The sequence below is a fragment of the Trachurus japonicus genome, chromosome 23, assembly GCF_045865225.1.
Source record: "Trachurus japonicus isolate A0001 chromosome 23, Traja_1.0".
Lineage (NCBI taxonomy): Eukaryota > Metazoa > Chordata > Actinopteri > Carangiformes > Carangidae > Trachurus > Trachurus japonicus.
The window spans coordinates 14116280-14188368 of NC_140929.1; the positions used below are offsets into that span (position 1 = coordinate 14116280).

General features: G+C 41.5%; 2 protein-coding genes across 4 annotated transcripts in view; both read right to left on the reverse strand.

Moving 5' to 3' along the window:
• Positions 1-1521: 1521 nt before the first annotated feature.
• pdzrn4 (PDZ domain containing ring finger 4) lies at positions 1522-39160 on the reverse strand. Its single transcript, XM_085769338.1, has 9 exons — positions 38683-39160; positions 20657-20928; positions 19631-19733; positions 14541-14639; positions 7810-7872; positions 5546-5647; positions 5212-5328; positions 3722-4786; positions 1522-3611 (listed from the first exon to the last, which is right to left on the reverse strand). Exons 1-9 carry the CDS (start codon positions 38749-38751, stop codon positions 3039-3041), a joined length of 2463 nt encoding a protein of 820 aa, XP_085625464.1. The 5' UTR covers positions 38752-39160; the 3' UTR covers positions 1522-3038.
• Positions 39161-67053: 27893 nt separating this feature from the next.
• The window catches only part of cntn1b (contactin 1b), a 12600-nt gene continuing 7564 nt past the window's right edge, over positions 67054-72089 (reverse strand). For all 3 annotated transcript variants that reach the window (XM_085769165.1, XM_085769166.1, XM_085769167.1), the window contains exons 15-24: positions 72033-72089; positions 71665-71832; positions 71392-71541; positions 71237-71307; positions 69814-70066; positions 69559-69680; positions 68639-68828; positions 68399-68520; positions 68148-68304; positions 67054-68062 (exon numbers count right to left, since the gene is read on the reverse strand). The exon at positions 72033-72089 is cut by the window's right edge and continues 67 nt beyond it. In XM_085769165.1, coding sequence (XP_085625291.1) covers positions 67986-68062; positions 68148-68304; positions 68399-68520; positions 68639-68828; positions 69559-69680; positions 69814-70066; positions 71237-71307; positions 71392-71541; positions 71665-71832; positions 72033-72089 — 1367 coding nt within the window. In that variant the 3' untranslated portion in view covers positions 67054-67985. The remainder of the gene's footprint in view (positions 68063-68147; positions 68305-68398; positions 68521-68638; positions 68829-69558; positions 69681-69813; positions 70067-71236; positions 71308-71391; positions 71542-71664; positions 71833-72032) is intronic.

Sequence of the window (72089 nt, forward strand, 5' to 3'; positions counted from 1 at the left end):
ATAATACTAGGTTGACTGCAACAAATTATACCTCAATTCCTTTGCCACTTCTGTCACATGGAAAAAAAAAACAGTTTGGATATCATACAGGGAGATGAGTAGCTTTGAGAAAAGCGGGTGCAGTGCTTACCTGATTTAATGTTATGCATAAAAGCCCTGGCGATGGGGATGCCAGCCTGATGTCTCTCATTAATTCTTCAGTTCAGTGGGCTGTGGACAGACACAGCAGATTGACAGGGGATGAGGAGACTTCACCAGCATCTCCTCAATGCTTTGAAATAGGAGTATAGTTTAGCTTTGATGCATCCTATCACTAAATGGACATGCCCCCCCACACACACACACTTACTTTCTCTCCCCCCACACATACTGTCAGTCAGTCGTCCTTGTGTGAATACATGAATACTGTAAACTGTAGCGACAGGGTAAATTACTATGTGAGCTTTCAAGCCACAAAACATCAAAATGCTTTATGACTTCCTGTTAGTGTGACTGTGGAGATCCGGAGGCTCGCTTTGCTGAGGCCTGGAGGCAGGTGTAGTAGTTTTCCAGGTGCAGCAATCATTTCCATTTAATTCTCCCGTGTGTTCAATTAGCAATCATTTTCTGTAGCTTTGGCTGATTGCACAGTATTGATCAGTAGCAGCACTTACCACAAGGATTTTCCCCACATTATGTATCTTATTGCCTGGCTGCCTCACACCACACACACAAACACACATGTGTGCAAGATCTTCTCTGCTTTTAAAAAATATATTCTCCTCATGTGGAGTGCTTTTTTATTTTATATCAGGGAGTTGCAAGCATCACATCATAATGCTAATTGAACACAAATTGCAGCTAAGGCTGATGGGAACACAATTAGTTTTGCCGGTATTTTGTGAGCTTGATCTCATGGTGGTCATTACCATCTTTAACGTGTTTACCGTACTAGCAAGGATCACGCCACAACAATGTGTGATTTAACATTTTAATGGATGGAAGTGTTGGGGGGGCGGAGGAAGAAGGCCATGTATATTTAGGCTTGGCTAATGATTAGAGGTGTGGTTGAGACGTGCACCTGCTCCCGAACCTAAGTTAAACCAGTAAACATAATTTGCATTCACACCGAGACTAGAGGTTCATAGATTTTCAATCCATCCAATAGCTGTTGTGATAATAGTGCAAGACAATAGAGATGGAAGAACAACTGTCTCCAGGTGTCTACTCAAATTCTTCAAACATAATTTCAAAGAAATCATCTTGAGTTGGTTTGTAAAGACAGATAAGTTGTTGGTCCTGTCAGGTATCATTAATCGTATTACCAAATGAGGGTACAAAAAATGACATAGTTAAAAGTGTGTCTGCCATATCTCAGAACTAAATCACAATGTATGAAAAATGTGGCATTTTGCATATTTCTGTCATGTAATAACGTGAACATTTGTTTTTTGTCATGCACTGTTTTGTCTGCTCAATGGATTGGAAGCTTCATCGGAACATTATCACACCATGTTTCCATTGCACATTGTTGGATTTCACTTTTCTCAGTCAATTTACTTTTCCTTCTCAGCCAAGCTCTTTTGTGATAAGTTGTGTTTTTTCATGCACAAATTGGAATTTCACATAATTCACATGTGGCTGGAAAGCAACTTAATGAGGCAGCTGTTGACTGAGATTGACAACTGCTTAAATTGTTATAAGTTGCTCTGAAATCTGCTGTTAGTGCAGTGTAGGTGTTGCTGCAAAAATACTGACTTAAGCTGTCACACTCAACCTTGTTACAATAAACCGAGAGCCAAGGCTAAAAACCTTTGGTTAATATGGCGACATGTTAAGATAAACATATTACAGTCACAAATGACAAAGGACAAAGTGTTTATAGGGAATTACTGACTAAAAAATACGTCTTTCTTACTCTTTTTTATTACAAATTTCACCATCAACAAATACTGAAGTCAAGGCCTCTTTAATGAACTTTACAATGAAAATCAGCAGGTTTGGGTTGAAAGACTGCAGTATGATACATTTTCTTCACAGTGCCTTGAAAAGTGCGTCGGCCTTTCAAGGGCTAGCCACTTGATGTGAAACATTTATTAGATGGACCATAAAATTAATTTACAATAAATAGAAATAACAGTAAACAATATAAATAAGAATATATTTAACAGTTTTAACATAATTCACATACTTTGCAAGGGCTGAAGGTCGACTCAAGGGTTCCCTAAGTCAGTGCAGTTACTCATGTATTGACTGCAAGTTGAGGTAAATCTGTTTCATAAAGTCCTCTCAGCCAATGACTAATACAAGCCTTTGAGTGCTTTAAATTGAGTGCTATAAATTTTTCAGTCAAATCTAACCCTAGTGACATTATTAACACAATCAAAGCAGTGTTTTTAAGATGAGGAGTTATTCGGGGAGCTCTCAAAGTTCTCTCATTTCTGTCTGTGTTGGACTGCTAAACAATGCAAGCTACAGTACAATCAAATAGTACCAACTCTGACCTTGATGGTTTGGAGATACAAACATAAATAACAATAAAATGTATACAGTACATTGACATTCAGTGTAAAAAATTTCCTTACAAAAAGTCACTGAGTTTACAAAGTGTGAAAAATATTGGTACTTTCCCCCATTATAAAAAAACGCCACCTTGAACGAGGCAAGTGAAGTCGCTTCATATTCAATGAAACAGAAGAACGGAGTGTATGAAGACACAATACATAGTATACATGAAGTAAATGTGTTGATTCCTTTCATGTGTGAATCTGTTCGAACCAACATGCTACCAAACTCATGAGCTATCAGAAGCCAGAGCACCAAAAAAGCCGGTGTAAAAACAGGTAGAAGTCAGGTTTTTGAATGGCTGATGTCTCGTAATGATAGTTCTGGAAAATTCTTCAAACATTCTTGTGGTGGTAGATACAAAGTGGCTTCAGGAATGCTACAGAAGTCCTCAGCAGATACGTTTTCCTTTCTTAAACAAAGCAAAGTAGTTCCTGAACTGCAAGCTACCTGATATCAAAGTATACAGTGTAATGCGCAGTGCTGTATGTCCATTAAACAGTTGTGACAGATAGGAAGGCGTTGTGTACTTTAGACCCCTCTGGGACTCTAGCCCCATGGCTCATCAACTCCTGGATGGTCATCCAGTTGTCAAGGATCTTTTTGTTGCGTTTCTTCATCATCTTTTTGTGACTCAGTTCTAAGATATTGATCTCCTTCCTGCCCTCAGCTCCACTGGCTGGTCCCTCCCTTAGACACTCGAGGCGGCTCTTTTGCATGAACTCCCTCCTCTTCCTCTGCTCCCTGGCGCGTGCCAAGTGCTGCTTCCTCTCCTCTTTGCTCCAGTAGCGGCCCATCTTCATTTCGCTCATGGCATCGTCATCTGTGGTCATACCTCCGCTCCTCTCCTCCCGGATCCTGAGTGCCCTTTCCCTCAGGATGCGGTCACGAGCAGGTCTTCGCGCCACATATCTTGTTCCGTCAGCACGGACCTTGACCTTCCACTCTAAACGAGGTTCCCCAGGGCGTCCGTTCCGGTGCACAGGATCTCGACAGACGCTGAGCAGACTCAGCTGGCTCTGGGAATACTCCAGGGAGGAGTGCTGTTGTAGCAGCTGCATGTAGCTCTGCAACACAGAGGTCACCGTTAGAAGAACTGTCATCAGAAGAGTCTTACCTAAGGGTAAATCAATGTCTAGTTTACATGTCTTCTGTGTGTGTTCTTTATAATACATACCTGAAGTTGTCTGGATCCTCCTTGGCCTTGATAGGGGGTAGTTTGATACGAATACCCATAGGGAAGCCCTCTCCGGGACTCTCTGGTTCTGCCTTTCTTCTCACACCTCTCATCATCTGCAGGCAGGGCAGGGTCTGACTCAGACCTGGAGGGGTTGCTCTGGTCTGGGCTGCTGGAGATTACAGGGCCTGGGTCTGCTGGTCTGCTACTTTTGGGTGTACCATGGGGCTTAGGGATGGCGATGGGGCTGGATGGTGTGGAAGAGGCCAGTCTGAGGTTTTTCTGGTTAGTGATGCTGATGTGTCTCTGCAGAGAGTGGTCAGGAGATCTCTCCATACCTAGCGGCGTTGACCGCGCACTCTCGGCTGTGTTGTAGGCACTGGAGCTGTCCTTCTCTCTGATCTTATCGCTGTCCGACCTTTCTGGGTATTCGTGGATGTCGGCCAGCCTGCCGTGCCGCTTGTGCCCATCTTTGGGCGTCCGTCCCGGTGAGCAGGGTGTGGGCTGTGAGGGGTCCAGTTGGTGGGTCTGGCGCAGCTGATGTGCTTGCATGATGCTCTGACACTCCAGCTCAATGTTGCGCAGTTCCTCATTCAGCATCCTCAACTCCTGCTCCATCCCTCCCCCTTCTTCTACACTATCCACCCCATCGTCACCTCCACCTCCCTGCTCAGTCAGGCTACATTCTATACTGTGTCGGATGGAGTACACCCCACACTCACCTCCATTACGGATTTGACACTTGAGCTCCAGAAGTTGCTGGAAGCGGTTTTCTAAACCTAGGATCCCACCTCCACTGTTGCGAATACTGAGTACCCCGTCATGGCCTTGGCCTTTGGACATTGTCCTTTGACTGTGTGTGTCCTGTGGCGCCGCAGTCCCTCTTCCAGTGTGTGGATGCTCTGCCCGCCATCGCTCTCTCAGGCAATGGGCTGGGCTCTTCCTGTGAAGTCTGGACAGCAGAGGTTGATGCTCCGGACTGTCTGTGCTGCGTCCAAACCCACTGTCTTGATTATTGGAGGAGCAGGTAGCCGTGTCAGTTGTGATCTCCTCTTCAGCTTGATGCTGGTACATGAAGAAAGGACAAAAACAGATTTATATTTGCCACTGCATGATTAGATTACTGATTTAATTGAAGGGACAGAGCTCAGCCAACTGTCCCTTAATATTACATCCAATTGGACAATTATTCTTTTCATAATTTACATCCAATACCAATATCTGATGGCTAGATGGAATCTGACCTCAATACAGGAAACCATAATTTGCACCCAATAATAAAGTTAGAGAAGATTTTTACAGTGACCATGACCTTTCTGAAACCTGAACCAACACACTCACTGAACATTATCCAGTGTTTTGCGAAATCGTCCAATACCAATATTCTTAAGAAGTTTGAAGGTTAATCTCTCCTTCCATCTTTCCCAGATAGGCTACCCGTCTGTCTCTTTTTGCCTCATTTTGATCCATGTCTGTTCCTTGACCCTCACCTCATCTCTCCTGTCAAAATTGCGTTCCTTCTGCTTCCTCCTCTCCTCCAGGATCTCCCTCTTCAGCTCCTCCACAAGTTCCTGTTGCTCATCATCCAGCCATACCTCCTCCTCAAGCTGAAATCACAACATCTTGTTAGAAACCTCTCACTCTCTCTCTCTCTGTGCCTGTGAGTGTTTTCTGTGTGCAGAAGCTCCACACAATCAAGCTGACAGTTGGAAGGAAAGCAACAGGCACTCTGCAGGCAGCTGCTGTTATTTGACATGACATAGGTTGTCAAGGGAGGGCAGGGAGCCTGTGAGAGAGAGAGAGTGTGTGTGTGTGTGTGTTTACCTGGATTTCTGGTCTTGTCACCAGTAGTATGATGCTCGTTGCCTCTTCACTTGACAACAAAGCAACAGCTTTCTCTCTGTCTTGCACCTCACAGCCATTTATCTGCACATCAAAGAGACATATAGATGGTCATGTTAAGAAAAAAGAACTTGCAGAAAGTTCTGAGTACGAAAGATCTGAAATTTCAAACATGCAACTGATGTGAATGAAAAAAAAAGTCTTCATATTCTTGCAAGGCACCTTTCTCTCCATCTCCATCTTTGGATAATTTTTACTCTCTCCTTTACTTTTTCACACTTTGTTTTTATTGTTCCCTCATGTCTGCTTGACCATCTCTCATTTCATCTCTCCACCTTTCTGCCATCATGTCTTCCCACTCCCTGCGTCTGTAGATAGAGGAATGGGTAGGCTGTGCGCTCGCTAAGGGAAGTCAATTGCGTACGCGTATGGTCCAACCTCACGAGAGTCTGCTCTCACCACATATCCAGACACACAATTAACTGTTCTTTGACAGGTGGCGTTCATCTTTTCCTCACTAGAGTAATGGGGCTGTCAGATGAAGATAATAGGGCCAGGAGTACAGCGGGCCCTGCTCCCTACAATCATTCATACTACAGGGAAACAGAAACACTACAGAATGGAGATACTCAAAGTGCTATATACAATAAATACGGAGCAGAGGTAATGGTGGTGCACTGCTGTTCAGACTGGAGGCAGGTTGAGGTGTCGCTCAGTGATGGTACATCAGTAACAGTACATAAAACTGTATCCTAGATGCATTATTTTTTTTAATCCGGGATCTTTATATTTAATTCATTTTATTCAGTTGGAATTTTCCATTCATTTTCACTGGGACAAAACCCAATTATGTATAATGATTTGTAATAATATCGTGACAAATGTGCCCTCATTATCTGATTTTTATTATGACATTATCTTTCTTTCTAGCCTGACAAACGGTCAGAATGATAAATCCAGTGCAAGTTAATGCATCATGTGAAGTGCCTTTAAATACCCCACTGTATCAGGATGCTATGTTTTGTGTAGAATTGCAACCACAGCTATTTTTGCTTTATCTTAATGTGGAGATTAGGACTCTCAATTAATTATTTGGTTGTCATGAATCTAAGGTTCTGTTTTCCAATGTCATAATTAAGCCTGTACACTAACAAAGATATGAGAGCTGCATCTAATGCAAAGAGGACTATAAACATAACATACAGACTGTGAGGCTCTAGAGGATTAAATACGCTCCCAGGCAAACAGCAACAGCCAATCAGGAGGAAGCCAGTAAGAGGTGCAAGGTGTTTTCACTGAACTCATTAACAAGGATTGAGTGTGGGCAGGTTTTACATTTGAATAAGTATCTCGACCAAAGCTGTGTATAGATCCACAAATGCATATAGACACATGAATAAAACAAACATAAATGAGCTGACTAACATGAAAACCCCAAACATGGGTCAGAGGAAATAACATTAAAAGCATCAACAAAAAAAGAACCAACATAGTGACATCACAAAAAACACTCTCACAAGGAAGACATTAGTTTTCTGTTCACACAGGCCACTGAACAAGAACCAGGTAACAGACAGTTCCTCATTAAGTCTTAACGAGGGTGTGTTCACCTTGGTTACACACAGCTGCTCGCGTGCATCGGGTGCAAACTTCACTGTGTTAGTCCTGTGTTGCAGTAAGAAAACAATGGGCACTGAAACTATGTTATAAAGTCATAATATATTAAAGTGTAGCAGTGGTGGTATCTGTCTGTCCTACGCCCCCCTATGTGCAGCCCATTTTCTTATCTCTTTACTCCAACCAGTGTTCTCCAAAGTGTCCTGAAGAAGGATATCGGTTAGAAAGATCCCATAGGTGTTTTTGCATAATGAGACAAAGCAAGACTGACACAGAGAGCAGTGCTGGAGATGATGTAGTGCCTGGTGTAACAGCTACAAAGAACTTTAATTTCCCTGGTAAAACGAGGTGATTAAATATACATATGCTTGCCTAGACTGGAGACACCAGCAGCTTGGATGAAGGGGGATTGGAGGATTTTTCCACATAGAAAAAAAATCTGGATTATTTTTCCATATATATGTGTTTTTTTGTGGAAAAAAAGAAAAAAAAAACAAGGCTGATATCACAGATAGCATCCTGCCAGTGATGTGACGAACACTGAAGGGTCAGGACTATACACAGAACAGGAGGAAGTGTCAGTGAGTTTATAATGTGTGAATATACTCATCTGAGATGAAACTACACACCTGTAGAATACGATCTCCTTCCTTGATGCGTCCATCTCTCGCTGCTATGCTGTTTGGCTCCACCTGCACAAAGAGAACATGGAGATCAGTGCTGACAGCTGGTCATTGTGTAGCTCCCTATTCCCCCCCAAAAAAACACCACTGATGTAGCACTCTTACACCACTGCTCTCATTTCTGCTGTCAGGAAAAACATTCTCTATCTCTCTCTTTTTTTTACAAAGAGAAGATACTTATTCTCTCACTGACAACCTCCTATTTCTTACATGATACGAATTGTGTTTTTTGTCTCTTGATGCTAACATGTATCATATTCATCTTGAGAAGCCCTGGCTGCTGGTGACTGACACTGACTGAGGCAACATGTGAGTCCTTGACTCTCTATGAAGGAGCATTGGCTTCATAGATACGGAGCATGAGTGGAAAAAAAAAGACACCGTAGAAAAACTAAAAACCGTCAAAAGTGTTTAAGGTGCAGACATGATTCTAGTTGAATGAATCAACACCTCTTATGTCTGAAAATGCCTCCCACTGGAAATGCATAGATATAAGGCACAGAAACACAACAAGCCCTCACAATCCTTTGATAAACTTTGTTATTGTTGCACTGAGGATCAAGAGAGATACCAACAACAACAAAAAAACCTACGTGAAAAAAAAATCACCAAGTCTCACCAATACTATCCATATATACATTTTAATGAGGGAAATTAGCATTTTTATCCTTTTATCAAACAAACAAAAATAGATGTGTTCTGTCGGTGGGGGACTTGCTTTCACAGTCTGTTCAGGTTCAGAAGGTGCTGGTGTTGTTGTTTTTGGTTGCGTTCAGTCTTGGTGTGGTTCAGTAAGAACAGGTGGAAAACCAGAGGAAGAGCTGCCACAGTTCACAGATTTATACACAAGTCATTTCTTATAAAAGCTGAGAGGAGCTAAATATACTGCATGTCTTTGTAATTCTGCCATTTATATCCTCATGGCTGTGTTTCTAATCCTCGTCGCAGCTCTTACTTCTCACACCCTCGCCTTTGTGTTTGTAAGGGGATTGAAAACTGCACCTGGAGTCACACTGAACATTTTTCTAATTCAGTTTTGTAACATTTAAAGCCCTCATGATATTACCATTCATCGAGCTTTGTCTCAAAAAGTGCAATAATTTGTTTTCCTTTTGTTAACAATTTTGCATGAGGAAGTATTTTTTTTCCTTCTCTCCAAGTCACAAACCCTTTGAATTTTAAAAAGAATCTCTCTGCCGTGTGTTCCCCTTTTGTTTTGTGTGTTTGGTATTCAGCAGCAACACGTTCTCACTCCCAGTGCGTCAACCCCCTGACGAACGGTCACTGTCCCTCCTCGTCACATGCCTGACTCATTAGGTACCCGTTTTTCGTCATGAGGTGACGAGCGGGGATTTCAATTCATTCCAATGCAACCCCCTTCGCGGCGATATGTGACGCTCAGAGTAAAGTGATCCAGCCGACTGGACGCGGCGCTGAACGACGCACTGAGCTGGAAAACTTTTTTTCCCCTTTGAAGCTTTATTGAACCTGGTGTGTCTGACATAGCTTTCATCCAAGCCGTCATTTTGGTTATTATTTATTTACTGATCTTGGCGTTGGTGCAGAATAATAAATAAACAAACAAACAAACAAACAAATAAATAAATTACATCCTTGTCGGAAGACCAGACGGGGTGGGGGTGTGTAATAAATAAATAAATAAATAAATATTTTTGTCCCGTGCGTAATTGTCAAGATCCGCATTTCGATTAAACTCGCCTTTCTTCTTTTGTACGAGTTGTTGGACGACTGCATTTTCATTTTATTTACTTATTTCCCTGTCCTAAGTCATGTTTATGGATACACAGTTGAACATATTGTCATTTTACCCTCGGCATTTTCCCCTCACTTTGCTGAATATCTGTTGATTCATGTCATAAACACGTTTTGTTCATTAAAAATATGTGGTGTTTATTAAAAATATGTTGTTCATTCAAATCGGTTGTTGTTCATTGCAGAACAATAGAATATTAATACGGTGATTTATATACAGATATTGATCGCGCAGTGTGACCACAATCACTACGCACGGTGGCGTGAGGGACATTTGAAACAGCTGTATCAATCGTCCCTGCAGCGACTACTGACACTTCAACCTGTTTTGGCTCTAAACTTCAAAACTATGACATTGCATAGTTTAGGACCTGTTTATGTACGAATTCATCTGTTGTTAGGTCATATTATTATTGCATGAAACACACAATACAACTTTTGATCACAAAAAAACTACCGCACGTAACATTTTACTTTCCGTAGTAAAAAAAACAGGTTCGCGCTAATAACTTTTGAATGGCGTGACGTAATTTCACAAGCTTTCCCAGGATTGGTCGGTGTTGAGTGCTGAACTAGAGGATGTGACGTCATTGCAACGGCGCCACCATAGACTGCGACACTGCCATCTACGGCGTCTGGACGGAACTACAACACCTTAACAGTGTGTTTGTGATCATGAGGAGTGGAAATTAAGCCATGTTGATTTAATTCAACAGCATGTGAATAAACAGTGAGGAATCAGAACAGTTAGACAGCTCTTTTTCAACAAAGTCCAAATAATTCAAGTAACTCAAGTCATATAGGCCTTTTTTTTTTTTAATTGCAGAAAACAACATTTCTCCCCCCTTCTCCCTCCTCCCGCCCAGGAACCTTAGTTTATAATATAGTGTAGAATGAACCCGTCCACTGTAGTAATGTTTATGCACAACTGCACCACTTTAGCCAGCTCCTTTATTTCTGGTTTTACATTGGACAAACTGATTAAGGCTCCATTTTCAGGAGACACAGCTATTCTTTAATAACTTCCACATTCGTTGGGTTACGTTCAGAGGTTTATCAGGGCAGGGCCTAGGGTCATCCAGTGTTAGCAATTACAGACCCATCTGACCTTCACAGGGGTCACAGGTCAACTTTTCATGTGAAATTTGATGATTTTTGCTATCAATTCAGGCATAAAACACCAATACTTGGAGCTGGGAAGCTGAAATCTTTAGATTCTAGTCCAGACCTTGGAGCAGATTGACGGTGCCAAATATCAGAGCTCTGCTCCACTCGGAAGTGTCCAAAATGGCCAAAAAGCAGTGTTCATTTCTAATCCCCCATTGTGTACAAGACTAAATTCAACAGATAGTCTTTAATAACTTCCACATGCTTTGAGCTGGAAGTCTGAAAGTTTCAGGGTTTTGTCAGGGGCCTAGGGCCACCCATTATCTGCAATTTCAGACCAATCCCACATTCAGAAGGGGTCAAAGGTCAAGGTTTAGTGTGAAATTTGACGATTTTTGCTATCAATTCAGGCATAAAACACCAATACTTTGAGCTGGGAAGCTGAAATCTTTAGATTCTAGTCCAGACCTTGGAGCAGATTGAAGATCAGAGCTGTGCTCCACTCAGAAGTGTCCAAAATGGCCATGGTAAGTGTCAAAGGTCACAGGGGTCAAACATCAAAGTTAATCCTAACAAAACACACACGCTTTAAGTAATCATCATGAAATTTAGATGAGTTGTATATCAGAGAGTCCTCTATCATTATATTGTATTCCCATTGCTCTGGGGGCCACGGGGGGCCCCTGGGGGCCACTTCGCTTTCCCATGCTCTCACAGATTTGGGTGTCGGGTCAGTGGATAAGGGCCTCACAATGAGTCCACAGGCCAAGTTTCAAGTGATTCGGTTGGTTTCTATGGAAACAGCGGCCTCCTGGAGACAGAGGAATGCGGCTGTTTGAAGCCCCGCCTCTCGAAAAGTAATGGCTCAATCAGGACCGAACGCACATCAACGCGTTCGTCTTGGGCCCCCGGAACCACTGATATCAAATTCAGAACTGTACGACTTTTAGAAATATATTTCATCCATTTCAGCTTTTCTGACTCAGAAGGTCTCTCAGGCATTAAGTCTGAGAGGCTCTGAATCTGAAAAGCTGAAATGGATGAAATATATTTCTAAAAGTCGTACAGTTCTGAATTTGATATCAGTGGTTCCGGGGGCCCAAGACGAACGCGTTGATGTGCGTTCGGTCCTGATTGAGCCATTACTTTTCGAGAGGCGGGGCTTCAAACAGCCGCATTCCTCTGTCTCCAGGAGGCCGCTGTTTCCATAGAAACCAACCGAATCACTTGAAACTTGGCCTGTGGACTCATTGTGAGGCCCTTATCCACTGACCCGACACCCAAATCTGTGAGAGCATGGGAAAGCGAAGTGGCCCCCAGGGGCCCCCCGTGGCCCCCAGAGCAATGGGAATACAATATAATGATAGAGGACTCTCTGATATACAACTCATCTAAATTTCATGATGATTACTTAAAGCGTGTGTGTTTTGTTAGGATTAACTTTGATGTTTGACCCCTGTGACCTTTGACACTTACCATGGCCATTTTGGACACTTCTGAGTGGAGCACAGCTCTGATCTTCAATCTGCTCCAAGGTCTGGACTAGAATCTAAAGATTTCAGCTTCCCAGCTCCAAGTATTGGTGTTTTATGCCTGAATTGATAGCAAAAATCGTCAAATTTCACATGAAAAGTTGACCTGTGACCCCTGTGAAGGTCAGATGGGTCTGTAATTGCTAACACTGGATGACCCTAGGCCCTGCCCTGATAAACCTCTGAACGTAACCCAACGAATGTGGAAGTTATTAAAGAATAGCTGTGTCTCCTGAAAATGGAGCCTTAATCAGTTTGTCCAATGTAAAACCAGAAATAAAGGAGCTGGCTAAAGTGGTGCAGTTGTGCATAAACATTACTACAGTGGACGGGTTCATTCTACACTATATTATAAACTAAGGTTCCTGGGCGGGAGGAGGGAGAAGGGGGGAGAAATGTTGTTTTCTGCAATAAAAAAAAAAAAAGGCCTATATGACTTGAGTTACTTGAATTATTTGGACTTTGTTGAAAAAGAGCTGTCTAACTGTTCTGATTCCTCACTGTTTATTCACATGCTGTTGAATTAAATCAACATGGCTTAATTTCCACTCCTCATGATCACAAACACACTATTAAGGTGTTGTAGTTCCGTCCAGACGCCGTAGATGGCAGTGTCGCAGTCTATGGTGGCGCCGTTGCAATGACGTCACATCCTCTAGTTCAGCACTCAACACCGACCAATCCTGGGAAAGCTTGTGAAATTACGTCACGCCATTCAAAAGTTATTAGCGCGAACCTGTTTTTTTTACTACGGAAAGTAAAATGTTACGTGCGGTAGTTTTTTTGTGATCAAAAGTTGTATTGTGTGTTTCATGCAATAATAATATGACCTAACAACAGATGAATTCGTACATAAACAGGTCCTAAACTATGCAATGTCATAGTTTTGAAGTTTAGAGCCAAAACAGGTTGAAGTGTCAGTAGTCGCTGCAGGGACGATTGATACAGCTGTTTCAACTGTCCCTCACGCCACCGTGCGTAGTGATTGTGGTCACACTGCGCGATCAATATCTGTATATAAATCACCGTATTAATATTCTATTGTTCTGCAATGAACAACAACCGATTTGAATGAACAACATATTTTTAATAAACACCACATATTTTTAATGAACAAAACGTGTTTATGACATGAATCAACAGATATTCAGCAAAGTGAGGGGAAAATGCCGAGGGTAAAATGACAATATGTTCAACTGTGTATCCATAAACATGACTTAGGACAGGGAAATAAGTAAATAAAATGAAAATGCAGTCGTCCAACAACTCGTACAAAAGAAGAAAGGCGAGTTTAATCGAAATGCGGATCTTGACAATTACGCACGGGACAAAAATATTTATTTATTTATTACACACCCCCACCCCGTCTGGTCTTCCGACAAGGATGTAATTTATTTATTTGTTTGTTTGTTTGTTTGTTTATTTATTATTCTGCACCAACGCCAAGATCAGTAAATAAATAATAACCAAAATGACGGCTTGGATGAAAGCTATGTCAGACACACCAGGTTCAATAAAGCTTCAAAGGGGAAAAAAAGTTTTCCAGCTCAGTGCGTCGTTCAGCGCCGCGTCCGGTCGGCTGGATCACTTTACTCTGAGCGTCACATATCGCCGCGAAGGGGGTTGCATTGGAATGAATTGAAATCCCCGCTCGTCACCTCATGACGAAAAACGGGTACCTAATGAGTCAGGCATGTGACGAGGAGGGACAGTGACCGTTCGTCAGGGGGTTGACGCACTGGGAGTGAGAACGTGTTGTCAGCAGGGGTACACTAAATGGGAGACTGTATCATTTAACATACTGTGGTGGGGGCGGGAGGAGAAGGTTGTTGCTCAGACCTAATTAAAACCTTCAATTAAAACACGTTAAAAGGAGGAGGGATTGAAAACGGCAGAAACGGGAATCACATTTCAAACCTGACTTCCTCTTTGGCCATGCGTGGCTCACTCTCAGTTGATATTTGACTGGCAAACATTTTTCTCTCCTCCCTCCCTAATTCACTTCGACTTGCTCTCTGCTTCAGCATGTAAAGATGGGAATTCAAATGGGATGTCATGCTCATCTTTTAATAAATTCCCGCTCCAACAGGAACTGATGGTGAAGTCGCGAGTTCCACCAGACTTCATCGAGAGAGCTTCAGGGGGGTTCACAAGGCCATGGCATTTTTATTTTACAGAACTAAGACTGCATGGCACTGGGAACCAATTACCACCACTTCCATAAAAGAAACTGTTCAGGGATAAAACTTCTCTCTGTGGGCCTACCTGGCTGACGTAGATGCCTGTGTCCTCCTCATCGTCGGTCCTGTAGCACAGCGTCAGACCCAGCTTCTCCTGACTGTTCTGTCTGCACAGCTCCACCTCCTGTCACACACAAACAAACCAATGATGTCTTAAAAACCAATAATGTTACGCCTGTTATGAGGTTACGTTTTTTGTTTTGGGTATTGGATGGATTCCAAAACCATATCATTTCAAGCATGGAATTCAGTCCTGTATTGCAGATGAAATGATACCACCCATGAGCGACCAGGTCCTGGTAGATCTTTACGCTCTACATTACCGTTACTAATCACTTTAGGAATGTTTTGTTGTCCCATGGTCATTAATATGTGAAATTGCTTTAGGCCAAAAGGTTCTGTTATTTTTCGACTGATGCACAATATCCGAGCGACCTCAAATGTCTACCTTTCACACTCCCTTGCATGTTCACACATTAGTGTTCAGCATTCACACTCCTTTCATTAGAGTGCATCTCCACAATTGCTGCTTGTGATTATATTTCACATTTCCTTGTTGTAGTTATATGCAAGTAAACAAAAACATCATTTTAGTTTGCAAAGACCAAAGTCTGGAAACAACAATTCACTTGCTGTGTTTAATTAGAAATTGAAAGTAAGAGGGGGGGAAAAAAAGATTTCATGGTTATGTGGGTGTCACTTCCAATTTTATTTCAACTTGTTAATTAGCATATTAGTGGAAGTCATAACACAATTGCATTTCAGCCAGATGTGGGTCAAGTGTATACAATGAATCGACCAGGTCTTTTCCTTGGTGTGTTCCAGGAAAACCTGATCACCCGGGATATTTGATGTTGTATCCTTGGTGCCATTTCAGAAATTTCAAACAAAGCCAGCTCATGGGATTTGACAACAAATGGAATGAGAATAAATGACTTTGTATTAATGCTTATGCAAAGCATGTAATTTCAGTGGTTGGTCCTTCAAAGTGCCTCACACCACCTCAGATCACTTTAAACCGTTAATATGGTCTGAGTGAATCTCAAATGTGCCCTTAATCTGTCTCTGGGTGCATTCACATCAGTGGTTAGGGCTGCCTACTTTGCAAATGACGTTACAACCAGGGCCTTTGAAGTAATTGTTAAAGTTACTGTTCAAATGACCCAAAAGAGACACAAAATGACCAAAAGAGGTGCAAAATGATCACTAAGGGACACAGAGCTACCAAGCAGATGCCTCTTTCAATCTCACTCTTATGTAACAGGGGTAAGGAGGTTTTTTACAAGATGTTGTTTTGCTGTCTTGGCTTGATTAGAGAAGCAAGACTGAACTAGAAAAAAACACAAATAAATAGCTGAAAGAGGTTAATGTTCTCAACAGCTGATGGGAAAAAGAAAGTATTTTTCTATTACACATTAGTCTTTTCTTCATTGTTAATATAAAAATTGTAATTTGTGCAGCCTTAAGGATGACTTAATGAGGTCTTAGGTAACTTAGCTGCTGCTCAAAGCTGCCATTTGGAAATCACACTGAGGACACATCCAGATCCAGATTGGTTTCGTCCTTTCATGTCCTCATTGTCACTTGTTCACACTCTGCTGCTCAATCTTGACAGTTGAGATCAGATTGAGACTTAGAGCCACAGCAGTTACCACGGCACAACTCAACCCAGCAGAATGAATGGAGGACAGCACAGCCCTACAGTATGTAAAATGAATGATGACTCTTTGCTGGATTGTATAACCTGCAGCGTATAGCAGTGCACTGCAACGTAATGTACTGGTTCTGTAGGTACAGTAAAATATAAAACACAAACACATCGCCGCAGCATGTGCTCTGTGCATCAATAAAATAAAAGCCTTCAATATCACACTGAACTCAGCATGTGGCAACATATAGGGCAGGTCTTTGATGCCTATAGTGATGGTATTTCACCAGCTGTTTCTCTCCCACAGGAAAATTCTCGAAATTTAACCCGATTTGCAACTAGCTCTTTTTGATCTCTGCTGTGTATAAAGGTATTCACATAAAGATAACTGCGGGGGTAATCTTTATTAACCCCATGCTGCCAAATTCATTTCAGTGCTGTGAAGTTGTGAAAGGTGGAGGTGTGGGATAGTGTTAAAAAAAAAAAAGAGGAGATGAGGGTGGATGGGTGGGTGGAGGGGGCTAGAATTAAGCCCCAACCCCCTTTTTTCCCCAGTCATGGGAAACCACGATAGCAGAGATTGACAGGGGAAGTAATTAATTTCGGTGGCATTTAACCCCCTGTGCAGACAGCCCTGACCTTCAAAGGCTTGGGCGTGTGTTAGGAGTTTATAATGTTGTAACACAGTGCACTGGTCTCAACTACCCACGCTCCTCACCAGTTTAGTGCATCGGCTGATTTGAACAAACCCTGACAGTGGAATCACAGCAGTACACAGCAGGATCAGGCAGCGCTAACGCCTTAATGTCAGCACACACTGGGTGGTACACTGGGGTTTTTAGTGGATTACTAGAGTCAGTTATCGTGGTGCGAGGCTCACTGCTGAATGAGCTCCAGATGTGCAGAGCTGTGGGTGCTGAAGCTGTAGAAAGGCACGATTAGCAATGATTGGATCATAATCTGTGCCACTGTGGAGCTGAGACTATGGCACAGCGGTGACGCCCAAACTAATTTAACGTGGATTACAATCACATGCATAGTGACAATTGTTAATTTACAGTATGTGGTAAGTAATGTTAAATTGAAAAGATCACATTTACCTCATGCTACCAACATATATGAGAAATAAATTCATGTTGACAAAAGGTGATGTCCTGACTTTTAGAGCCGCATTAAGCATCTGTTAGTGACACTTCGGGCTAATATGCACTCAACAGTTAAACCTACTTCATGACTCATTCACAAGAAAATTACAGCTGAGTCTAATGTTCAATGGCTCATTGTTTCCACACTGCACATGATGACCTCCTCATCCTCATGATGCACAGTCAGTCAGGTTTGACAGTGCTTTATAATGACAGCTTTACCATTGATAGCTTGCTTTTTTCCTCCCATAATTACCTCACCTCAAACCATTTTCTTCTTGTAGTTGTTTAGGATGGATCAGACTCTTAAACCTCTTACAAACTGGATGTATGTATTTTGAAAGAGGACAGTGATTTGATATTTGAGCTATAGTTATAGCTATGTTATGGATCTAATGTACAACACCACTGCTCATTATACAGTAAGACCCTGGTTATCATGGCCTTTGCTGCATTGATTTATATCCCTATAGTTCCCAAAACGAGTACCTCTTTAACGGTAGAGACATTTGTAGAAAGAGTCTTTGTTCTTTTGTACTGTACAGTCTTTTGCATTTCTTTTTCCCTGTTTTATTTATTTATTTGGGGGATTAAGAAAATGCTGCATTTGAAGCTTGGCATCTGTTGATAATCCATCATTAAGACACGTTTATTTTGATTAATTTGGCAAACAGCTAACTGGCTGCTCTCTTGCAGACTGCTGCTACTTTATTAACTGCACGGCATAACCTGGTGGATAAATAGAGCTTTCATTAAAATCCGACATAATTTAACACTGCTGTGCCTGGGAAGTAGATACAAATACCCGGAAAGGATTGAAATTATTATTAACTTACATTTTATTTGTATTTTTTTTAATAACTCTCTAGAATTGTGCTCGTAATTGGAATGATTCGCTGTTCCATTGTGAACCTGCAAGCTGGTCTCTATTGTCTGCTACCTGGTGATATTACAGTGCGGTAGACTTGACAGGAGTATTATGACAGCAGGAGTACCCATGTGGACAATCATTTTGAAGTGAAGCTCAACCTGTCTGTCATACGTAATGTTCCTGGGAATGGCAGCCCTCTTCTGTTTCATCCAAGAGGAAAGCCATTCATGTTTCAGTTAGATACACATGGATGGACAGAGGTAAGTGTGGATGACCAATTTGTGTCTGGCAGGAGGGGATGGGAGTTTTTTTTTAAACTAGGTGTGTATGTGTGTGTTCATGCTTTAAAACCAACTTTGTTCTGATACTACCGCTATTATCCCACATCCCCGCTCCAACCCCCACCGACTTCCACCCCCAACCCACACAGGAGACTCCAGATGACGATATGAAGTGAGGCCACAGCTGGCAGCGGAGGAATCCTAATGACCCACAATGCAGTTCACTGAACCGGGGAGTGCCTATTAAAGTAGGTCGGACCACTGACGGTGGCAAACGTCACCCATCACTGTCACCTATAGCGTGACCTCAAGATCCACTGTCTGACCTGTGTGATGCATGTGGAGACACTTGTGGAAATCATTGACTGTGAGACACTGCAGTCTTCTGATAAGACGCCCAAACACAAATATGTAGCGGGGTGGATTTTGTTATGTTTTATATAAACTCAATCATTTTCATACTGTTTTTAATTAGTTTTTCTCCTGATGAGGCGAGTGCTTGCTTTTTCACAATCACTTTTCTGTCTGAAGTGACAGTCAGAGGAGCAAAACTGTATCTGAAGGAGAGTTCATGATGAAAGAAACACTATACTGTTTGTGAGTGGAGCACACTGGTAACACAACAGAGAGGTATTTCTTTTGGTACCATCACATGGAGAATGGCCTTATACCTCTCAGACCCAGGGACAGCGCTATGCTACATGGAACAATCTAAAGAGAATATGACGCTTTGACAAAAGGCTGCCAATTTTCTAGTATTATTGTGGTAGGCAATTTCTCTTGTATTGTTATGGGACTCCTGAGCTTCACGTGAAAAGGGGCTAGCCTTGGTTTATTTCCTGGGATTTTGTATTATTGACACAATGGCGGCCTCATATCCCACTGCACCAGGGGAAAAACATTAAGGCTATTCAATACCTTGGAGAGCCACAAACAGTCCAATGAGTAGTTCTGCAGCACAGAAATACTTATTAGAGTATTTCTGGGCGGACATCTCTCCCCTTGAGTTGCGCCATGTCTGTCCTCAAGTTCAATGAAAACTGAACAGTAGGAGCAATTTTTCAGTTTATAAAATACTAAAGGAAGGCTGAATTCCAGTATTTTTTAAAGCAGAACGTCCTAGTAGATTGTACTCCTGAAGTAAAAAGGGCAATTTATGCAAAACTGTACCTCATACTCATACTCTTCAGGCCTCTCCACCTCTGCAGGGGTGTTCGACAGGTACTCTGGACATTCGTAAAACTCGTGCTCCATGGTGTGGATGGAATGACAGCTAGAGAGAAAACAGAGGAAAAGTGGGTTGTGTTAAAGATCATTACTGTAAATTCTCATTTGCAAGTGTTCAGTGTGTGTATACAGTAAATATGTTTGTATATTTGTTACATCAACAGCCATCCAGCAAATATCCAGGCCTTGAAGAACTTTTCGCTGTATGCATTAGATAAAAGTGATGTAAATTTTGCATAATGGATTTGTTTATTGGACATGAAAGCCATAAATGAGGCTTTCAAATCTCTTCCAAAAGCAGCATCACCAATAACCACTATGATAAAAAGAAAATAATTTTCTTAATTGTTGAGACACCCAACAAATGAGGTTTTTAAGACATCCTAATTGTGAATTAAGGTGCCTGAGATCCCTGGTGTATTCTTACATGTGCATGTGATGCTTTTTTTCTTCTTTTTTAAATAATGTTCATCTCATTCTGCAACAAAACTCTGAACAAGCAATGTAGACATCAACTGTTCCTGCTATAAAAGTCATGACCTCTGTAAATTGTCACCATGATATTGTAACTGCATCTCCATAATCATTGACCAACACTGGCAGATTTGTAGTTTTATAGTACAAATTGATTTCATTTGCTTCCCAGCAAAGCTCTATAAATAGCTACAGAATGGATGTAGCACCAGAATGCCAGCTCTATCAGACCATTGGCTTTTAATCGCCCAGCAAAAGCCCCCATTAAAGAAAATGGATGTAGCACACAGAAGCAATTATTGCATGCGCCTTTGGTTATGCATAACGATATCACAGGCCCAGCTCTGCAGGGAGTTTCCACACTATGATCCACCTGCTTAAAAACTACCATGAAATGAGAGATAAAAACATCCAACCTGTCTGTATCATTTCCGTGTGTGTGTGTGTGTGTGTGTGGAAGGGTCTAACATTGTGCACTGTGATTGATGGGCTCACCTGTCGGACAAGAGGAAGGGGCAGATATCAGGGACGGGTGGGGTAGCGGGTCGAAGCTTGGCCAGAGCCATGATGTGCTCGAAGGTGATGTCTGTTTGCGTGCAAACATCGACAACGCACACATCCTGTGGTGTGCCACTGTGGTTGTGTCCAACAGCCTGTGTGGCCCTGGTGGGTGTTCGCCGGAGAACCTGGACAACGATGGGGTCTCGCCTGATGGCCTCCACCACAGCTTCGTCATGTTCGACCTTAGAGAAGTCGCGCCCATTCACCTTGGGAAACAAAGAACAAAGAGTCACTTGACCAAGAGCTTCATCAGGAAACACTAATCACAAGAACACCCTGTCCTATCTGTTTGATGTGGTAGGCTAGCGTGGAAGAATGTCACCTGAAATTCCTCACGGCATTGAAATATGTACTGTCTTTGAAAAGAAGCAACAAGTCCAGGGAGAGGTGTGCACACTCAGTGTGTTTTTTTCCTAACCTTCATATATCCAGGGACACTCTGACAGACATACTGCTTTCAGAAACAGCCTATTTCACATTCACACCTGGGATCCACATGATGCTTTCCTCTTACAGTTAGCTGCTGAATAGCTCCTTGTTAAGCAACTATGAATTTTCATGATTTTTTTTTTTTTTTTTTAAAGACCGTAGGCAGTAATTCTTGACTAAATGAGGACATAACACATCATTATTTTCTTTACTTACACACTACATCTTCCTAGCAGGCTCAGACAATTTGTTGTGGAGCAACTCATAATTTTGTATTTTCCAAAGGAGGAAAAACTCCCCAAACCAAGCTTTAATAATTCTCATTCTGTTTTGTTCCAATTTTGCTTTTCAGATCTGCCTAACTTAAGTGCATTATTTACATCTTAAATTCCAACATTTCCAACCATTACGTCCATTAGACATAGAATGATAACACCAATTTAGGCAAATGAGCAGCAAAGTGGGGGAGAGCAGCGGGAGGTACACCTCGCTCCATTGGGAATATCAGTTTTTAGCGAGCAGCGCCTACTTAATTTGCAAGTTTAGAAAAGGTTGTGCCACAAGGGAATCAGTGGAGAAGGTGTGATGGACGACATACTGACAGCTGTCAGCCTGAAAACAAACTCGTACAGCCATGCATTTTCTCCATCTCTGGCACCTTGTCACTTTGTTTGACCCAATTACAATCCTTCTGAAAGCCTACGCCTTTGCTCAAGTTCATTTTCAACCTGTCACACCCTGAAGTTGATTAACTGTATTGATTTTGGATGTCTGAGTGTGGGTAAAGAACTTATATGCCAATATCAGCATCATTACTGGGGGAAGAGAGCAAAAGCTGTATTCTTTAAGTGGCAGTATGGGCTTATTTAATTAGGTATGTTGGATTGGACACACAACTTTTTTTTAAATTAATGACACAAGTTTAGAAAGTGTTGCAAAACCTTTTACTACCATCTGCTGCTATGATAGAAATTAATGCATGACTGCATGGGACCCGTGACCTCTATTATTGTGTGATATTATTCTGCCATATAACACCCTTAACACCATTTAACTATCCCATTTGTGCATCTTTGACAAAGTGTAGAGAAAGTTCGACAACATTTTAAAGTTGGAATTAGGACCAGATGGACACATTAATCTCCAATCAGGGGGAATGGTCTGGGAAGCAGGAAGTGATTGTGGGGGTACACCTGCCAGTGTCTTTACCTGCTGTTGTTCCTCTATTCAATCTGCCTGTTGATGAGCTAACTGGGGGCTGATTAATGGACAGCAGATGCGACAAAGACCGGGGATAATGGCTCAGAACGTGCAGCTTTTATGTGTTTGTGTGCTTCACACATTTCGTACATCGTATACACTGACTTTACAAAGCATTAGGGATAATTAAAGCACAAGTGATGAAGTAAAGAGAAGCAGTCGAGTTAGAGGAGATTTTTAAATCTCTGAGACAACAAAGATGTTGATTGTGCGAATAGATTTGTGATAATTTTTGATCTTTGAATCCCATATTTCTCTTTGTTCTATTTTCTGACTGAATTAAATCTTAGTGACATAAAACCGTAGTCTAACAATATCCCTTTTTTGTGTGGAATAATTTATCTTATTATTTCCTATCTTTTATCCTTGCAAAGTCTGCTTCCCCAAAGGGATTGCGGTTTAGTTCATAGTGTGGGCTCCTCCTTTCCATATGTGTATGTGGGCAAGGATATAGGAGCTATACATGCAAGTTGGATACCAGCACTGAGACGTGTAAGTGAGTGGATTCCATCAATATCCAACAGTAATTCCATTTTTATTAGTGGTTCCCTTTCTCATCACCCAGCTGCAAGCCAGTGACCAAGTTGACACCGAGACAGTATCATTACATCATCTGACATAACGTAGGAAAGCTCCAAGACCACTAAAAATAGTCTGAGGTCAGGGTTGTCTATAGGGACTGCTGTAATGAACCAACAATCTCGTGCAGCCTTCATATACCTCTCAAGTTAAAGGTTACTATTGCCAATAAAAATGGTTCCCAGTAGCCCTAAACCAAAGCAAGGCTGTCCAAACACTCCTTCCTAAAGGTCAAGGTTCAAAGTTGTGTGTTATATAGTTTAGGAGGATTGAATGTAGCCTACTCTTATGAGTGTCCTTTGTGAACACACTGATAATGTGAAACTGCCATTTACTTGTTATCAGCCCATTTGTTATCGCTCCCTCAGTTACCTATTGTTTTTGTAAGACAGTTTCCCTAGTAAGCTAAAAACCTTTAGACTATTAGCATATTGTTAATGTTGATAATTGTTGATACAAATATACATGTAAAAGCTTCTTACCACATCAAGTTCTTCTAAACTCAAAATGGCAACAGCTTTTGTTACCCAGCTGACTTATGCTAAGCATCTTCAACAGGATGTTTAGCTAGTTCTTTTTCTTTTTTTTACCATGTTTCGATACTACTTCCTAATTAATGACATTGAAGCACTAATATGTAGCATAATCAAAATGAAACCATCTTATAAGAAAAAGTATTTCATGGTTTTTCGAGCACAGGCTAGCTCAGACTTTCCTAGCTTAGTATCATTGTTTTGGTTTGTAGCTATTTTGGAAATCCTTTAGATTGTCTCAGAAATAACACATTTCTTGAGCATGGTAAAAACAAATGTCACAATGTCAGATACTGGATTCAGTTTGATCAAACATTACATTTTGATTCTGTATAGTGGAATAACCTTGTGTCAGACAACCTCAATTAATCATGACCTCTTGTGCTCTCAAAAAACTTCAGTGGATTGTTGAATAGGTATGCCATATTTCACAGCCTGACATGACTCTACACAGGCTTTTAAGGTCACACATATAAGACAGAGCGAGTCTCAGCTATCAGCTATTAATGCAACGTTTTACTCCCCCTGATGCGCCAATTACACACATCACTGACTATGAGGGGTCACTAGCGGACCATGGTGTGGAAATGGCTGTTACATGTGTTGAGACTGGGTTGAAAATAACACAGTGAAAACCAATCAGTCACCAGCACGGAGGCATTCAATATGCTCAATAGAAGGTCCATGTCAAGCTTTAAATGTGTTGCAGGGTTTTATCAGCTGCCCACTACGATGGTTAAATGTTGTTTCTACTTTTGCATGCAAGCAGATAAGGAAAGCGTAGAGATCGCACTGTTTGTTTGTACCTATGTGTATTTGTGTGTGTGGTCGTACATGTGAATGGGTGTGTGTTTGCTGCTCAGAGATAAGAGTGTGATGGAAACCACTCAACCTCACGGCTAAATCTGTCTGATATGGTGTCATTGTGAGCAAATGGGAGATAATACACACACACACACACACACACACACACACACACACACACACACACACACACACACCTAGACACACACTCATACACAACACAAAGCTTAAACATTACATCAGCTCCCGACAGACTTAAAACAGCTTTATGTGGTTGTTTCCATTAACCATGTTTGACTGAATAATGCAGTATCTCACATTGAATAGGCTCATATAGGCACCCAAACAATAAGCTACCCAGGAGAGACAACCTCTGCCTATTCATCCCCGGCCTCCTCTGCCCCTGAGGAGACATGTTGCTCCTCACCACCACCAAGCTGTCCCCCACAATAGCCTAGATCATGATTTTCCGAACTCCAGCTCAATACAACAAAGATTGTTTTTACATTCATGGAAAATGGCATATTGTGATGAGTGAGGAAGCACAGGTGGCGTGCTCCAATAATCTGCCAGATCTCATTTCTCTTCCTCCTTGAGCTGTATCCAGATGATTCAGGAGGCCACTCTCGTGTGGCGAGGGCTTACTGTCATAAATGTCTCATTTCAATAATAAAAGTCTCTGACATGCAATATCACCCCAGTGCAGCAGAGGCAAAGGAGATGATGGTTTCATAAATTTGAGTGGCAGGCTGCGCAACTGGTGCCATGCTCGGTCAGCTGAATCACATTGACCCTTGCCTCTTGTGCGATGAGAATACCATGATGCTATTGATGCATGTGTGACAAGCAACCAGGGAAAAACCAGCAAAACAGAACAGAGGTGATTGAAATGAATTTTTGTTCATCAAAGTCGGTCTTATAGCTACCACACCATCAGCCAAGTTAAACATCATTTAAAAGATCCAAGTCATTTGAAAATGTAAGACCTTAGAGACAAATTAATGCAGCAAGTTTCATTAGTATAGTGAGCCACAGTCACTAACTGAGGTTTCTGTACTTACTTTTGCAGTGTTTGCTCTGATTGCGGAGGTTTGCATTTCCTGACTATGCACAACACAGGTGGTGAAGCTGCAAAATTGGCTTCTCCCATTGTTAGCTAACCTCTGCCCGTTACTGTTTTGGAAGATGATATGTGAATGGTTCATATCTTTTTTGGGGATTAAAACTTAAAAGTTTAGTTTTCTCATGACTTTTCTAGATGCCAAGCACTCTGAAGATAGTCAGAAAAAGACATCTCTTATATTACCTTGCTTAGTGTACAATTACAGCATCTGTCTTTTCTAAAGAGGCAGAGGATCCCATAGTTTTAAAATGCAGCTTAGACTGGCTACAATATATAATTTACCACAATTATAGCCAATTTCAAACTTGAGTATGATGACTGGCTGAAGTAAATAGCTGTTATGTTGAGATATGATTCATTCTTAACCTATATTTAGTCAAAGATGATGCACTCAGCATGGAAGTCCTTTCTTGGTGATATATTTCTGGGCTTTTGCTGTTGACAAGAGCAACCAAGGTCTTGTAGTGCTGACCCGCTGGGGATAAGTTCAAGGGCATCTTCACATGCTCACAGACACCTACAGTAGCCGCAATGTGGAAGCGGTCTGAAATTGAAACCAGTTTCAAATATCTGCAACGTTATAGTCTTATTCATTTTTCTTAATTACCTGAAAATTCTTTATTTTTAAAACCCTGACTTGACTTAAAAAGTGCATGCGGAGTTGGTGGGATTTCTACTCTGTTTTATGTGTTTAGCCAGGCTTGTTCGTCTTTTCCAATCAGCAAGTGTTCACTGTGCATTGTAATGCTCTGCTGTTTTACATTTCTGTATCGCGCCAATTAATCAAAGTGACAAGGTATTTAATGAGAGGCAATTAGAGTGTTAACCAAAATGCAAATCAGAGAGATCAGGGAGACTGTGGGAGAGAGGCAGAGCAGGCGATGTGTGTTTGTGTTCATAGTTGTGGTGGTGGCACGGGGGTGTGTATGTGTGTTTACGAATATGTGTGTGAGTTTGTACCATGGCAACGGGTTCAAGGAGACCCAGTTCAGTGCTCTTATTAGGGCCCTTATTCACTGAATTGAGTTCAGCTCTTCCTCTCTGTGTTTATGTGCTCGTCTGCACCTGTGATTGCATCTATGTCCGTGCCTGCGAGTGCGATTACAAGTTGTAATGAGTGTCCTTCACAGTTTTTCACAGACATGGGTTCCTGCACAACAGGCAAAAACAACCAATTAGTTCTGCATGAGGAAGACCACATGACAACATGAAATGTGGATTAAATAGCTGCTGTCGCGACGGATGTTAAGTAGCCCGCTCAGGTCAATCCCTTCCACATCACACAGCATCTGTCTGCAGTAGATTAGACTGCATCTCCTCCAAGAATGGCTTTTTCCCCCAGTGCTGGCGTGTTTCAGCTGTTAGATCTTAGCTTCAGACGATGTTAAAAATGTATGAAGCTTTAGCTAAAATATAACGTGCTTAAAATAATCTTACAACAAGCCTGTGCTTTCCAATATATCCTCTTTCTGTAGTACCTGCTAAAAGTGACAGTGTGGTGTACTGTCCTTCAACTGCTATGTTGCATTCAAGCCCCCCATCATGAGGCATCAGAACAGCTGAAGTGTCCTTCAGCAAGATCGACTGCGCTGCTCTGCAACTCGTCATACACTGTTTCTTCCCTGCGGACTAAAAGAAAAAAGAAATCTCTATCACACTTTCCAGAACCCTCTCAGATAATCCTCATGATGTGCAAACATTTGGGTTTGTTGGTGCCAACAGGAACACCGTATGTCCACAGTGCATTTTAGTGTATTTATATGATTGCCATTGTGTCAGTGACTCCTTTAAAACATCGCTACAGCCTTAGTGTGCCCAATTACCCCCATGAAATCCATTACATGGGATCAATGTTTATTTTATGAGTTAGCTAAACTCTCTATTGTTTTGATATTTAAGAAGCCAGCAGGGATTGAGGATTGAGGAGTCTGCCAATCAATAAACACACCTCTGCATGCACATGTTATTTTCCAACACTGCACCATCTTCTGATCTGATCTTATTAGTAATTTTATTTCTCTCGTTCTTCTCTTGGTCTAGCAGTATAAGTGTGTTTTCTCTCCTTTTGTCTGTCATTGTCACTGTACATCAGCCTGTTTCATTTCGCTTCAGTGGGTAAAAAAAAAGAAAGAAAGAAACTCTATATTGCCAGAGCACTTTAAAAACAGACACTACATCACTTTCTGTTTTTACCCATCTGTTTTTTTATTTTATTTGTGTGTCTCAAGGGTTTTCTCCCTTCTCGCTCTTCACATGTCTGTCTTTCCCCACCCCGGCTTAACACCAGCAGCAGTAGAAACACGCACGCAGACATCAGAGACTGTTGACTTGTGACTGTCATTCCAAGCAGCCATTTCTGATGTAAGTGGGGGGAAATCAAAGGTTATCATCTGTCAGTGAACGCATTAGGAACCATCTCATTTCCTGCTCTTTGTTCCACTTCTATATGCAAGGCGGGCTTCCTTTCAATTAGGCTTCATGAATACAGACCCTTCCCAGTGGTAAAGCCTTGGAATGAAACATGATTTGTCTTGTATTTGGCTTTTTTGGAATTACAATATGAGTATTTTCTTTTATTCATAACACAATCCCATCTGTGTATGTGCTTGTGACACTTCCAAGGGAAAAACAACCTCCTACTCTATTTTCATTGCGGTAATCCAGTGATGATAAAACTTCAATTAAAACATTCTTCCCTTCAGTTTACACGTCAGTATGCTTTTCGATAAAAAAGACAAAAAAAAACATGGCAAAAGTCAAGAGGTTTGCTTTGCATCACCTACTGTAGTTTAATCTGCAATCTCATTCAGCACCAACCGGCAGTTTCCGCTCATTTTCCATCATAAAGTGACTAATATCCTCTTCCTGGTGGGCTCATACATCACAGCAGGGCCAATGTCTCTATGTATAACTAATAGGCTCTGTGTTCTCAAGCAGCCACGGATGGCACGGGTTATGACAAACTGACAAACAACAAGACATTCATTACCCTCAACATCCTAGCAACCAAATCACAATTACCGCGATCCACGAGTGAGCATCCAGCCAGCCCCGCTGCCTCGCTCTTATTCCTCGCACACCACGTCGCCAATGCATAAATTAGCCTTCTTTTGTCACATTGGGGGGTTGGCGGGTTGAGAATTAGCTCAGTTTGTTTTGCTCATGATGAGACAGGGCGCACTGTTGCTGGATGACTGCAAAACTTCTTTATTGACAAATCAATGGACGTCACTTTCATTTTCACTCAGCGTGCTTGTGCGTCTTGGGATTAACTGAGCATTTCCGTGTGTACATTTTTATGTGTGCATGCGCGTGTCAATGCAGATAGTTGTCTTGACTGACTAATGTACTTGGCCTGCGCGGTACCAGGACTCTATTGTTGCACCGTGTCCTCCCCGCAGTCATTAGATCACCATTAATCTCTCATCTGCCATTAAAACAACAGCCACTGAGCCAGGCTGAACAATAGTGTGGCCCTTCCTCCAGCCCCTCGACACACACTAGCAATGAGTTTGAATTAGGCTCTCGGGGGTCACCGATTAGACCCACATAATTCATCCAGACGGCTGAGTTCACAAAGAGGTTATGCCACTCCTCTGTATGGGAAAGCTCAACAGCATACATGATGCATCCAAGCATGTCAGCAATTCTTGTACTTATTTATCCCTCTTACTTCCAGCAAATTCTATTAAAAGACCACAATGAATTTGTGCTTGCATGCTATTTATATGGCTAAAGTCATATGTACCGACACATAATTTAAATATGTTCACTGGTGACATGAATGTGAGGACTGTAGCGTATTCTTAATCAATCTTCCATGCACTGTCCAGTTGTGCCAAATGTGTATTCATGCGCAGCTGAAAATAGTCCCCAACAAATGCACCACTGTGTCCTGTTTGAGTAACATTTGTTCAAACCCCAGCCCAGCCGTTTCAGGAAATCCCTTGATAAAAAATAAAACATTTGTGACCCATTTAAAAAGATTTCCTTTGCTAGCAGTTTAATTAATTTAGTAGTTACTGAACTTGGAGCGTTAGGGTTAAGGCTAGGGTTAGCCTCATGATTGAGTGCGTGGTGGAAAAAGTTTTGGGAAATTAACTTGGTTGGTTTGGTCTTTTAATGGCGTTTGTTGATTATACATACAGAATAATCCAGGCCTTAACCTTTCAAGGTTATTTTTTCAGAAAATTCATTAAATAGGATTGTGAATTGAGACTTTTTTTTCCAAAACCTTACAGTAGGCACGTTTCCACTGCAGGAACTTCAGGGTCATTTCACGTTTTTGTTGTATTTTTAGAGGTTGGTTCGGCAATATTAGAAAATGTCTCTAAATGATATTTAGATTTATTAACAAATGTTGCCGATTTAATTCGTCAGTGGGAAATGAGCAAAGCCTCTCACGACTTGAGGGACTTGGAGTCATAATGGCAGTAAAAAAACATCACCAAGTTCATGTTTGTCTCTAAATAATGGGGGGTGGAATTGAGAGAAGAAAAACAATTGCATGCTGGAGCCTAAATAATGAAGGAATGAGTTATTACATACTAGTCCCGCCATAAAACTCTAACATTCACAGAGTAGGCATCCCAATTGGATGCAGTCTTGCTGTGAATCTTTGTTATTCACGTTTTGGTTGAAGGCAAAAGGAACCAGCCTCAGTTGCCGGGGCATAATTAGCAAAACATGCTAAAGCCTGGAAAGTGAAAACATTTTTCTGGGGGAGCAGGAAAATCAAAGATTTATGTGCTGCTTTTTGCATAAAATTAAGTGTTGAGTGTGAACTAAAAAAAAAAAAGAAATCTGTCCTCCAACCAAACCTTGCCGTCTTTTTTTCTTCTACTTCTTTCATTTTAACGTGTTTATGCTCACTGGAAGCACCTGAGTCATTAGCATTATTCATAACATGAATCTTCGTCAGACTCCCCTTTGGTGGAAAAGAAAAACGACTTCACACTCCACTAACTATGAGCAGGCGAGAAGGGCTCTTCCTGCGATGAAAAATACCTTCATCCAAAAGCATGGTTGGTTAGTTAAGTGAGAGACGCTGTGCTGCAATTTCCCCCTCATTCAACCCGACTCAGTCAAGACTTCAGCTGTATTCATGGTCTCAGTCAGAAGAGTGTAAGTCTACAATATGACTGAGTGAATGGCTAATCACATTTGCCACCAATATATTATCGGTCAGCTGATGATGAGTCGCTGTGTTTGCGTAATTTGCACGGATTGACACATTAAATCAGATCATTGTTTCTCAAAATGGGTCACAGCCATAATTTGACTGAGGTTTCATGTTACAAGGCTGCAAAGCATGTTGTAGTAATGATGTCAGGGACCTGGTGTGTCCCTGCAAAGAATTCATTTTGTTTCTCATAAGCAAAGTACATGTAAGTTTATATGGTTTGTATCTCACTTCCTACAAACAGTCAGCACTGGTTTCTTCTAACTAACATCACAATTAATCTAATTCATATGACCATCAATCTAGACTTTGGAAACAGCCGTTGACCAAATAAGCTCTTCTTACAGTTCCCTTAATTACATTTACTTGTCTGACTTTTATATCAACATTGATGTAGAGTCCCAAAGTGTTTAGAATCATGACGATGAAATAATGTTTTCAACTGATGAAGCCAAAGTTATATGGATTCAAGCTACTGAAAAAAATAAGTGGGCCATGAGTGTGATCTTGGACAGGGCACCTGAGTATCACAGTACTAACACAGAGAGACATGAGTTTCTTGAATTAATTCTACACACATCTGTCAAGTAAGGTCATTCTCAATAGCAATTTTCTTCAATGTACAAAGACTGCTGCATCAGTTTAGACTATCTGCCTGCACATACTGTACAGTAGTCTCTGCATTTCCTCTGATCATTTATACGTTCCCTAAACCTGACAAGATTTAATGAACCTGTTCCACTGTCTGAAACATTTGCTTAAAGCTACTAACTAACAACAAAGACCCATCCACAGCTCTTTGGCTACTCTCTGTCCTGTGGGCATTTCCCATATCAACATGAGGCTTATGGTTACACCCCATGCTAAATGTAATCATCCCCCCCAACTATGCAGATGGTTTAGTGTTATTCTATCTGTAACTGGACTCGACACCAGGCTCTGAGTGGGCCTAATGACTCCTAAGCCCAAGTTGGTTAAGTGGGAATTCAACACCATGGTCCTGCTGTAACCTAATCTCCCTTTAGACCACCTGGACCCAGGATCCACGCTGTGTGTTCAAAACACACTTGGCAGTGGCACAACAACGGTCCATTTGCATTTTTAAGCATTTAGCTAACAGCCACATCAAGACATTTTTATACACACTATGATCAACACATATTGCTGTGGAAAATATGCTGTAGCGCAGTGATGGCGGCTTTGAAAACAGTTGCAACAAATAACCCCCGTCTCCCTCTGATGATTATCCATGATGGAGAAATTCTTGGCAGAGAGAGAGAGAGGGAGAGGGAAAAGAGAAAGAGAGAGGGGAAACAGCGAAGGTTTTCTTTTTATAGTATAACTGACATTTGGTCTCAGATGAGAATTGCACCTTCACTGCCAAAGAACTCATCCAAAGATCTGACTGAGAGAACTTTTATGCTAATGTGAAGGGTGTTAGAGGGTTTTTTATGTCTCAGAAGACGTGTTTTAGCATTTTCCCACTGCAGCGGGTAAATAATTCTGTGCATATTGCATGCATATTTTTCGCAGCAGTGTGTAGCAACAATACCCCACAACATATACGTAACAGATGGTTCGTCGCAACATCTGTCGAACCTGACAAAACATAACCTGCAGCATGCGGCCATAAGGTGGATTATTGGGTTATTCTTGGCTTCAAACCTTCTAACAGTCACCGGCTGACGGCACACACACACTGGGACTACTAGACAAAATTACTGTCTCTGCAACACATGAATGACAGACCGTCCCCATGTCTTCCATCACTATCTGTTTCTTTCCAGGGTCCTTCCAACGCAGAGGGAAAATCTGTAGCACCTCTGGCGGTATAGGGTTATGCCAAAGTGTATTAATGAATGGGATACCCAGACAGTGACAAACAGGCGGCAAGACAGACAGGGGCAGTGGAGCAGAACGGACTTGAAACAGTGTCTGGCGACTGATAAGTGATGGTAGAAGGAGGTGGAGGAGGAGGAGGAGGAGGAGGAGGAGGAGCGGGTGAGACTTTGTGTTACAGAGAGGGCGAGGTTAAGAAGGGATAGGGAAAAAAATCTGGAAAATGTAGAAATTTAAAAGTGTTTTTGATGCTGCACGATTCAGTTTTACCTCGGTCTTACCTCTCTCTCCTTCCCCTCCTCCTTTAACTTTCTGTACTGTCACTTCTGTCTTTCTTACACCTTTTTTTCCTTGCTCTATACCTTCCCATTGTACCTCATCAAACTCTACCCCCACCCTCCTCCTCTCCTCTCCTCTTATTCTTTTTCTCTCCTGCCTCCTATCATCTTGGCCAGGCCACTTGGCTGATCGGTGAGTATGGTAATCAGCTAGAGGCTGATAACAACTGATAAGTCCTCTTGTCGGGTGCTAAGAGCTTGAATGACATTTTTACACAGTCGTAAAAATGGAAAAACACGCCATAAAGCTGATGAATGGATGGACCCCGGTGCAATTTAGCCTCTGTGTGTTACATGAATGTACACAGTGTTTGCAAACAGGCATATCTACCTCTTAACACTGCCTTGTAGTTGTGTGTATACATGCATCGTGTGCGCATCCTTCGCCTTGTTTGGAGGAGAGACAGGAGGTGGGGGTGAGGAGTGTCACAGAAAGGGCTTTCATCCTGGGCTTATCAGAGCCAAAGCAGGGGGAGATCGTTGGCTGCTGGAGCGAAACGGTGACTGTTGTTGCCCCCATCACCACCACCACCACCACCAATAACCCCCACACTGTCCACACCGGACCTGTCTTCTCCCGTCTTTGTGATTCCCACCCTCACACACAAGGACACACATATACACATGCCAGAAAACGGTGTGTACTGTATGTATGTTTGCTTACAGCCAGGCAGACGGATACACAAAGAAAGACAGACACAGACATCAACTTCCAGACTGACAACCTTTCTGTCATCATCTATCTATCACTCTCTATGTCACTTGTTCCTTTCAATACACACTGCAGAAAACCGGCAAAAACTCACACAAGAAATCTGGTTGTTGTTGTTGTTGTTGGTGGTGGTGTTTTTTTTCTACATCAACCTGGCATTAACCCAACGCTGAATAATCACCCATTTCCTCTTTCCATTTTTTTTGGCTGACGCCTGGAAGACGTGCTACCCGCGGTGTCGGTGACGAGGCCATATGCACCACTAAATCATGTGGCATTATCGCCATGCTGTGCTCCAACGAGCAACTATAACCATGATGGAAGACACCAGATGATCTGTGTTCAACAGCAGAGTTCATCTCCATAATGCAAGATTAACATTTTTAGAATGTTAATGATTACCTGAGTTAATTATTCAGCACCTCTAAGTACTGAACGTGTTGTCGGTTTGTCATCTGGGAGCACTTGGATGTCTTTTTTTTTGGTAGGAAAATAACTTTCATTTAGAATTCAAATTTTATATTTTGACTTTTTAATGAATCTACATGATGTAATTAGCCATTCAGCAAGTGAGCGTGTCTGTGTTGTGTTTGTTTGTGTGTGGGAGGGATAGAGAGACTTGTCAAGAGGAATTACACTGACAGGTGAAAAGGTTAAACTCGCTGACCCACGCAGACAGGCAAACAACTTCTTGGCCTGAAAAATGCAAGAAAAAAAATGGAAAGGTCACTTCATTCAATAGTTTCTGCTGAGCTCAAAATCCCATCACAGACACAGAGACTGAGAAAAGAAAACAGGGAATGCAGGAGCATTGTTGCGTTTCCCTGATAAGTGGACGGTCGAAGAGTCAGGTGATAGCACCTCCCTTCCTCCCCTGCTGGTCATCTGTCCAAACACTGCATTCACCGGAAGTCTTTACACGCTCACTTTTGAATCACAGGGATCATTCGATGTTTCACATCCATGTATCTGGATGAAGTCAGGGTGCAGGTCTGAGGTGGCCATATGGAGGTGACGGCTGCGCTGGACTGACCACAGCTTCCCCTGCTCTGTGTGGCACTCTCTGGACACCATAGGCGGTGGCTGGAAGAGGGGGTGACTGTCTGGCCCCTTCCATGCTGTTTAACAGGCTGGACATGTGGCACAGCATCTGTCTCCGGAGGACAGACCCATGCCACGGATGGCCTGGTTCACAACCATGCACACCCACATATGTGCAAATGGAACAAAAGGCACAAAGAAAAGGCTATACTAATAATATTAAAAGGTAATATCGCACTGACAAAGTATTCTGCTTTCTCCTGCAACAGTAACAATAAACGCTAATGCATCCATGGAGAATAAACACTCTACTTAGCACTAAGCAGAGGATGAAAACACACAGGGTAGTAAGTGACTGTTACACAGGCTGTTGTTTGGTGTCATGTAATAGTGCTGACTTTGATACAACCAAAAAGACAAAACACATGGGTCCTATGAGGCCCCGGAGGCCAGAGGCTATGGGACAATTTAACACAGCCACAAGCAAAATATGGAATGCAATTGCTACAACTGCTCTAGATGGAGCCCTGCAGTCATACACAGGGGCCAGTGCTCAGACACACACACACACACACACACACACATAGACACAGGCACAGGCACAGGCACAGGCACAAAATCACAAACGAAACATTGAATGTAAATGGTCTGACGAGAGTCATAAATCTCTGAGTGGCCGCTGGGCAGCTGGGGTCGGGCAGCCCGCCGTCCCTTCCTGAGCGGTGCAGCTGTGTGAACAGAGATAGCTTCAGCGGTTGAGGAGGAGGAGGAGGAGGAGGAGAGACTGAGGCAGGTCTGCAGGCTGAAAACTGGGAAATGGTCTTTTACTTTTTCAAAATGAAAGGTGCAGAGCAGGTCTGGACCAAACATAATGTGTCTATTTCAGGGGCAGAACCATTACCATAGAATTTCAGAGCAGCTGAAATCCATTTTGTGGAAGGGTCATTGTTTCATCATCTTCAGAAATGAAAAATCATCCCCAAAGACCTGGACACAGCAGAAAGTGACACGGGGAAATTAATCTGGTGATGTAGTGAGCCAGTTAGTGAACTCTAGGTGAGCTAACTGAGCTGTGCTAGTCAAAGGGTGGTAGTCATTCTCAGTGACTCTCTGGCTTCTTTCTAGTTCTTCTTCTCTGAGACATTTTTGTTCTCAAGATTGTACTGTACATTTTTTCTTCTCATTAGTACTTCTTAGCTTGGGTGTTAATGGGAATACATTCAGTTTATTCCTGCCATCTACTCCTGTGTAATAACTACTCGCAAACCATCTCTTCAATAGTTGAGGTTAAGTCAAACTGGACGGTACAATCGCTTCTTCTGTTTTGGGCACTCTACTTTTCCCTTATGTGCACGTCCACAGCCATTCTGTTGGTGTTAGTAGATTTTGCTGTGAGTTTGGCCATGTTTACACCATATGGCTGTGAAGATTTTGGATTTTGAACTGTGTCCCTAAAGTAAGTCAAAGCATTTCAACCAAATTACACAGATGTGAGCATGTCTACAAACTGGATGAGGCCACACTTGATTATTTTGATCATCAGAAAAAACAAATTCAAACAGAAAGCCTGGCAAAAACATTTAGCAAGAGACACACTCATGTGAAATACAGCACAAGAGCATGAAGGGGACAAATGAAGGAGCTCCAGTTCTTCCAAAGCACCTGTTCTGCCCTGCCTGCTTTACCTGTGCTACATAATCAACATCCTTTAGTGTTGTACTGGCATAATGAGCAGGTGGTGTCCTATTGTGCAGCGCCGTTGGAACTAAAACACATTTCGATTCAGAAGTGTTGTGTATGCGAAAAAGTAAAACGAGGGTCGGGAGGAACCGAATGCTGGGACGAAGAAAGAGGGAGGGAGCGCAGGATTAATGAGGAATACAGAGAAGGAGAAAGTATGAAAAATGAAGGAGAAGAAATGAGTCTGGAATGATAAAAGGAGAAAAAAAGAGAGACAGAGGGATTGTTGAGGAGTCTCTCTGGATTTGCAGAATCCCCTCACCCTCTAGTTTTGGGACAAAGTCACACTGACACACTTACTGCCTGGTGAGCTCTCTGTCTTTCCCTCGCTCTCTTTCTCTCTTTCTTTCACACTGGTAATGAGAGCGGTAGGTGTTCGCCGACTGTCACATACACACTGCAGAGCGTTTAACAGTGAGCGGGTGCGCTCGCTCACGCTCAGTATTGCTGGATGTGTGCCAGAGTGCCAGGACACCTACAGGGTGATGCGGAAATAGGAGGAAACCATAAGGTTCTTTTTTCATTGTTAGCAGCCAATTGCTTGATGATACTGTACATTACACCCACTGCTCTGTAACAGCAAATAAAAATAGCCTGAGCTTTAGCATGGATGCCTTTTGTTTCTGCCGTGTACATTCAGTTCACCTCAACAATACAAAAAAGGAGCAATGACCTCCTAGAGTTTCCTTTAATTGACATGGTTAATTTCCATGCTCCTCCACCCAGACAGACAACGCAGACATCCACTATCTCATTAGAGCATGGGGGCATTTAGTCTGAGAGCTTAATTAGCTTGAGACTGCAGCACAGTGGAAAAAACATTTATAAAGCAGCATCTAGCAGCGATGGAGGGTTGGAGTGCTGATAATGTATTTCTCACATTTTTGAGACCCGACAATAAGAACAAGCCCTTGTTGTCAGCAACATTATTATCACCACCTCAAACAACTGGCAGCAGCTGTATTGTCGTAAAGCCCAATCACATATTACAGTATGGTCTTATATCTTATTGGACACGTAAAAGTTTCCTCCCGTCAGTGCTAGGATGGTATATATTTCTGGTATTAATGGATGTTTTGGGTGATATTAAACTAACATGAAGCATTCAGCCGTCCTGCTCAGTCTCATTACCGCGCCGTATCCAGTTTCCCTGCCGTCTGTAACTGTGTAAGATACTAAATGATGAATGAATCCTCGCTGCCGCTGGGCTGGCATTGGTGCGTACTGTACACAAGCAGCCGTGGAAAGCCGAGGCACGTGTTCCCGGCTCCCACACACAACCATAATAGCTGCTGTGAAAACAATGTCACCACACTTTAGATGTGTCCTCACCTGAAACCAGCTACAATACCAAAGGAAGTGGCCAAAGAGAACAAACACATCATTTTCATATGTTTCTAACATGATACTCTGAAGATTTTTTTTCTCCCTAATAGATTCACACTTAACACCTCCTTATCTAATCTACACATATCAGCCAAGCCCAGTACAAGATGACAAGTTACACATTTACCGCTAACTGTGACAGAATGTATGTTTCTGCAGGTAGTGTCATTCCACAGCTTGTATCTGTACCAACTCTTCTACAAATATTTTACATTCTTACATTTGACTCCTGCCCTGGTATTTTAGAAATTTTAAAAAGTTAAAAAGGTAAATGAACTCATCGGGCACATCGGCGGAGTTGTAAGCTCTCAACGATAACAACATCAAAGTCACAAAAGCTGAAAGAAATCCTTCTATCCTTCTATGACAGAAGCAATGTACAAAGCTGTCATATCAGGTCAAGGAGAAGAAAAAAAATGTCTGTCCACTTCTGACAAACAACAGAGAGACGTTGAAGAAGACGAAGAAAAAAAAACAGCAGAACACATTTACTGGTTGTTCTTTGAACTGTTTTGGCTTCTAGACAGTCGCAGAGCTGAGGAGATGTGATGAATTATTCCCCTGGAGCCAGCGCGGGAAGAAAAGCTGAACTTGTTCTCACATCTCCTGCTACTGAGGAGAAATAACTAGCTCCACTCACTTTGATGGAGAGGTACACACACATGCACACATACACACACACACACTTTGCCTGGTTGCTTGGAAGTAACTCATTTTTGTACATTTCTCTCATGTACCTCTCCCATTTTTTCCTCCTGGTTCCTCATTCAACCCGTCTTCTTTCTGAGTCCTTCTTGTATCTGCTCTGACTTTACTCACCCTCGCCTTCCATCCTCAGTCACTCACTGTAGGGAAATCCACTTGTTTTCAGACACCAAATCCCTCCTGTCATTATCCACCTCCATCATTACCTCCGTCATTAAGTTCATCATAGCGATGATGCTCTTCACCGACCGCACCAGAACCAAAAAAAACATCCTTGAGTCTCACTTACCTGTGCAATCTCATACAGCAGTTTGTAGTGTTCCTCCCGTTTCTGCAAGGTGCACAAATTGCAGCCCATTCTAGTTGTCAGGGAAACAGTGCTTGCTGAGTGCCCGCTGGATTGTGTGTGCTATCTGCGGTGTGTGTGAGCTCCCCCCGGGGCGAAACACACTGGGGCTCCTCTTCCTTTGGCTCCCCCACACACCACTTTCTCATCCGTGTATCCTCAGAGATCCCCTCTGTCGCTCCGAGCGCGCAACGCAACGCAACACATGTGGTTCAGTTCACTGCCTTAGTGGAGGTTGTGGGTGCAGTTCCTTCAGTGTGTGTGTGTGTGTTTGTGGAGAGTGTATCAGTGGTAAGATGAGTAGTAGCACCTGGATTCTCTTTCCCTCTTGCCTGTCACTCCTTCCCTTGATTCTCACTTGCATGCCTACATACACTCTTTCCACTGTCTTTTCTCCACCACCTCCTCTCTCAGTGTGAGCACACGCTCGTACACACACACATTTTGGCTCACGAGGACACACCTCCTCCTGTGGCAGGCTGTCTACACACGCCCGCTCCTACTCCTGCTCATGAATAGGCAGCTTCCTCATTGGCTGTTTAAGGAGAGGGGCTGGGAGAAAAGGGAGGGGACTGGTCTTATCTCGGGCAGATTCAGTATCTGAGCATCAGTGTTGTTGCATGCAGGCAGAGTGAAGGACATGCAGCATGTGTTTTTGTGTGCACGAGGGTGTGTGTTTGTGTTTGTGTGTGTACCAGAATGCACTGGCGCCTGCATCTCTATTTGTATGCTCAAGAGTGCATCTGTTTGTTGTCAGTGTTTACACATTCTACCAAAAAAAAGAAAAAATCCATATCCCCATACTTTTGTGCAAAACAAAATCAATACAAAAATCTAACAGGAGTTAAAATGCCATCCACACAGTTAATCAAGTTACTGAGAGGGCTATTTGTCAGTGCACACATTTGACAACTGGATTTGGCATGGAAATCAATCTCATTTGGATTCAATCTGATAGCCTCTTGCCCTCGGTACAATAGTTGGAGGAGTGCAGTTTAGCCGCCGCCATAGATTTAAAGTCAGAGAGCGATAGTCACCAAACTGATGCTTCCCCCTCTCTCTCTCCCTCTGCAGGCAGTTAGACAGGGGAACTGGGCTTGTCTGACTGGGCTGACACACAGGAAGAAACACAGACCAGTATTGATTGGCTTCAAATTAGCTTCCAGCCCAACTGCCCCCACTCTGCAGGGGAGAGGGACAGAGGGGGAGTGGAGGAAAGAGAGGGTGATGGAAAAAGGAGGAGAGAAGTAGACGGAGGACCCGGAGATGCTGCTAAGATAAATTGAAAAAGCGGTGATATTACAACCCTGTCACGCTAGGAATTAGGCTAATTTGCCACAGCAGATATGTTTTGACAGAAATGTAATGAAGCCTAGATTACTTTTTTTTTTTATCAGTGTAATGAGGAAAAGTTGTCAATGAACCTTTTTATGGTTCTGTTTAAGCACTATAACAACACTTGGTAAAGGTTATAGGGAAATATCAAGGGCTTGATTTCACATTTGAAAACAAAATGACTTCAATGTGTTTACTTGATTAACATTTTTCTGCACTTTTCGTGGAAGAAAATCTGAACCGATCCTGCTGCTAATCTGTTTCATTTTGCATTCTTCAAATCACATTTGAAAACCAATGTTGATGTGACACATGCACCAGAGCGGTACTGACAGAAACAAGTCACAGCTACTGTATGTAAAAACCTATAAACACTGACATAAGGTGGTGGTTTGACATAATGAGTCAGGACCTCTCTTCACAACATCACAGATTCATGGTTTGATCAAGTTTGCAAGTGACCTGGGAAGTTGAAGCTATAAAGCTACAGAAGGTTAACTAGCTTCCAGGTGGGAGGTGGACAAAGTTTATCTGCATTTCCTCTTGATATTACTTTTGGTCCAAAACCTGTTACATTTTGGACCAAACATTATACTGTACTGCATGGAAATAACTCAGTGTTTAACTATGTGTTGTACTGTGTTGTGTGTGTTTTTTTAATGTCTTTATCTTGTATTATTATTTTTATTTTGCACTGTTTGAGGCTGTCCTGCAGTTGTGTGTTGTTAGGTTAGGGTTACTGTTAAACTGCTTCTTGTCCTGGGTCTTGTTCTTTGGTTTGTGGTAAACTTCTCTTTATTTTAGAAACGAGGTGTGTCATTGGCAGACTCTGCTGCCACTGCTCTGATTCGCTGTTGCACACATGGCTTGTGGGGTTTTGTTTGGTCCTCTCCCTCTGTCTCTCTCTCTTTCATTACCTGTCTGTTCAATAGGAGTGGAGGATCTGTGACACCTGCTGTCATTTACACCTTGACAAAAGAGCAGGGACCTGAGAAGCGGAGGGAGCCCGCTGTGACATTTGCCACATTTCTGTCAAGTGTTTGGGAGCAGAATCTCCTGCAAACTGATACTGATTGTTCTTAAGCATGGTCCACAATGCTGTTGTTTTGTTGTTGTTGTTGTTGTCTGATGTCCTTTCATATGTCTCCAGTTTGTAGTTTTGATTATAGCGAGGCTGTTCCCAGTCGGAAGGCGGATACACCCTGTGTTCATGACGAATAGCCGTCACTGCTGAGATTATAAGCAGAGAGCACAGATGCGTCATCCTCCTTATCACCAGTCATGCAGGTACAAAAACCACAGTGGCTCAGTCAAGGGCGTCGGAGCAGATCCAGATACAGCCCCCCAGATAACACTTAACCCTTTCCGCCAAAGCACTTTTGTCCCGCTCTGATGAGGTCACCGCTGTCTCTGCTGACCTCTGAAGGTGACTTCTCAGGCTGACATCACCAACTAATGAACTTTCGGGTTCCTCTCTTCCTTTCTTTGACCGTTTTCATGTTCTCTTCCTTGTTCCTCTTTTCCTCTTTTCAATCCCTCTCAACTCTCACCCCGGTGCTGATGTTTGCAGTCTGAGTGTGGGATTAACAATATTACCAGAATGATTAAACTGTCACTGTGATCCTACATAAGCTCAGATTTGCTGATGGACAAAAAAACAGAGCTAAATGTGTGTGTCCACTTACACACAGTCTCACACATAAACGCACACACTGTAGTTCTTGAAAGCTTTAAATGTCCGTCATAATCCTCTGAAATTAAAGAACACCTGAGATTAATGGTGTCTCTATGGTGACATCATCATTGCGATCATTTACGGCCTGTCTCCATCCTTTTTCATTGTTCGTTTCACCCACTTTCCATCATCTCTACAGTTTCTCTCGCCCTGCATTTCATCATCCCGTATTATTGTCCCTACATGTGCATGAGACACCGGACAGATGCCTACCTCATGTTCTCATATAAAATTGAAGAGAGTCATATAACTTTAAGAGAGGTGGGATTCGAAACCTAGAGATGAGAAATTACACAGGGAATATTGCAGATTTGCACAAACAAAATGTCCCTCTTGGTCTTTGATGTCTGAGAACTGGACTGGCAATACAGCAGCAGAATGGTGTCATACCTGTAAAGTTGCATGTTCAATAAAGTCTTAGACAAGTAGTTAACTTTAAGGTGAGGAGGGCTGAGGTGGGTTCAAACAGCTGTGCTGGTCATTTCATATTTTATGGTAAAAAAAAAAAGTGTGATCTGCCAGTCAGTCAAAGGTTAACCAAAAATAGCTTGCTGCAGGGGAAAAGTGTTGCACTTCAAAGGAAGCCTGAAACACCACATTAGCATAATGTCCTGTGTGGCTGTGATTGAAAGAAAATGGGGCACTTCGCATGTCCCCCTCTGAAAATAGAAACACGTTAGTTAAGCTTTGAACCATTTCAGTATTGAATATATAGCAAATCTGAATGTAAACTTTCATAAAGAAACTTCTTGGACACAGAGTTGTCAGGTATAGGTAGAGCTGGTAATTGTAACCCAGCGAATTCCTCACTGATGCGTTCAGAAGGCACAGTATCCTTGCCAACAGACGGAGAGGTGCGTCATCGGCAGAGACCTGATCTAATCAGGAATGATGATCACGCATTTGGTCTGCGCTAAAAGGCCTGCCCTGCAGAATACTAACAAACTGCTCTTAAATAAGTTACCAGAGCAAACTTTTCTCTCCCTTTCTCCCACAAAGCTGCCTCACAGCATTATCCTCCACACAACGGAGTGGCATGTCTTTAATGTTAGCGCAGGCAAAGTGAAAACACCTCCAGGACTCATAAATCTTGATTTTATGATGATCTGAGAGTGTCCTTCTTGCAATGTCATTTAGGAGACTTTAGGATGACAGGAGTGATGTTTAAAACAGCGTTGGCTTCTGATTCAGGGAAGACAGAAGCTGAGCCGTCACGCTGATGAACCTATATGCGAGTCATCGGATGCTGACTGATTGACAGCTTCACCTTGTTGGTTACTTGCTTACACAGAATGACTTTCATCTTTAGATTTTACCAATATTCAATTACCTGTGGTGATAAATGTGACACGGCAAGAATAACAGTTTCAATACCAAACAGTGATATTTCTGCTGGCGTGTTGCAAACCTGATAGCGTGAGAAGAGCCTGAGGGCGACCCACACACGGCTCTCAATAGCCATAACCCATACATTATTTAACACTCTGAACCATCCACTGAGGTAAAAACACGATTAGTGTTACTTACAGCGTGGAGCTAAAGGCCGAGGGGAAATAATGGTACATAATGGTAATTGAAAAGCGTCGTCCTTTTCTGTTTTTTGTTCTAGTAATTACATTGTAACTATTCATTACTGTCTAATTACTTTGCAGGAGGCCAATGTTCAGATCCAATCCTCATAATGACTATCTCTACTCCACTCATTGTCTCGTGATCCTGATTGTTGAAGCAAAATAACTGACAGTGTAAAAAAGAGCCCGAGTGATTCCAGTCAATTAATTATCAAATTATGAACAGAGTTATAAGAGGAACAAAAGGCGGCCAGGCCACAAAAGTAAGGAAAAGACAAAACAACTAAACTGGGATTCATTCAACTACACACAGAGGGACCTTTTGTTTTATAATTTGCAGAGTGCCAGTCGGGAAAAAAAAAAACCTTTAATTAGTGAGTTGTTGGAGAAACAGTGGGTTTTAATGTCCAATTTTAGTTATGTCCCCTTTGAGCAGCCAGGCAAAGCAAAGTTGTGTCTTACATACAAATTCACACATATACACAAATGGATGGTGTGTAATAATGGAGCCATTCAAAGCTTGGCATCAGACGAACCGAGGCAGCCACTGAAACAAGTCAAATCGCTGTCGAATCACTCCCCGACACTTTCTTTTGTTGCCGCTCCATTGAACGAGGGTTTTTAGAAAAGTAAATGGCAGCAATCTCAAGATCCCTCCTGAACTGCTGCTGTGACCAGACGCCCAAGGGCTGTGTTACCCTCTCCTTGGTTAAGTTCACCATTCAACATACGCAGCAACTTAACCACCGCAGAGCAGCATGACCGGGGGGAATATGAGACCGTGACAGCCTCTTTACTTGATAAGCCAGCAGCCAACCTGGCGTCTGACCAGCTGACCTCGCACTACGTTGGCCATGCAGGGTCATGTAGCCCACGAGGGTGGAGATGTCCTCAGGCACTGTGACAGGTTCAGATTTCCCTCAGCGGCTTTACTTTGACTCCTGAGCAGCCTGAGTACGTCGGACAAAAGTGAATGAGCATGCAAAACTTGGGAGAGGTTTGTTCATCTGGGAGACTTTTATGAAAGAAGAAAGAAACCATATTCCGACTTAATAAGTCTAAGTCACATACCTGACATTTTATACTGAAATCTGTGAATCCTGCCAACGTTGCTGTGGACACAGTGTTGGCCTTTTATTCATTCATACTAGAGTTGTCATCATTTCCAACAATAAGACATCACAGAGGTGTGAACCCACGTAGTTATTTGATCACAGCGTCTAAACCAACTGGAGCTCATCTGCCACACAGCTGAGTCTCAGGTTTCACCCTCACTGAATGTGTGTGTGTGTGTGTGTGTGTGTGTGTGTGTGTGTGTGTGTGTGTTTGTGCATGTGTATAAAAGAGACAGAGAGGCAGACAGACATTAATATCTGTGCTATAGCCTTAGGGTGTAAACATACACAGATACCCCCCTGTACACAAACACACACACACATGCATTTACTCCAGAGTGCTGCTGGGCTCTGGGCGTGACCCTGTTGTGTTAACCCAATAGCACAGCACCAATAAAACTGATTAGAGAAGTCTTCCCCTGCTGCTCCCAGGCCCTGCTGCTGGACTAATGGCACGAGTGGGCCTCTTAAACTTTCCCCAACATCTGTGCCAGTATTGAACCGTGAGGATGGATGGAGCACCAAGGCCAGGAGAGTGTCATTGGGGCCCCAAGGCAGGAAGGGAAAAGGCAGATAGATAGAGACACAGACAGAAACAGATGATATAGAGAAAAATGGATCAATAGATTTGTACCTATTTTTCTATTTTTTACTCCATCTGAATGCAGAGCACATCGTCCTACCTTCCATGCTGCAGAGTGCAGGAAGGCCAAGCCAGCTGTTCCTCCATTGTCCAGCTGCTTAACAGGATTACAGAGGGACACAAGGCCAGCCTCCTGCACCACACACACACACACACACACACACCTCTGTCAAAGACTTAACCTAAAACTTCAAAGGCAGACTGAGAAGCAGGACACATCATCCTTCGGTTTTACTGATAAGGCACATGGAGCCACACTTGACCAAGCATGCAGACATACTGTTATTGGATTGCTCAATGTTGCAAATAAACAGAAAAATATAGCACACACAGATATATTTATTTACCGTATATTATATATGTATCATATACAGTTTTTTTTAACAGTGAAAAGCTTGAAAGTGTGGTAATTTGTTTTTAATGTCTTTTTATTCACATTCTACCAAACCAACCAAATACATGAGCATTTGATTCAAGTGCTAAACCAGACACAGACTGGAAAAACCGGGATGTCAAGACTAAATAAACCACTAAAACCCTGAAAGGTGTGTAACTTTGTGTATTAATGATACCATGCTTCAAAATGGTGATTTAATCTACAATGCCAGCTCCAAATCCAGAGACTCAAAACACATTCATTTCCCATGACCAGGAGGTACCACATTTCTCCTTTGAAAGATATTTCACAAAGTCTTTCTCCCTTTTCACATGCACACCCTCCCTCTGTGGAGCGCAGCCCTTTCGATTTTTATCAGCGCACCAGCTGGGTTTCAAAGGGCTTCCCTGTAGTGAATTAATGTGGCCTTAATCTGGCCCCCCGCACACCGTGATAAAGCAGTGTAAGAGACAGATCACGTTCGGTCAGAGGACGTAAGATTAGTCATACACTGCTGAGCTCACGACGTCGCGTGCCGACTCACTTCCTGCTTCCAGCTGCTGGTTCCCCTTTTCCTGCCTAATCCTGACTGCAGGACAAGCAACTGCCTGTCGGGAAGATAAGGAAGTTTCCATTGTATCCCTGATCCTCCTTATGTCTATATGTTGCAGTGCGTCTTATGTCTACTTGCCAGCCTTATGTGCGGTCAGAGCGGAAAGACACCAGGAACAATAGCTCCATCTGGAAGGAAATGGCACAATAAGGGACACGAGGTGTCATCCTGCACACAACTGTCGCTTGAGTTTCTTTTTTTCTCTTGCATTTCCCCTTTTCTTGTTTGCTAGAGAAATTATAGGAGTAGCAATGTGCACATTCACATTCATGGACACACAAAAAAGTTTTCTTGCCATCCATTCCTTTACATGGCAGGAGCGTGTATTGAGTTTACATCTGAGTGCTTTCTGTGGACTACGCTGCATCCATAACAACAGGGGCCGGGACCCATGTAGTGAACAAGCATGCGGTATTGATCTGGGGCCCTCTGTGGCTGAGGGTGTGGCTGCCTAACTGGTAGCGGGTGGCCTTACAGTCAATATGCTCAATAAAGTGCAGATTGTAGAACATACAGTAATTTGGCAAATACCAAGGAGCACAGATCTATGTTGGGAAAATCTATAAGGCAGGTCAGCAGGGGATTCCTATTACACAAACGTAAATGTCTGTTTAAGTCCTTTAATTGTTGGTTGAGTTCTTTAATCACAGTGGGACTTGAGCTTGACATTACCACTGGTTTGCTATATGAATTTTGACCGGCAAGGTCATTTTAATCTCACAATCTATTCTGTTTACTCCCACAGCTGTGGAGCAACGTCTGACTTTTATTTGCACTGTAGAATTTTTATTCAAAAAGCTGATTTGGGGCAATAAAATGTTATTATGAAAGGTCAGCTCTGTTTAAATGTGTTCTTTTATGACGTTCTCTAAATCTATCATCACCACAAGTTGAAGCCACTCAGGAATCAAGGTGAAACTTGACTTTGCCTTCAGATTGTGAGGATATATTATGTAATTACCAAATGAATCCTTTCAGGTAAAGCCATACAAATAGTTCAGGCTGCTGTTGCTGCACCATGACAGCAATAAAATCACCAAATATAAAGATCTCTGAACACAGAATCACACACACAGTGCACTTTATTTTATTTGGATGCATCTGCTGAGGGGTAGCAGGGCTTTTGGGGTAGACAAATCTTTTTCATGCACACAATATTACCAGATATTTTGAGATGTAATGTATTTTTTTTTCTTCAAAATGATCTAAACATGAATAAATGTGATTGATTGCTTCACTGACTGGGCATGCCTAAAGCGCCCTGCTGCTCCCAATCTTCACCCAAAGTGACCAATAAAATATTTACTGTCCCCTCGATGGCTGTATAACAGATAGAAAAAATGACTTTACGAGGAGAAAATGACCCATTGTTCAACTGAATGGTTTCATTTCATTCGGCAGTATACAGTATTTATTTCTAACCAAAACCATTTAGATTTTCAATTTCAAAATTAGCAAACAACACATAGCAACAAGCAAAATAACTGAAAGCACAACATCTAATTACCAACATCTGTTTTCTCAAGCAACATCAACCATCTGTTTAACAGTGACGTATAGGTCATTTCATAGATTATAAATTGATGCTACATGGTTCAAACCAGCCTGAACACAGATGGCTCCATACACACCAGCTCAGTGATGACCCCAGAGGTCAAGAGGATGTACGGCATAGATGGCCTCTGTCTTTACAATGCTAATGAGTTACTTGTTCAGTGGTAATCTTGAGCCTGACTCATACAGTACCTGGATCTAAGCTTTAACCTAAACCTTAACCCAGCCTTTTAAAAGAGTGAGGGCTATGGTGTTCCTCCTTGTCTACAATAAACTTCACATTATTCATAACTTTGAATTCTTTTATGGAAAACCCTTTTTATTGTTTTGATTGATAGACCTCAACATACAAAAGGACCATAAATAATTAAGGAATAGTGAGACAATGGGACTGTACAGGATCTACACTGTTTTGCCATGTCTGGTTCAGACAACTGTTCAGATTTTTTAACATCATAGATAAAATGGGAAATTTCCCCAGTTTTCATTTCATAAATGTACTCATCTTATAAGTTACTTTGAGTTTATTCAGAGGAGATATTTGTACCTTTGACTTTTGTCTCATAACTGTCTTTTGTAGAATTGAACTAGCTTTGTCTATTTTGGACTCTCTGACTCTCTGCCCCCTCATAGGTCAGCAGCACTGCCAGACATTGGTACACAACATGAATTTGCAGGTCAAATCTCACCAAAGTATAACTCGCAAGAAAAGTATGCACTGGTTCACTTTGGCACAGCAAACTAAACCACTGAAAAGAACTGAATTCCCAATAAGATATTCAAATGTTTTTTTTTAAATGTTAGTGTGACCTGGCCTTCACACCTTCGGTTCTTACAACGATAGAGCTGTAGAGCCTCCATCCTCTGGATGTTTACAGCCCTTTTAAAACGCCTGTTTTTCTAATCCAGCAGAAGCCTTGTCAGTTGTTTATGATCCAATATCAAGCTCTTTTTTATTTTACTGCCACCCAGGACAGGGGGAAAGCACAGAAGGTCAGAGTGTATGTTTTTATTAGTACATACCAATGGTGAAAGTCATAACGCTGTCAAAAGCATTTTACAGCATTTTAACTGCTTGTTAAAGACACATCAACCTGACAGAAATGATTGGAATTGTCACATATTCATGAATTGACAGAGTTCACCTGCATGTGCACTATGTGCCTTATATTTTAACCAAATCAGTCTCATTTAAAAATAGTAGGTGCCAGACAAGACCTTATTTCTTACCTCCCTCTCCTGGCTTGACATCATGCTGTGGTTGTCATAGAAACCATGCAATATGACAGAGCTAATGACAGAGGAGCACTAAGCGGAGATCTGTCACTGAAATGGTGGAGCCATGCTGTAATGGTGTGTGTACCTGTGTGTGTGTGTGCAAACTAGAAAGTGTGTGTGGGTGCCAGTTAACGGTGGGTGCACAGGTGATGTGGATGTGCCATTACTTCTGCTGTGTCCACAGAAAAGCCAAAGCATTTTAGTTGGATTTGACCTGGGGGTTCTACTCCCACCACAAACATGACAAAGAGGCGATGTCAAGTGTGTTTGGAGAGTGTGTCATGTTATTGATGGCAGACAACAACAAAATAAGGCTTCTGTTTGGTTGTGCTTGACTGAAAGTCAGGGGAGTAGGAGTAAGAGTAACCTGCGGGAAGACATCTTACAACAACAAAAACATTTCTTTCAAACAACCTCTAAAAAGCACAAGAGGTTATGTTTGGTGGTTAAATGTCAAACGGTGGTTTCTTTTGTGATGTGTTGACTAAGTCTGTGTATTAGAAAGTTCTGCATGGTTTTTCATGTATTTGAACTCATCTAACCAAAATCCCTCTGGTTTACAGCTGCTGTTCCTATTTGAAATGTGCACAACGGTTACAACATTTGAAAAAATTTACTATTTCTTCAGTTGATTCCCAATTCAAATGTAAGTTTAGTGTCCAGCACAACAGCTTGTGTTTTGCACTGAAGCAAGGGGCACTCCCATCTACCTCATCTTGTCCATGCTCTGTTGACTTGCCTCTAAGCTCAGCTATTGTTATCTTTGCTTGCGGAAAGTGGAGAAAAATGACAACCTCAGCTGAACATGACATGAAGGGACCATCTGAGGAATCATGCAAGGTACATTTCCTCTTTTTATAGGTGGGGAAATAATGGTTATAGCTTGTCACTCAAGGCAGTGACAATGTATTAAACAAAATTTAGGATTAGGCTCTATAGGGTGGACTGGTCACTGTCTTAAAGGGATAAGCCCGGCTATTTGGAAAAGGGATTGGGTGATGTAGTTGTACAAAGCCATTGTATTTCTTGCAGTAGTTTTAGATGGATGTACTTCCAGTTTGCAGAAACAAACAGGAGCAACAGCACAGAAGCTGAGCAATGCCAGCTGCTGATCTAGAGACAACAGAAAAGGTGTTCTTGTCACTTGATATAATGCTGTTCAGTTGAGGGGTGTGTTTTATTTTTGAATATCTTCACAGATATATCTAACTCTAACAGCCCTTTTTTTCAACGAGTGTATTAAAACACATGAGAGGCACACTGTTTGGAGATTCAGTATTCAGTTAAAACATTCAGGGCTCTCTTGCCGTGAAGAAGCAAATTTTTTCTTCGTTGACCTTCCGTTGTCAATTCATCAGAGCGAAGTATAAGGGCATGTTAGGGTCAGCTTGCGTCCCATTGGGGGTCCTCTCCGGTCAGAAAGATCAAAACGGTTAAGAGGCTTAGTCTCATGAGAGGGTAGCTTCTTCAGTGGATCCACAATGTCACAAGGTCAGCGAAGTGTCAGCGTTCAAAAGGCACCAGTCAACCTTTCATGTTGTCTTTCTTCTTCTACCAAGTTCTGTGACAGCAATCTCACCAGGTGACATATTTTAGAAGAAACATTGCTCTACTATTCAAAAAAAATCACAAAAAGTTTAGAGTTTAGCCCTGAGGTTGTCATCACACAGTATGAGGGTCTTGGGCACAGCTACCAGAATGGTAAGCTTCTGGTCACAGGTCTGATTCCACAGCTCTCAGCAGACTCAAAGCTCTCAGCAACCATCACTCTTGGTTTTATTGCTGTGTTTTTCCATTTCATAGTACTTCTTTTTGGAGCAACAGTGGTACAATACAGTACGTTTTTTTCCCCATTATGTTTTCTATACAGTTGAGTTGAGTACATGAACTCTAGAAGTGTGCTAACGGATACAGACATATCTGACCTTGTATGTCACAGTGCTGCTGTAGTACACCTTGAATGTGTGTGTGTGCATGTGTCTTTAAATGAATCGAACTGTCTCTATTCCTGCAGGGAGAGATTGCTTTTTGATTGATTTTTTATTCCAAAGCTTTTTACGTGTAGTTTAACAGAGATAAGGGAAACTTATACAGCAATTGTATATAACATGATGCAGGTAATTAAAGAAGAGATTTAAAAAGTTTGAAGCAGCTAGATTAAAAGTTAGAAACGTGTTCCAACCACATTACTGGTATTACTTAACCCAAGAGGCCACGTTTGGATTTTACGATGATTTCATCTTAGGCTCACAGCTTCCATGAGTGTCTTCAAGTGCTGCAGTGGCAACCAAGACCACTCAATGCTTTTAGAGCATGAGGAATGAAAATGTGAAGAGCCATATCAAAGGTCCCAGCATCCAATCATGCCAAACATACTCATAGCTTGATGTAATAGGTCTTAATGGCGGAATATTAGGTGCATTTAACAGGCCTCTTCAATGGTCAGGGTTATTTGCTTCCTTCCCATTACTTTTTCATCATCACCTCTCACTTTCCCAGCTCTTTGAATATCAGTCAGTCCATTCAGCACCTCAGCCATGCTCTCACCATTTTTCAGGAAACTGTTGCAGCACCATAGAGCATTCATAGTTTGCACCACAAGATGTCATATGGAGATGTCACAACAGACACCAACATCACTGCTTTTGATTAAATTATTTGATATTGTCATGGAGATCCCATACAGGGCTGTTACCAGTTAGTACCCTATTATTACACAAGTATCATTACAAGATGTGCATGCTAACTTCAGGATAAGAAAAAAAGAGATGCATAAATTAAAAACAAAATTGACTTTGGTTCCCGCTGTAGGAGACACTCTCAGTGAGTAAGGGACTAACTCTCTGAACACTGTGGTTCATGTAATAGCTGGCAAAGATGCTACAGTGTCTGCCAGTGGTGTGCAATGAAAGTCTATAAGAAGTAGATTGGTATGAATTTTCGAAAATGTTATGACTGAGACATATGAAAATTGGAAGGATAAAAAAGTGCTGTATATTTTTTTTTAAACAGAATGAGAGAAAGATGGACAGATATCGAGAGAAGTGAGGTTTAAAAGGTGAGACAGACAGGGATGAAAATGCCATTGATCAAAAGGACAGGGCTGCCTTGCCTCGCTCTGAGTGAGACAAATAGCAGTAGCTCTGTCAGTATGTAGTATCTATCTGGACTATATATATATATGACATCTCCCCCTTGTCTATCTGTGTTTGTCATGCTTCTCTGCTTCCAATGCATGACAATTATCCTGCTCCAGTCTGTGAAAAAAAAACAAGGCTCTATGACACTTACACCCTGTGGTGTTGCAGCACAAAACTTATGCTGTCAACAAGTTCTTCAAGTGTGTGCAACACTGATTTCAATGGTTTCCTTATTGAGTGATTGCAATGCACGGGCATCATGTTGACTAGTGCAAATTATCATTTCATTTTTAACTTGCCTATTTTGCAACAATAATGTATCAGGTTAAAGAAACACACAAACAAATAAAAACCAAATGGAAATATTTCAACTGAAATAGCCAATACTTTAAAATCCATCACTTACAGTATGAAGCTGATTGAGTAAATAGTTCTTTTGGGGGGTTCAAGCTACACCAGTATTCAATACTAAATAATGGGGTTGGTCCAATTATCCCATACACAGTGCCTAATATGGATTTATGTCTCTGGTCAGAAGCCTTTGTATCCTTTCAGTGGTGTCACAGGTCATCAACTGAGAGTCACAGGAGGTCAAATGAATGCAGAGGTCACTGAGAAACACTCATCCACCATTTGTATTTGTCATTAGTTGTATGTGCCTATTTGTATCCACAGCTGTTACCACCTACAGTACACAAATTATGTACGTAACTTTATATTGCACAAAAAGTACTGATTTGATTTGAGTGAATGACCTTATTCAAACACCTGGGAAACTTGTAGAAAAATATTCTTTCTCCCAGTAAAACTTCAAAGATAATGTTTTCATGGGCGACCTGTGGTAAGTTATTTGATTTTCTAAACAGCTGGGAGATACTACATGGAAAAAATACTTTTTAAAACTGAAAGAATCAAAGTCACAATAAGAAGTATAATAATAATAAAACAAGCATAGGCATCAAAGGCCACACAGCAGGAATGAGGAATGAGATATTGAATTTTCCCCACAATATAGCACAAAAGAGCATAATGAATGGATTTGTTGTATTATTTAACATATTTTTCTGCCTCTCTTCATAGGAACAAATGTTTTTTACTTCCAAACTTTGAGGCTCTATTTATTCTCCTAATTGGCCAAATAAAAATTGCAGAAGGGAATTTAAGTGCCAACATGAATTTCAATTACTGATTCCAATTATTTGAAATTGGTTTCACCTCCATCTCGCAAACAATGACAAACTAAAACAACCTCCATTAAGTTGCATAGGTCGGCACACAGCCAGACAGACGTACATGTGCATAGAAACATGCTTGTGCATGCAGGGAAACACCGCAGGAATTAGATAACCTCATAAGTTAAAGTAATTATTACAAATATTAAATAATACAAAGCAATTTGTATTCAATCATGAGATGGTAACATCAATTAAACAACACAGTGGGATTCAGGCGGTCGGTTACATATTTCATTGTTTAATTAAGGGGAAGGTACACTACTCAAGCACCATCGAAGAGCTGCAATCGACATCACAGCAGAAGACATAAAGGGTCCTTCTCAGTCAGCAAGGTGTTAGGCAGCACTGTGAAAATAACTGTTAAACAAACAACAAGAAGCACAACTGTGTACACAAGAATAAGCTATATAGTAATAAAAACATTCACTGAACAAATTCAAACTAAGCAGCTACTGTAGCCAGTCACTTATGAACATAGGCAAGTAATATCATGTATACATCATAGAGAAGAAGAATGGCAGCTCTGAGTCACGCTGCAGGCAGCCCTCGAACAGCTCACATGTGGTCTCCTTCTGTCAGGCCAAACCTGTACTGGTTCCGCAATTGAGCTGGGAAACATATTAAGCTTTAGACTTATCCACTAAGGCTGAGATCACATGGATGACTCTGCGGGAGACAGTAAAGGGACACTAATAGAGCTAGTAAAAACAGAGATTGAGCCCACAGCCTGTGACGGAGAGAGTGAATAATGTTGACAGACGTTTTCTCCACAATATCTTTACATAGAAAATAGTTGTTTGTGGTTATAACATAGTCTTGTTTACAGAACTTTGTAATGGATGGACTTTGGGAATACACATAGCCTACTCGCTTTGACATCACTCTCATTTCTGTATAGCACCAGGGGTGTTGAAAAATGGCTCCAATTTCTCCAAACTTGATATATCATCTGGGGGGCCAAGTGAAATCCACTGCAGAAGGTTTACTTGAAAATCGGGCCAGTGGTTTTGGAGAAAATGACCAAAAACCACACAGGCAATTTTCAAAACATGTTAACCCCCGAGGGTGCTGAAAAAGTTTTTTTTTGACCAAAAATTAAATTTCTCCAAATTCGAATATATATTATCTGGGGGGCCGAGGGGAGTCCAACGCAGAAGGTTTAGTTGAAATCGGTTCAGTGATTTTGGAGAAAATTACCAAAAACCACAGAGGCAATTTACCGAAAAAGTTTTTCTTGACCGAAAATCAAATTTCTTCAAATTTCTCCAAATTCGAATATATCATCTGGGGGGCCCATGGGAGTCCAATGCAGAAGGTTTGGTGGAAATCGGGCCAGTGATTTTGGACAAAATGACCAAAAACCACAGAGGCAATTTTCAAAATTTGTCGAAAAAGTTTTTTTTGACCAAAATTCTAATTTCTCCAAACTCGAATATATCATCTTGGGGGCTGAGGGGAGTCCAACGCAGAAGGCTTGGTTGAAATAGAGCCAGTGATTTTGGCGAAAATGACCAAAACCCCCACAGGCGATTCTGTTTTGCAGATAGACTGGAAAAAAGGCAGAAGAACATTCCAAGGATCTATGAGGAGTGCAACCGCTCTCTTTTTTAACCTTTTTATGGTGTCAAAGAAATAGATTGACATTTTGGAAAATATGTTTTGTATGGATTCACCTGTGCAATGCTTTGGAGTGTTATTGATCTTCTTATCTCACTCTCAGCAAGAAAGTAAAGAAGTGAATCTTTCCAAATTGTCCCTTTTTTACCCTTTTTTAACTACAACATCTGGGTGTGTATTGTAAGGTTACATTAGAAAGCTCATTTTGAAGAGTAATATCTCATGAATTATCCCATTAAACATTTCCAATTGTATTGAATATACATTCTCTTCGTATAATGACCCAAAGTATTAAATTATGTAGCACAGCACAGTGCACACATATGCTTCAAAAGGCACTGGAATTTATAATGAGCTAACCAAAACAGTTTTTTAACAACACGTGCTTTTAATGTATTCTCCTGAATAATTTTCCAATATTTTTTCCTCAGGTTAATCTTAAAAGCTATGCTTTTTTCACCAAAATGTGAAGATTTGGCAGAAAATTCGGTGCATTTATTAATCCCATAATTATATGAAAATGTATTACTCCCTTCAACACATTTTGACAGCACTTAGCAACCTTCATTCTTTTCCTCAATCACATTAGGATGCACATTGAAGCACAACAGGCACAGAGCAGATGTTTCTTTTAGACTGAAAAGCACAAGCTAATGGATGTGTGTACTGTACAGTCTTACTTCACATATTCAAATCAGTGTGTGCTTTACATTGAGCACATAGAAAACTGCCAGCACTAAAGGCTGAGATACTTTCCACATTCACACGTACACCCATTGATCGATACAAACAGCCTGTGTTAAGAGTCTGCAGGTTTGAAGGTAACCTTGTTTGAGGATTCACCGATGGAGCTGTGGAGGTTGATCGAGATTCGTGTTATTTGCTTCGCTACATTAGAAAGGACCTGTTGACCCTTTGGTTCAGTTGCTGATTATCTTTTCACTGGCAGAGAAAAATATGTTTCTCATTATAAGAATTGGAGATTGATTGCGGTCTTCTTGCTTCAGTGCAGTGTGTCTGATTGGCCTGGGGTGGAGATAATTGCAAGTCTTGTTGTCTGAGGAACTCGTTCTCATACACAGGCCTGTCAGTCTGGCTTCCCACACCACAGCCCAGTATTTTCATCAGTCTCAGGGTCTTCAGGTCACAATTTTATTCTTCATCATGCATGCAAATATGCCTCTTAGAGCAACACTCTGTCTTTGGTAGAGGCTAGGTTTCCAGAGATCACTCATTATAAAATAAAAGGTTGGACGTGTCACAAAAGTTTTTGTTCACTATATCACTGCACATTTAATTCACCAGAAACACTAATCACCAAATAACCGTGCGTAATGTTGTTTGAAAGATGTCATAGCTTTCTGAGGTTTCATTTTTCCAGGCTAGTTCATCCAGATGCCGTCACTAATTAAACAGTTTCAAAAAGCTCCAGATGCCCCTGAACAGCTTTGCACCCACCAGCAGCCAAATATGAGCCATCAGCTTTGTGCCATGTCAGGCTCTCAGTGACAAGATCTGCACTCTGATTTTTTTTTCTTGGAAGATTGCTCCATTTTCTGCAAACACGTATCTCCAGCTTACTGTATGTGTTATGTGACAATGTGGTGGGCATGTGCAGCAAGACAAACCAGCCCATGAAGTGAGTCAGATTGTGTCTGCTAAGCTGAAAATTGGGTGTATATAAATGATGCTAAGCCTGCGGAGCTAGTTCAGGCAGACAACTCAAGCTGTGCATATCCTGATCAGCTGATCAGTCGCATGCTCTCCTCATCCAAATAGGGCGGGCTATTTAAACCCCCCAGTTTACCTGCTCATCCCTGGCTATGCTGCTGCCGCTGCTACTTCCTGCTCTGCTGCCTTGCTGCTGCTGCTGCCGCCCGTGAGGTTTTGCAAACCCACCTCCTCCCCAGCATCCACCTGTGGGCTCTGTCTCTATGATCCCTGCGGGGGTCTGCTTCATTCCCTGTAATGTCTGGCAAAGCAGATCATTCAGGGAACGAATAACTGAGACAGAGCCTGAAGCCAAACCTGCTGCAGCCATGCTCAAGGATACTGTTCTTCAGCTTGCAATGCTTACACTCAATAAATTATTTGTTCTCATTCCAGAGTTGTCTGACTGAACTGTACTTAAGATGCTTTTAAGTGTCTTAATCGTACGAAGGATCAATAGCCCAGTTTAGCATTCTGCTAACAACCATAATTGCTCATTTTGGTTAGCTGTAGACTCAGCTGTGATTGGGGTCATTCTAAAGGTTAAAAGGTCACTGAAATGGGTGTATGCCTTTTTCACTACAACAGTATGTTTAATGTTAAAGAAAAAAAAAACCCCCAACTGAGCATTGATCTCACCCTAAAGAAGTGTTTTTAAACATGTACGTGATCATCAACAAAAACCAAACTGTTGTCAGATGCTTCTTTTGCGATTGACATCCATGCATTTTTCACATTGCAAACAGTTCTAAGAGACCGCCATTATGCTTGGATGAATGATTATTTTAAATTATACTGTAGATAATTTAAAAAATCCAACACACCAGAAGGACTGGCAACCAAGCTAGTGGGTACCCCAAAGAACACCCAAGATATAGCAAAATGTTGCATTCAATCAATAATATACACTTTTCATCCTTTTTATGTAAAACAAGAAAGATGGACAGAACTTGAGTACTCTGTTCAAGATGATTTGTAGGTTATCAATACATCGATGCTTCTATGTGTCAAAATTGTTGTCATCAAAGATTGAGGGAAAGAGATTGATCATAAAACAGATCACAAAACCAAGACGAGTGCTTCCCTTGATGGCATATTGCTCACGTGTATCTCTTGAGATAATATTAGTTCTCCCTGGTTCTCTTTGGCTCCATCAGTTCTTGGTGGGCTTATTGCATTAAGGCTACAGTAATGTGTCACTGTCTGGACTTATTAACCCAAAGCCCCTGTCCCCTGACCTTTAACCTCATCCTGACGTTCCTGCACACACTGGGGTCATGCCCTCTGTCCACAATTGTCACCTCTGTGACCTTTGCATGGAAAAGAAAACTGGTGGTCATTGGGAGTTGACAAGCCCTAGTTGTTAACCTTCATTTGTATAGCTTGTCTTGTTACGGTGAGATGTAATTCTATGAGCTATTGAGTGTTTCTTTTGTCCATAGTTTGATTTATTTTTTTGTTATTTCAAATGGAAACAGAGAGTGGTGTCTCATCTGCTGACTCACTGAGTGCACCTTGTACATTTTAAGCAGTGTGAGAAATGGGTTCAGATATCAAACCTGACAAAAGGTAGTCTAAAATCGATGGGCAAGGCCTTTACTGTGCAAGAGGTTAATAGTTTATTGAGAACAGGGATTGTACATTTCTGCTTTTCGGGATTTAAGGTGCACATTTTAGATAGAGTGGAGAATGACAGCAGGAGAGGTGAGACAAAAGCAAGATGTCACATGAACCCAATCATGGACTAAAGTAAAAGTTTGAAAAACATCAGACAGCTTGTGCCTTTGTGAGATGATCCATGAACAGCTGGGGGTGTACTGACATTTTCTGACTTCTCTCCCAAAAGTTGAGACAACTCAACTCATAGTGAAATGAAAATGTCAGGTGAACTTATCTGGTGAAATTAGACACTTTTACCAAATGAAATGGAAACTCCAGACCGTTAAACATTGAGTCTGTTACGATATAGACAAACTTAGTTTTGGAAAGCTTTAAAATCAGGTTCAAAGATTTTTACTGAAAATATCAGGCACATGTATGGAAATATAAGGCAAATGCATGAGTATAAAAAAAGAATCACAAAAATTGGTCAAATACACAGACAACAAAGGGCTGAAAAATGGTACAAAGACAAACTGGCAACAAGGGGAAGATACGTGGAGGGTATGGAGAGACAATGAGAAACAGGTGAAAGACACTGCAGGTAATCACAAAGGTGGGTACAAGTGAATGTGGTAGAACTGTTTAATTCCTCTACTGTGTGTTTGCCATGTAGATTAGATTAGACTTTTTCTTTCTAATGGAGAGAGTCAGTACTGAACAGTAAAGATGAGGGTCATAAACCCAAAACAATGGGTTGAAAGATGCTAAAACACTGACAAAAACTGAAGAGTTTAGTGCTACACACACAAACACATCCGTTTTTAATTACTTTTGGTCCAATCATGGTGCCTCAATATCTACATTTTTGCTGGGTAATTTGCAAATAATGCTAAATAACAATGTGTCCTTGTGAAGTGTCCTTGAGAAACACATTAAATCCCTACTTTTGAACACACTTCTTCGGTCTGCATCAGAGTGACAGCTAAATTCCAGATCTAAAAAAGCAAAGAAACCCCACTCTTTGATGACTTCAAGCTTTATACCATCTTTTATCCAAACAGAACGATCCAAAAGTAGCACTGTGTATCACCCCTAAAAGAAAAGGCTTATTAAAGGCTTATTCCTTCAAACAGATATTAGCAACTAATCTACTCTCACAGAGGAGCTCTGGTGACTTCAGCAGGGAGCGAGCTTAGAGATTCAGCTAATTTGTGTAATGTTCAGGAACAATGGCGAGGGGGGCTTTGGTGCGTCATCCGTCAGTGACTAATGTAAGGCTGTGGAATCACTTCTACCAAGAATTGACAAGATGTAGTGTCAATTGTCCAAGGGGTATGTGCTGGTGATGTCATCCTGGGTCACTGCTGTCAAAATTGCCTTACACCATCTATAACAATGGACATCTGGCAAAGTGTTTTGTAATATTGCAGCAGTTATAAGGGTACAATCATTTTTAAACTATTTTAAACAAAATGATTTTAAGTTGCTGAAATTTACATCACGGCAGTGGATGGAATTACTATTTGTAAAGTGGATGGTGAGAATCTGTGGTGAAACTATGCAATTTTCATGAAGGTGGACCAGAACTAATCTTTTTGGTTTTTCATTGTGTAGTATGATGCTAAGATGTTTCCTTATAAAACCTGACTCTAAGTATTTAAATACTGTATTGGCAGCTTTAAGTATTTGTTTAGGCTATTTATTTTTTGGCTTATATTTGATCTGAGTTAGCTTCCTCTGCTTCTCTTCTCCTCTGACTTTCATCTAATAACCTTTAGCTTCACCATTTCCAGACGGAAATGACATTTGTCATGGCAGACAGCCCTGCTGGATTCTTCTCTGTAGGTCTTGACTTAACTTTCTTCAGCTTGCGCGGCTCGTCCTTCACAAAGACAACCATAAACAGAGCACAGATGTTGCTCCAACCATTTGGCGTGGCTGTCATTAAATAAGTGACATTATTACATGACAGGATCACAGTAAGCATCCTCGTGTGGAGCGAGACTGGCAGTCCTCTTATGGAGGTTGGTATCGGAATTGACTAAAAAGCAACCCAAACATCTGCTATGCTGTTCATTTTAGCACCCAACTGTGGCACAGTCTGCAGCCTACTGTAACTCCCCCGAGGCTTCTACAACTGACAGATGGCAGTCTATTTGTGTGTGTTTGTGTGTGAGTGTGTGTGTGTGTATATGTGCCCATGTCTGTGACTGTATATGCACATGGACATTTTTCTCCATGCACATATGTGCAAACTAATTTGTGTACTGAGCTTGTAGAGCTTTGTTTTGTTTTTTTGTGTGTGTGTATGTGTGTGCAACTGGTGCCAGCGACAGTGAAATGTCTCCACTTTGATATCTTCCACATTCCCTCCAGGTGTCACAACAGAGTTAAAACGGCACCTCAGGAGAGCAGTCGGAGCTGAGGCTCTGAGATAAAAACACTGCTGAACTGTGGATGAAAACAGATGTTTGGTGATTGCGAATATTATAATGGATCACGAAGAAATGAAGAGCCGGTAATTACTAAATGCTTCTGCGGCAGTAACAAGCCACAAGCTAAACAACACGCATACGAACAGATTTGTAATGAACATGTCATATTTGTAAGGCTTGCATATCTTGGTTTAACACTGAACTACACCAGCATCCTTGGAATTGCACATGACCCCTTTCACCAGATTTAACCAGGGGGAACGGACATTTAAAAACTGCAAAGTTTGTCTTTTTTCTTTTAGCAGCAGAAACCCAGAGCCATAGCCAGGCCATTAGCATTTTTCACTTACTTAGCATAATTTGATGCCTCTTTTGCTTTGGGCTAAGACCAGTCATTAAAAATTCATCTGTCTCAATTAAGGCGATAACAGGTTAACACTTTACTACATGTGACACTTTCACCTCTTGCATTTACCGGCATGTGTGGCCTACACTAGTACAGTACAATCTTCAGCAATTACTTAATTGTGCTAAATAAACAAACCAAACCAAACCAATTTCTCCAGTAGCCGACTTGGAAGAAGTGTGACATTGAGGCTTTGTGAGAGTACATTTGGTCTAAATTTAAGTAACTTAAAAGTGGCCATTGTTTTAACGCTGTTGTCACAATGGGTGCTACTCATGTGGCTATAGAAGGGCTTTTTCAAGTATGGGAAAACTACTCCAGTAACATCACACAAGCAGCTCAGCCTCGACTTTAAGACTGCAAATCTCAGACACTGAAGAATTCAGTGTCAAATATTAGAGTGTGTCTTTCAATTCACACAAGTCACAACGCTCTGCCTTCATTTTGATGTGAACTAGTCACCTGTGAAGTTTCGTAACAGCATCTTGCCTCTGCGGTAGTTTCTTTCTGTTTTGCAATGATACCACACACACACACACACACACACACACACACACACAGACTCACAAGGTGAAAAATAATACCAGCCATGCTGAGCGGCTGTTCACTAGGGGTGTGGAGCTTGAAAGCCTCTGGGTGGCAGTCAGTGTATAACAAAAGAAGCTGTCAAGGTGCAAATGCATCCAGTGTAACATCAGTGTTTGTGTTTGGAGCTTGATCACAATGATTCTGTATTTCTTTGTTTAGCCACGTTGGCAGTGTGGGTGGGGTTTTTGCATTACAGTAATGTGACACATATCAAGCATCCAGTATATTTTCTAATAGGTATCCAAAACCAAGTCCAGTATACTGAACCATGGCCTGGAGACACAGCTTGAGACTCTAATTCTGCGGTGGCACCGGCAACAAATTCACATAGGCTACCATGCTTCTCTGCGAAAGACATAGCAGACAGTTGCTCTTCTCAACCAAAGCACTATACCGCAAATCCTACATAGTGTTAACCTAATGGGGGGCATGTAGTATTACAATAGGATTTTGCATAAGAAATGAAGCAATCCAACTCTTAAATACTGAATTTAAACAGTATTTGCTATTTGCTGTCAATGTCACATAGACAAAGAAGCAGGACCGTAACTGAAATGTAGCATGTTTGTTTCTATTATGCCCACACAGAGAAAGCATCATTTATAGGATGACATGTTTACTGCTGTGTTGTGTGTTTTCTGTAGAAATAAAATTTTATGACTGATAAAGGATAAAGATTTCTTGTTCGGATGGACAGTGTCCACTGTGTACAGATGAGTGTAACACAAAACAACACTCAACAGACCGGATCTGTTGTTCTATTTCACAATCACCTGAGTCTGTTTGTGCTTTGCGACACCTGACGCAATCTGCTTGCTTTGCTGACACCAGTTGTCTGATCCTGCACTAAAAGGATTTCATATAGCTCTCTGAAAAATGGGGCCAGTCCCCCAAAAGTATTTCCTTTAAAACTGAGACAAAGGACAAGGCTGATGCTTTTAAACAAAATATGCAGACCTACACAAAGATCCCATCTTGTTCTGAATCTATTCCCACTTGAGATTCAGATGAGAATGAATGTTTAAATAAGGAAAAAAAGGACGTCAAGTTGAGATTTCTGTCATGACTGCCAGACAGACATCTTTTGGGATAAAAGGAGAGTTTGAACGGGATACAGTGTATACCTAGTTTCATGCTTATTTCATGCTATTATGGAGCTGCTTCTGAACGTGAACTTGAATTCTACTTTTATGTCATCTCCCTGATGGAGAAAACTTCCCTATGAACAGGTAATGCATGATAAATCCTGCCATTCTGGAGACGTGAGAAGTGATGGAGGTGATGATTTTTGCCTTGGGTATTGAGTGATTCCACATTATTTTATGGAGTCTTTCAAAGTCTATATTCTCTCCCTCTCGTCCTCTCTGTCTTCAGTTTTTTTTCCGCTACCAGATTGTTTCCTTCTTTTCTATACTTCCATCCCTCTAGCTGTTACTTACTGACAGCATAGGTATCACATTCCTCTTTCATCAGCCAGACATCCATCCTTCACTGCATGGCCTCCTGTGACAGCTGACAGTGTGCCACACTAATGGCTAAGGGAGCCCAACTCTCCTATCTACTGTACACCTCGAAACAAGGGCAACATTGAGAAAAATACATAATTGTAACCTTCATGTTTTTTTAATATATAAATCTGAGCATAATTCACCTTCAGAGACTTTCAAGATCAATGTACACTATTGAATCAGTAAATCTGTTTCTAATTCTCATTAAATCAGTTGGTAGCTGGTAAAGTTAGCTGGTATCCAGTTTGAGCGACCTGTCTGGAAATTTTGATATGTTGTTAGGTGCGTTTCGAGGCCCCCTTTCACCAAGTTTGGTTCAATTCACGCCACTAGTTTCAGCATAAACTGCCCACCACTGAGCAAGGTCAGAATAAAACATTTATTGACCGCAGGGTCAAAAATGTGAATGCATGTGGCTCTTTTTCTCAATCCACCAAATGGATGGAGTAAAACTCTCAGTTTGACTCCATCGATGCCCTTGTTTACCTTCAGTGAAGTAATTCATCTAAACCTTGAAAGAACTGTGACCCAGAAGCACAACTCGACCTTGTCCCCTCTCTTTACCAGAGCAACTACAGTTGTCAAACAATGACACTTAATTGCGCGTTTTCTGTGGACTGGCCTGGCTCGTCCAGCAAACATGTCCGTTTGTGCCCGCCCCCCTTCTGTTAGCGTCTCGTGGGTGAACATCTCTTAAACAAAAGCTGAAAAGGGTATTTACAGCAAGAAAGGTTCTTGGCTCTCTGAATGTAGTGCTGTTAATCTTTAATTGGACTCAAAGAGGATTGCAAACTGTTTTTCTGGCATCCGCGTCAGCAAGCATCAGGTCTGCCAGCACAAGACACACAGGAAGAGAGAGGATTTGGTGTGATTGCCAAGGCAGACTAGGGGGTCCTGGTGCAGAGTGAGCACAAATCTGGCAGGGGGCTGATGAGCTGCACAAAACGAAGTCACACAACAATACAACCTGTCTGTTGTTGTTTCTGAATTTAGACAGCGCTGTCAATTACTGGGTATCTAGGGAATATTTTCCACAATGAAGTTTCCCCAATTTAGCCAATGGAGGGGAAAAGCCTTTCTGTGAGACTATACAATGCACGGTAAGCAATCAATCCCACCTCAAAAGCCACACAATACAGCTAAAATTGTTTCCTTCGGCCTCAAGGTGCACATTCTTTTTGTTCACTAATGGTGAGAGAGCGTCTACATCAACCATCAGCCTGATGTAGTGCCACCACCAGAAAGAGGGCCATGTGAAAGACTGATTCTTCTAAACAGGGTCATAAACCATCCATAGAAGAGGCAATTCCTTCCTGATCTGACACCGCAGCCTATTTCAACCAATCGAACAGCAGGAGCGGCCTCCAACTGTGGCCTTACAGGCTGCTAACCAGGTTAGCGGCGGTGCTAATATGGGCTAGTTCTGCCACGCCAAATTGGTCTGAGAGATTTAGTGTGGCTCTTTCCAAACCCCGGGAGCCATCTGATGATGCTCAGTATAGGCTCTGCACTGTGGCACCAGCAGGAGTGGCTTCTCTAGTCTGGGGCTAACTAGCTTGCAAACCAGGAGGGTCCCTGCCAAATGTACTGTATGTGATTTATGGGCCAGTGTGAAGGCTAATGCAGGCTGCTTTGCATATGTCCTGGTTTGGCTCTGTGCTGGCTACACAGACTTTATTTTGAGGTCTCCCATACCTCATGCTTTTAGTAATCATAGAAACCCCCTTCGTGCCACAACACTGCTGTTAAATTATAGAAAATGTGTTCTCTATTTAAATTTATTGTGTGCTGTTGTGCAGATATACTGCCACTGGTATATGGGGAATGATGGGGATAATTCAGAGAATGGAAATGGGGCTAAAAGGGTGGAGAGGATTTGATAAAAATGCAATGAGTGCATGTGAGAGGCAGGAAATCACACAGGCTGAACTTGCTTTGAGTACTAAGGGCCCCAGCAGCTCTATTATTAAATCTATTTATGTGCTCCCACCATCACAGGTCCAACCTGACAGCCAGAGAGCTTCTTCTGATCAAATAGAAAGCAGCAAAGGGAATATCTAATACGTAAATAATCAGGTGCATTCCACTGCATCATGGGAGAGTTAATCTACTGTATCTGACACTTGGGATTAGTATATTTGCCGTCTCTCAGAAACAGCAGGTTTTTAAAAGCTGAAAGCAAGAAACAAAATTTAGCCATAAGCAAGAATTTACAAACTCTGACCTTTCTGCACTTAACAGGAGCGGGAGAAGCAACCAGTCATTTTCAGGCTAGACATAGCCAGCCGAAGTCACATCAGCCGGAATAAATCTGTATTTAAAAAGGGGAAAGACCCACTGGATGCTTTTTGCATCATCACAATGTAATGCAATAGAAGTTGCTGCCGGTATGCTAATATGTTTTGACAAGAAATATTTTCCTCAATGAATGACACAATAGTGATGACATAGACCCAGTGATGTCACTTGTGACTGATCCAATTTCTTGATGCATGTTAACGGTGGCATCATCTGCAACATCAGGGAAAGTTGCTTCGGAAAGGTGATACACTGAACGCCCCCATACATATAAACTTAAAACAAGTAGGTCTCTGCTTGCTAAATGTCACCTTGCACTATCAGTGTATGAAGAGACATATTTTACACACATTTGCAGGAGTCACCTTGGCAAATGTGTAGTCAGACAGGCACAATCAAGTTTATGTGTGTGAGAAAAAGAAGAGTTCCCGCACACTAAGCCAACTTGCAGAATTTTACTCTTCTTTTTCTTATTTGGACTTGATTGTCGCCCTCCGACGCACCTGCCTGAGAAGTGGATGTGCGAAGATTTTTGCTTTTTCTAAGTTTATGTGTGTAAAATGTATTGGCACAGTCACTGGCACATGCATCCTGAGATGTGATGAAATTCCCAGACACGTTTATTAAGTCTGTCTGTTTTACAAGCTTCATCTAGACAATCGACTCTATTCAAAGACTTAGCAGAATTGGAAGAAAATATGAGATTTTGTGTCATACAAAAGAGATCTGGAGGGTCCACAGCTGTCAAAGCCACAGAGACACTACAGTAAAGGCACATGCAGCTGCTGTGCTGTTCATTGTTCACAGAAGAGCCCCACAGAGCATGTAAATAAAAGCAGGAGGACCCATGCATCACAACAACAGGCCCTTCAATTTCTTTCTCTGGAGAGAAACCCACTCTCCCGCCTTGGAAGAGTCACCTTTGTGCATCTGCTCTGATTGTTTGCAAATGATGGCAGCATTGATTTCAGTCTGGAGCAGGATTTTTTCATGTTGGTTTAATTTGTTTGAGGGGAAGGAGGTAAAATTGGAGAAATACTAATGATGGAGGTGGAAACAGGAAAGATAAAAGCCACACACACACAGACTGTGGCTCTGTTTACCAAAGGAAACAGCTTTAAAGCAAAAACAAAGGCACCCAGATACAAACAGACATACAAAACCCTCCTCTCTTTTTTGAACCCAAATAAAAAATATGTATGTGGGAACACTTTCTACACTTGGTTTCAATACAGAGTACACCAACTGAACAATGGCATTTAATATTTAAAAAAAACTCATGGTTGATGCGAATGTCACAAATGCAAATAAAGATATATTTCTCCAATAAATCAGCACAGCTTGGGGTACTTGATTGATCTTTTATTGAAAGGGTAATATAGATAATAGGGGATAAACATTTATTTAGATATAGAAACGATGTCTTGCAGTGTATGGCATTTTATGATTGGAGGATGGATAACTGAGAAGATGGTTAACTGAATGTGGATATACTGCCATCTGCTGATTGAAATCACACATCAAAGGCTGGGCTCAAAAAATCAAGAAGGCAATGTACTGTTATACTCTGTTTAATGCTTTTGCAGCCTGAAATAAAGAAAACTAATACATTGATATATATGATATACAGTAGTTTCTGTCCAACCATGACCTCACAGCTCATCCTAATAATATATTTTTGCTGTCAAAAATCATCAGTGGTCTCAAAGGAACTTGTCAAAGTGATATGACTTTCACTGGTGTAGCCATAACTCAAAATATCTGCGTGCATGACTTTAGTGAGTATGTAGAAAATAAAACATTAAGATCACATTGAGCGACTGTCCTTTGTACCATTACCCAGCACTGAAAATGTAAAAAAGAAATATATAAATTAAAAAAAAGAAGTTTTTGAAATGCTAGAACCAATTTTATTTTTTGAATCTAAATCAGTCTCCTGGTGATTATACATGTGCTCAAAGGATTAAAAAAAAAATGAAATAGGCAAAAAAATAAATAAATCTTACTTGCTTGTTCCAATCAATTGAGGTGATTATAATCTAATATAGAATTCTTTACAGACTATGCATTGTTTTGACTGAGACATTGATAGTCTAAAAAAAAACAAAAAAACACTCTGAATTAAAGTCTACCTTGTTACTGTTTGTTTGTCCAACTCATTTCAACTCCAAACAGTAAAACACTGGACATTTAGAGTGATATACAGATGTTACTGATGCAGAACTTCCATATTGTTCTGTATACTGAAGTTCTTCTGATACAGTTAATGGTCTATAAAAAGTGCAAGTCAATAATCAATTTTAAAGACAGCTTCGAGTGTGGCGTTATAGCAGAACAAATGCAGGACAGATGCATGATCTAAGATTTTACCCAATGACTATCAGTGAAAAGAGTGTTTGAAGGTGAAGACTGGATCTCTCATTGTTGGGTCCACGTATTTGCTTCCCAGAGTCAATTATATACATGTGAGTTGTGGTAGGCTTACATTTACAATCCCACGATGCACAGCACCAGCAGCGCCAGAGTAACCAGGCTTAGGGTCGGTGTGATCACAGATGCTTTACCTGAAGAAACAGGGACATCGTGAGATATAAAAAACCCATGAGGATAAAAAATCTGTAATCAATGATTTAAGCATTTTAGTCTTACCCTTAATACTGATCTTCCTGACTGGTCCATCTCCTCCTTCATAACGACCGCGCACCATCAGCTCATAGTCACCCCACTGAGGCATGGGGAAGTCCATGAAGTGCCATCCAGTGATGTAGACTTTCCCGTAGATGTATCCTGTCTTTCTGAACATGACCTAATAAAACAAAGAAACATCGGAGATTTTCAGCATCGCTGTTATTGCCAGGTTCATCTGTGATTAAATCTTAGATTCACCTGCCCATACCCACCTTGTAGTACAGTGGGAAGGAAACGTTGCCAAACCAGTCGTACTGGATATGATCCCACCACACATACAGCCACTTTCCTGTCCAGCTGATATAGCGCCACATCCTTGGAGGGTCTGGTGGTGCTGTAAGGAAAATGATTTATCAAGACCACATCTATTTCCGTATGTCATTATAATTACATAGAAAGCTCTCTGCGTAGTAGGCGCTAACGGCCAGTGGATTATGGGTAATGAGTCTTACGTGGTCTCTTTGTGAACATCTCACAGTGTTCACCAGGGGGCCCAAGACCAGCTCCATTGAAGGCACGGACCTCAATGAGGTAGTGTGAGTCTGGCAGCATGTTCTCCAGCCTGGTCTGATTGACGTCGGCTGGAACAAATATACGATTGGCTCCTGGCTCCGGGTCATCGTACTTCCTCCAGTATTTGACCTGGTTAGCAAGAAAATGTATTTTTGAAAATAAATGTTTGTTACACTGGGTGAGGAGGGGAATTTTCAAGACATGGTCTTTTCATTACACTTTTAACTTTGCTTACTACTGTAGCTAACACTGGCTTATAAAAATTGTGATGACTTGGTGTCAAGAATTTGGTTGTAATTCACAAGAATATCAAAAAAAGGGCAAAGGGCAAAATCTTCACTAGCTGCCACTCCCCGATTGTGTACGTATACTGATTAATGATTGGTTTATTTAGTATTTTAATGCTATTGTTACTGCTAACCAGGCTAGCCACTATACTAGCCATTTGAGGCAAATACTCAACATTGTAAATAACTTTATTTAAATTTTAATTTAAACTTAATATTTTACTTTTTGAACATCACTTGTGTATGTTACTATAGCTATAATAATTACTGGGTTAGGGGTTAGATTGTAGGATAGTTCTTATAGTGATATAGAAGAAAGAAGATGTATATATCACTACTGTATATCAGATATACAGTAGTGAGTACTGTAGGTGAGAATTCGCTCTTAGTTTAGATTCCTTAGGGTTGGGTTAACCCTTTTACAGTAGTCTGTTGTTTATGATAACTCTTCTTCTTTCGATTGGAATCAGATTTTTTTAATAACAGTTTTACTTTTTTGATTGCTACCTGCAGCCTATATAATATATTATGTTATATAATCAGTTAATGGTTGTAAAGAACATGAAGAATACCTGATATCCCTCAATGTACTGCTGCAGGCCTGTTCCAGTGTCAACCACTGGCAACCACCACACCAGAGCTTCAGTCGACGATACCGGCCTGGCATAGACATCTGTCGGAGACTCTGTGGGTACTGGAGAGGTCACAGAAATGGATGAGAAAAGAAAAAAGTTTGTTATTTACTCTAATTAGTGTTGCATCCTGGAATTTGCAGTCTGTGGTGAATTTTCTTTTGTTTTGAAACCAATAGAAAACGAAATCCTCACCATCTCGTGGATAGTAGATGACCTTGGTTAGGCTGTATGGTCCATCTCCTTTCACATTAAATGACTTGACCTTCACCTGAAACTCCCGCACCTGGAAATCCTCCTCAGTGGGAATGAAGTAGGGTTCTCTGTGAACATAACGCCTCGTCTCTGGGTCTGAGATGGTCTCGTACCACCAGTCATACGCATCGTGAGGCTTGAATGCAACAATGTAACCAAACTTCTTTCCATAGAAATACCATGGCTGCACCGGCTAAGAGAAATACAAAGAAAAAGAAAAATACTTGTGCTCATTTAGTTTTCATGATAGAGTCTGAATCTTAATGTTGTCCCATGATGTAATTGATTCAAAGATTATTTGGATTTGCTTACAATGGAAGAATCATCTATAACCTTACAGAATCCTGAAAGCGGACATGTGCGACCATGGACTATAATAGCTAGGACACTTTTGAGTTCACACCAAGTAGTGTAGATGTACTGGTGAAGGTCTGTTGGAAGTAAAATGAAATGCTATGCTTTTTGAGGTGTTACTACTGTAGATATGAATTGTCCCAGCCTGTGATGTGAATAGATGTAGAATTGTGATTAATGATGATTATAGTTATAATAACAATAACAATAACATAACCATTACAATTATGAAATCATAAACAATGCAATGCAAAGCAAACACACTTTGCATTGCATTTGCTTATATTCACTCATGATTATTCATTAATCATTTTCACTACCATTTTTATTATTGCTACTCATGTCACATTATTCTTGCCAACAAGAAAGTGTTGTTGTTACCACTGGTAAGGGGCAGGCTTTTTTGTTTGTTTTTCTCTCTTTTTCCCTTTACTAACCTTTCTCTCTACTCTCTCTTCTTTATACATATACATCCAAGCAAAACTGGTCTGTCTTTCCTTTTTTTTCTCTCTCTCTCTTTCTTTCTCTCCCATCTCACATGTGTCTTTCTGTGCCTATACTCTTTCTCTTTCTCGAGTTCTAATTGTTCCAGTTCTTCCCCATTAATTTGAACACACGCGCACATGCACATACATACACACGCACAGACTACCTTCCACCACAACATCAAACATCAAACAGCACTGTTTGCACCAGTATACTGTAGCACTTGGCTTTGTTGTCTTGTCTTGTCTAACCCCTTTAATAAGTTGTTTTTTGTCTTTGTATGTTTTTGTTGTTTTTCCACTTGTCTTGTTTTGGCATCACAAAAAAAAGAAAAAAAGATGTAGAATTGTAACAAGGCCCCCTGCACGCTCCCCCTTCCTTATCTCTTTGTATGTTTGTGTGTTGTTGTTCTGTTTTGTCTTGGTATGTGTAGATTCTAAACTTGAAAACAAAAAAGAAAGTCAGCAAAAACAGCTCCTAATAAAAATAAAAAAAACATTTCCCATGATCTAAGAGTACTCACTGTCCATGTGATGACAATTTCCCCATTTCTGCCTCCGTAACCCGCCACATCAGTGGGCGCCACGACTGGAGCTGAAAAGACAAATGGTCATTAATCAGGGTTTTACATCTACAATTGTTCTGACTAAATATGTCAAATTAATATTCCCTTATTACCAGCATCCCAGGTTTTGATCTTAAGGGAGGGGATACTGGCCTCTCCGGACCCATACTCATTGGTGGCAATGACCCTGAACTGATACTCCATCCATGGGTACAGGTCCGTCACCTCTGCCTTCTCCATACTGCTGTCAATAGTGGTTGGAGCTGAGAGAGACACAAAGGGCACTCCGAGTCAGATCATGTGCTAAACATTCAATTACAATACCTGCTTGTTGTAACACAACTGTGGAGTAAGTTGGCCCCCTGCTGTTAGAAAGCGGTACTCACAGGTGCTGGCGTTCTTCCAGTCGTCTTCATACAGAGCCCAGTAGTGCCTGGTTTGAACGGTGTAGTAGAGAATGGGGCTGTTATGATCCGCTGCCCTACTCCACAATAGCTTCACCCATGTGTCTCCAATCTCCTCCACCCGGAGCACACCAGGGGGCCCTGGTACACCTGGATTAGGGGGGAGGGAAATAAAGGAAGGATATCGACAGCAGCAGCTTTAATAACTAGTACTCATCACTTGCATTGTTTTTTATAAATTCCTTTTCTCTGGCTAAGAATTCAAATCAAGCGCCTGAAAAAATTGTACAAATAAGGCTTTATTTTTAGGTCTAGTCTTCTGAGGCATGCCATGTTAGTACAGTACTGACCTACAACCTTCAGGTCAGCATAGGCTAGATCACTGTCCACCACAGTCTGTGCTGTGC

Bases quoted from the DNA above. Each gene is read 5' to 3' on its own strand.
- pdzrn4 (XM_085769338.1), bottom strand. From the start codon at position 38,751: ATGGGCTGCAATTTGTGCACCTTGCAGAAACGGGAGGAACACTACAAA. The intron at 14,640-19,630 runs GTACAGTTTTGC...TGTGTGTGACAG, and splicing joins CTGAAGAGTATGAGTATGAG to GAGGTGGAGCTGTGCAGACA. The intron at 4,787-5,211 runs GTGAGGGTCAAG...TTCATGTACCAG, and splicing joins ATTTTGACAGGAGAGATGAG to CATCAAGCTGAAGAGGAGAT.